Source organism: Onychomys torridus, chromosome 8 (assembly GCF_903995425.1).
Source record: "Onychomys torridus chromosome 8, mOncTor1.1, whole genome shotgun sequence".
In the NCBI taxonomy this organism is placed as follows: domain Eukaryota; kingdom Metazoa; phylum Chordata; class Mammalia; order Rodentia; family Cricetidae; genus Onychomys; species Onychomys torridus.
This window is the reverse complement of record NC_050450.1, coordinates 37,406,539-37,478,324: the sequence shown is the minus strand read 5'-3', so window position 1 is coordinate 37,478,324 and position 71,786 is coordinate 37,406,539. Positions and strand designations below refer to the sequence as shown.

Here is a 71,786-nt window from a genome sequence, read left to right as displayed (position 1 = left end):
TGTTACAGAGGTCAGATGGAATGTGGGACATTCCTGGGATAAGAAGCACTCAGGTCCATGGCATTCTGCCCTCCGGTGCTCTCTATTCCATACAACATTCACCCAGGAAAAGCATTCATTCACCTGTGTCATGATCTCCTCATGTGTGTTTCATTTGAGATGTTTTTGTCTGCTTGCTTGCTGTTCTGGGGACTGAACTCTGTGGCTTGTGCATGCTAGCCAGGAGCTCTACCACAAAGCTCCAGCTCAATCCATCTTATAAATTAGGTTGGAAGCACGAACTCCTATATCATGGGGTAATTGTAATGAGTATGTGAGATGGTGTAAAGCAGCAGGTAAACATGAGACACATCCCTTCATAAATGAATTGACACTCAGGCCACAGACAGAGTCATTGGCTGGACATAATAATATGCCCGCATTTCTTTCACTGGCTTTCCTTTTTAACATATTATGAGGGACATTAATTCCCCTATAAAGTATCCTCTTATCTTTCAATTTCTCAAACTAAATTCAGAATCAATTAGACTATTAATGGGCTGGTATAACAGGTTGGAATATGGAAGAATCCCAAGTTTAATATCTTTTGTTAAAACATTTTCTTTTGGTAAAAGATCTTTACTACATAGCTCAGGCTGGCCTCCAACTTGGCAATCTTCCTGTCTTTGTCTCTAGATAAATTTAAATATTCCCCGCAGAGATATTTTGCTAAATGATACAAGAAATGGTGCTTTTAAAAAAAATGGGGAAAGTTCTTTAAAATTACATTTTAGTCAGTGCCCTAATGGAGGTACATACAGAGCTGAACACATACGGCTAGAAGTGGAATCCAACCCCTTGCAGCTCAAATCCAACTATGATCAAAAAACCACCCTAAGTGAGCATGGCAATAGAAAGAAATCAAGGTTTGTGATGAAGGGTAGCTATCTCATTTTAAACCAAAGAGGACCTGGAAGTTGCTGTATTAACAGGGAGTTTGGAGGACATTCTCTCTCAAAATGAAATAGAACAAAATTGTCTAGTTTAGTCTTCAATTATGTTTTTATTCAAAGTGCACAGCAAAGCCAGAAAATGTAGGACATGCAAAAAGTGAAGAAAACATGACCCTGTTCAGAGAAAAGCCATCCATCCAGACAGAGATCACATGGGTTTTAGAAATAGATCATGACTTTAAATCCCAGAAATTGTTTAATGAATGTGAAGACTATGAGAATAATTGAACATACGGAGATCTTCAAATATGTTTGAAAGAGAAATGGAAGTTCTAAGAATAAAATAACTCTAAACTTGAGAAATACCATGGCTGAAATGATAGATTATAATGTGAAATCAGAGCCATCTTGGAAATGGAGAGAAAATGTCAGCAACCTGTGACAGAGACAGATAAGCTTTTACTGTGAAGGATGAGATGGTTCATAGTTTATGATTTTGTAGACTGTATGATTTCTGTCACAACAATCCAAAGGGGACTTAGTGGGGCTTGATCAAAACAGCCAGTGGGCCAGATTTGGCCTGTGGGATAGAGCACTGGCCCCTGAACTGCAAAATGAGCTAATAAAAAATTGCAGAACCAAAACACATGAAGATGAATGAAAGAATTATGACCACATCAGAGACCCATGTTTAGGTGTCCTGAAAGTCTGAAATTGTTAAGTTAGAGGCAATAGCTCATGTATCATGGGACATTTGTGATGAATATGTGGCTACAGAATACTAGTTCAAAGAGTCTCAGAAAGGAGGGAGGAGCTGGGCCTGGTAGTGCTATAATCTCAGCACAGAGGATGCTGAGATAGGAGGCTTGATAGTTTGAGGCCAGCCTGGGCTACATAGTGAAACCCTGTCAAAAAAAGACAAAACAAAGACCACATCAATAAAGGCCCCCAAATCTGATAGATATTTATATGCATTATTTTTAGAGTTATAGCTATAGTCTTCCCTATAGATCCAACAATCTTAGGGCAATTCAAGTTCATTGGTTAAAAACAAGTCCACACTAGTGACATACCATTTTCAAGTCATTGAAGACAAGATATCTACAGGAAAAAAATAACCCTAAGTAACCTTACAATGTAGGCTCTCATTAAAATACACAGGTGACTTCTTATCAGAAATAGCTAGAAAAGCTAATAGAAAGACTTTTGAAGACTAAAAAGGAACTTGTGAACATATAATTTTATACACAGTAAAAAATATTCAAGGATGAAGAAAACACAAATGTGTCCATGTGTTTTCAATAGGCCACGGTTTGTGTCTCCCCAGTCAAACCGCAGTTGGCTGATCTAGGCTCTCAAGTTCCATAGCTCACATCTTCGACGCTGTTTTCAACCAGGAGCCCCACCGCCACAGGGACACTTTCCCAGGAGTTTCCTCAGGGCCCCAGTCACTTCTTTGTTCCTTAGACTGTAAATAAGAGGGTTGAGCATGGGGGTGATCATGGTGTAGAAGGCAGAGACCACTTTGTCCTGCTTGGAGGAGTGGTAGGCCTGTGGCCGCATGTAAGTGATCATGGCAGCCCCGTAGAAGAGGGAGACCACCATCATGTGGGAGGAACAGGTGGCAAAGGCCTTCTGCCGGCCTTCTGCAGAGCGCATACGGAGCACTGCCACCAGGATCCGGATGTAGGAGGCAGAGATGACAGAAAAGGGAAGGAGCAGCATGAGGACACAGCAGACATAGATCATGGTCTCGTAGAGCGAGGTGTCAGCACAGGCCAGCTTGAGCACAGCAGGGACCTCACAGAAGAAGTGGTCAATCTCCTGGGAGCCACAGTAGGGGAAGCGGAGTGTAAAAACAGCCTGGATGAGCCCATCCACCAGGCCAAAGAGCCAAGACCCTGCTACCATGAGCCAGCAGACACGGCGGCTCATGACTACAGAGTACCTCAGGGGGTTGCTAATGGCCACATAGCGGTCGTAGGCCATGAAGGCCAGCAGGAAGCACTCATCCCCCAGGAGGGTGAGGAAGAAGAGGATCTGGAGTCCGCAGCCTGTGAAGGAGATGGAGCCCCGGCCCATGAGGAAGTCAGCAGCCATCCGTGGCACAATGGTGGAGATGAGCATGAGGTCCATGAGTGACAGCCAGCTGAGGAAGAAGTACATGGGGCTGTGCAGGCGAGAGTCCATGAGGATGAGGAGGATCATGAGCCCGTTGCCAGAGAGGGCCACCAGGAACATGACCATGATGATGGAGAAGAGGAAGAGGTGCAGTGGGGAGCGGGAGAAGAGGCCCAGGAGGACAAAGTGGGAGATGAGAGTCTGGTTGCCAGCCCAGGCCATTGTCAGGGACAGCTGGGATCTGGAAGCAGGTTTATAAAATTCAACATTATAATACATACATATATAAATATATTTAACATAATGTTGAGGACATGTTGGTTAACTTCTAACACTTTCTACATATAACTGAGAAATTAGTTTCAAGCTTAAAAAACAACAACAACAACAACAACAACAACAACAACAAAACCTAATGGGACCTGTCAGGAACTGGTCTATTCTCTGGTCTCATACCTGACTCTCTAGGTCAGGATTAAGGATGTCAGTCAGAGATCAATCACTTATCTAGTATGCACAAAGTTCTGGGTTCAAACACCATCACCACACAATAAGATGACATAAAATCAGTAAAGGCCCCAGGTCATAACCGCTTGAGGATTTGCTGTTTTTAGAAAAGTACGTAGGCAGTAAAAAAAACGATCAAGTGGGCATAATCTCTCTGAATTTCAGTTACTTGTTATTTAAATAGAGACAGCAGTGGGCACAGAAGCTGATGGATAGCAAAGATGTGCTGTGGGGGTGTAAGCAGCGCTTAGTGGTTCAAAACTGATGGTGGGTACCATTACTTGGAGCATCTGTCATGTGCCAGGAACCACGGTAAGGACTCTACTGCATCTTCACCTCTAACCCTCATAATTACCCTTAAAGTATTAGGTGTGGTGGTGCACACCGGTAACCCCACCCCCACACAAGGGCCACGGAGGCAAGAGGATCTTGAGGTCAAAGTCATCCTTGGCTATATAGTGAGACCTATTTCAAAGCAAAACCAAGAAAGAACACAAAGTCCTTGGGGGAAAAGGATGGCCATTAACTTCATTAATGGCAAACTAAGGCCAAGGAAGGTTCGTTGTTATTTTCAGACATGAAAGCTTACAGTGTGTTAATGTGTGTGTGTGTGTGTGTGTGTGTGTGTGTGTGTGTGTGTGTGTGTGTGTGTGTGTGTGTGTGTGTATGTGTCTAGGTGCACACACATGAAAGCTTACTGTGTGTTAAAAAAATTGTAATTACATGTGTGTGTGTGTGTCTCGTGTGTGTGTGTGTGTGTGTGTGTGTGTGTGTGTGTGTGTGTGTGTGTGTGTGTGTGTGTATGTGTCTAGGTGCACACACATGAAAGCTTACTGTGTGTTAAAAAAATTGTAATTACATGTGTGTGTGTGTGTGTGTGTGTGTGTGTGTATGTGTGTGTGTGTGTGTGTATGTGTCTAGGTGCACACACATGAAAGCTTACAGTATGTTTTAAAAACACACTTTAATTACATTTATCTGGGGGACAGAGGGTGCACACCCATGCAGAAGTCAGTTCTCTCTTTCCACCACATGCGTCCCAGGGTTTGAACTCAGGCCTGCAGTCTTCAGACTTTTACCGGCTGAACCGTCTCCCTGGCCCTTATGGGACTTCTTATCTTAAAAAGCTTAGTGAAGAATATTGGAGGCAATGGAAGTGTCCAACAGAGAGAATTAACTAAAGGGCGGCGAGATGGCTCAGAGGGTAAAGATGCTTACAACCAAGGCTGACAACCTTAGTTCTATCCCCAGATCACACATTGTTAGGAGAGAAAGATTCCTGCATGTTATCCTCTGCCCACCATATGTGTGTTGTGACACACATACACACAAATATGATAAAAATTCAGAAGTAACTAAGAACTATAATATATGGTAAAATAATATGTAGTCAATGGGATATTTATGACATTTTATTTTATTTTATAGAAACAGGGTCTCTCTGTGCAACAGCTCTGGCAATCTTGGGGCTCACTTTGAAGACCAGGCTGGCCTCAAACTTATAGAGTTCCACTAGCCTCTGACTTCCCATTGCTAGGATTAAAGGTGTGTGCCACCATTCTTGACTATTTATGACATTTTAATATAAAAAATTACTAATGGTTTTAAGAATCTCTAAAGGTTTGAAGAAAATATGCCAAGATATTAACAGTGTAATCTGTTCTATGTAGTGGCATTAAATATCACTTGCCTAAATTTCTTTGTACTTTCTACATTTTCTATAAGAAACATGGAAAATTAGTTTAATTTTAAAGTTATGCTAAATCAGGTTATTGTGTGGCTCAAAAATGAGAAAAAAATAAGTTATGTATAATTCTACACCTAAAAATCATTAGTCTTCCCATAACTACCACCAACTACCAGAATATTTACTTACAATTGCAACAAGTATGGAATAAAGATCCTTAACTTAAAAACTTAATTGGCAGATATTTTTAGCCAGGCATGGTGGTGAAAACCTTTAATCCCAACACTTGAGAGAAGAAGATGAATCTATGTGAGTTCTAGGTCAGCCTGGTCTACATAATGAGTTCCAGGACAGCCAGAGCTACATAGTGAGACCCTGTCTCAAATATATATATACATTTTATAATAAATGTATATATATATATTTTTTTTTCCTGAAGATAGATTAGGCTCAACATTGTAAGGGTACAATTCTCTCCCAAATCCACATGATCACAAGTGGAATCTCTCTAGGACATTGGTATTTTGCAAATGGAGGTGTTTGACTTGGAGTTCTCTTCGAAGCTCCCCCAGAGCAGTGAAAAGGTCAAGAGCAGATGAAATTCTGGGTACTTAAGGCTGAGCATACCACACATCCTGAAGGGGCAGAAGCAGTCGAGACTTAGCAGAAATAAAGGGAGATGTGAGACAGGAGCACCAGCAAATAGACCACAGGCGCCTTCTCCAGAGAGACGACAAAACTAAAATCACTAGTTCACACTGGTAAAAACACAAACTCTCTCCAGGAGACGGAAAGGAATTGAGTAGAGTCACATAGATGGACGGACACTGTACAGGAAGCGTTCTGCCTTTGTGGCAGGGAAAGGAGAGGGGGTTGCACCAGGTACTCCCTAGAGCCTCCTCTTAACCACTGGGGGCTGCTGAAGGTTACCTTTAAAATACATATGGTGAGAAGATCTCCATTTGTGGGGGAAGATGGGTGCTTGCCCCTGCCCATCATGGACATCTCTAAAACTTCACTTTAAGGAGAGTGGCCACAGAAACAATGGAAGTAAATAGCAGGGCAGCAGCAAGCACTATCTTCAGATACTGTCACAGCTGGGTGGAAGGTGACCAACTTGCATCTTAGAAGGCTAAGCCCAGTAGTGGCAGTGATAATACAGAATAGTAACCACAGAGCAAACCCCCAAGTGCTTGGAATTGATTGCAGGATGCAGCAATGTAAACCACGATGAGTGGGGGCCAACAAAGGGGTCGCCTGGAAGTCTACTGAAGAAACACACTGCCATACATGTCTTCCCCCACCCCACATAAAGGGGTTCTTCCTCACCCCTGGAAAACAGACTAGCCTGCTTCTCTGGGGAAGGGGACCCAGAATGAAGTTACAGACCAGGGAAGCTGAGGCTACCACAAATCCAAAGGGCAATGTGAAGATGGCACATTGTCTGGGCTTTTCTCCTGGACTCAGATTCATTTCCACCAAGCAGGAAGCCAGAGGACCCTCCCTGCAGTCGGGAATGTGACTAGCTCAGGAATCACTCAAAGCTACCGATGCCAGACATAAAAAAAAACAAACCTATCATATAAGTGAGGCTACACTGAGCATCCCTCACACATGCTCAGAGCTAATTTGTTCTTAATACTAATGCTTAAAGCTTTAATCTGAGACAACATCCAAGGCTAGCAGACATAAACATTTTCTATCCTCTAGTGAAGGAAAACTAGCAAGACAGTAGAGATGAGAAAGGAGACTTCTCAGGGGAGTAGAAAAACCACTTTACCAACCATGAGTGAGATAAAAAAAAAAGTGTTATCGACAAGGGCAAGGTCATGATGTGGGAAAGGAAGTGGAAAAGATGCTGACATGGGTAAAAGAAACACCCAGAAGACAGATTTCTAGAAAAAAAAAAAAAAAAGGTAGGGGTTTGTTTTCTTTGGAGCAGCTCTCCCAGTAGGCAATTTTACAGAAATATTTGAATGTGTGCAAAATGACTTGTAGACAAGATGTAGATTTGATTAAAGTAAAAAAAAAATCACAAATAATCTAATTATTCAACAGGAAAAACATTAAATAAACAATGGAATGATGTAAATAAGAAACAGGTTTTTAGTGAGTTTCTACAGAATTCCCTCCAAATTGTTTCAAAATGCAACAATGCATAGCAGGCAGTGTCCACATGTACTCACAAATCAAATATCCATGCTGGTGTGCAAGAAAACAGCAACACTGACTCAGAGGAAAGAGTCATATGACTCTGATTGCTGACACTGAGTTAGAGAAGAAAGTCTCCATGGGACACAGTTTTTATCTTTGGCAATTTTAAATTTGTGAGAAAATGGCCTTAGTTAAAACAAATAAATATAATACTAAATTGATGCCCAATAGGATTTATTATGGAAGTCTGTAAGACAAAAGCCACCACCAACAACAAAAAAAGTACATAGCCCTCTGCAATTACTTTAAAACAAGAATTGAACAAATAGTTAAAATAATTTTGGAAAAAAAAATTCTGGGAACTTGCCTTGTCGGTGAACAAAACACAGCCTGAAGCTGTGTTAATTAAAATTTCTCCTTTGTAGGATCAGCTCTTGACAAAGCCTTTGCTGTACATAATCGACTCAAGCAGAAGCGCACCTGGGAATTTTATTGAAGAGCTTTGCATCAGAAAAGGAGTGGAAATCGGCCCCACCAGAGAGATTTCTCCCAGGGAGAGAAAACTGCAAGTGGGAAAAAAGGAAGTGCACACACCAACACACGCTTCTCCAAATGAGCTCGGAGTTCTGACTACCCTTCAAAAAGAATATAAAGAAAGGGGGAAAATATATGGTGGCAGGGGAAGAGCGAGCAATGCCTTGTATCCAAGAAGGGGGACATGTCGGTGGTTGTTGTTGATCCCCTAGAATTGATTTTGCTGCTGCCTTTCAGACAAAATCTGATGTCTCAATATTATAAGAGACAATTCTCCCAACCCTCTGAGGGTCTCATGAAAACATACCAGCTTCAGGACGTCCAACTATTGTTTAGTTGTTCCTTGACTTGAAAACACTGAGCTATACTCACTCTTCCTAAAACCTATGACAAGACTCTGAGGAGGCCACCTCTTTTCAGTGCCACTCTGTCTCCCCAGATCTAATAATGAACTGAACAGGACAGCCAGGTCTCCAATTCTACCCATGGAATAAGGGATTAGGACAAAGAACCCATCTTATTAGAAGCCAAATGGAGACTCATAAGACTTCTACATCTGAGGAGAGTAAGCTAGAGAGAGTGTCAGGAGGGTTGCTTGCACAGACACTGATGGCTGAAGGAGAGGACCAAGATGCAAAAAGGGAGAGTCTCAGCTGCAAACACAGAAATGATGATGATGAATGTTTGGGGGACCAGGAAAGGGCCCAAGCACAGTCGGAATAGTCTCAGTGATCAGCATCCATCTACGGCCACCACCCAGCAACACTGCTCCAGTCAGTGAGTTAGACCTTCAAGGCAGCCTCAGTGCAGACAAGCTGAAGTATTTCCAGCCCCTTGAGAGAAATGGATTTGGAAAAAAAAGTACAAGGAGTTTAGGAAACAGAGAAGAGAGATTTGCAGGGAAAAAAACCTCCTGTCTAGAATGGCTCTCGAATCTTTTGTTGTACACATAGGAGTTGGGGAAACAATGTGTTCTAAGAGGCTGTGGAAAGATAGTGAAGAGATACGCTAAATGGGAAGGAGATGGGAGCTGAGAAAAGAACTACAGAAATCCCAGAAAAGAAAGAGCTCTTCCCTCAAAGTCTGGTACCAGCTTAGGGGGTTAGGGAAAGGTCTTCCAGAAGATCCACCTCTAGTCTTCCAGGAGAATCATGGACCAGGAGGTGAAGGGGAGAGAGAGCACAGAGTTCTCACCTGTAGGCGTGACCCCTTGCCAGGGCCAGGACCAGTTTCTGCCTGAGAGGTTTTATCTCCTGTCTGCTCCCACCCACTGCCTTCTCTGCTGTGACTAAGGAAAGTTGCTTCTGCTTTGATAAGTCCTTAGAGATCTGTCCTCCACCACACCTCTGCCCCAGTCTCTCGAAATTAAACCTCTGAGGGAAGAGAGCTTCCTGCAAAGTTCTCCGATCATCTCTGGGGCCACAACAAACTCCTTCCCAGGGGAAGACATAGTGGAAACTTGGGCCTGAGGGTTTCTGTGGACCAACCTGGGAATACTGGGTCTTCCTGCCATTCCAAAAACAAGTGGGTAGTGTTGGCTTCTGTGTTGTAATGTCGTCTACTTTGATGACAGCCATTAAGTAATGTATGTAGGTAGAATCAACAACACACCTAGAATATTCTAGAGCCCCACACAGAAGTATCTTCCGGCCTCTTCCTATTGCCTAACCCACTTAGGGTAGTTACCCTTACCCCAGAGCTCAATTCTACTGTGTTTCAGTGCGGTCCTCCAGAAGGATATAGCAAACATACTCAGAGATCATTTGTTCCTGGCACCGTCCACCTTCTGCCCACCACCCATTTTACAGAAAAATGGGCTTCTCTCATACTAAGCCATTTTCAAGACTAAAGGGAGCACACCACACTGGCAATCCCAGCACTGGGAAAGTGAAGCAGTAAGACTGTAATTTTGAGGCAGCCTGTGCAAAGTGAGACCCTGTCTCAGAAAACATGCAAACAGAAAGGTAGCTTAGCACAGGCGCTAGGCAGACAACATCAGACAAAGCTAGATGAGAATCTTAACTTAGGCTTAACTTGGGCAAGTGACTTAACCAAGACACGGCCCATTTTCCACACTGTGAAAGTTAAATGACCATATAAAGTCATGTCCCCATTGTATGTCTTCAAACTTATAGTTATCAGCATCACTTCCCTTCATTCTCCCTAAAGCCTGTCCAAAGAGTGTGGTATTTGAATGCAGTATCGTCTCATTTATCCCTCTGTCTTCCCCCACGTCCCTTGCCTCCCTGTGGCTGGTCATCTTCCTCCTCCAAATGTTAACCTTTCTGCTTTCATATCATATGTGTTCCACTTGCTTTTCTGTCTCTCTTCCCCTCATTTGCAACCCATTCCTCCTCTCTCAGGGTCCCCTTTCTACTTTAATCTAGAGAAGAGAGAGAGAGAGAGAGAGAGAGAGAGAGAGAGAGAGAGAGAGAGAGAGAGAATTAAAAGTAGAGTTTCTGTGTGAAAGAAAACATTGCAGCATTCACCAGACCAGTATAAGTTTAAGCTCAACAAAATCCCCGCACAGAGGAGGGAAAGTAGACACAAAGTCCCCGCTCGCTCCTAGCTAAGAAGCTATTCACAGATGAGAGCAGCTGGGAGTGGGAAAATCAACTACCCTCAATGGAGTAACACTAGGTATATCAACCACACTCAAGAGCAGTCCCCATGCTTACAACACCAATGCAAATTAGATGCCATACTTATTTTTGTGAGTTTTTTCTTTTCTTTTAAAAGAAATAAACAACATGAAGTGGGTAGGTATGTGCATGGGTGGAAATTTGGGAGAAACTGGGGGGACAGAGAAGAATATGCTAAAAATATATAGTGTATACAATTCTGAATGAATAAATAAGGAAACATGGCATATTTGTCTTCTGAGCTTAGTTTATTTCACTTAACATATTGTTCTCCAGGTGATTTCAGTTTCATTTACATCTGAATGGAATTATGTTGTGTGTATGTACCACATTTATTTTGTCCATCCAGTTAGAAACAGGCATCTAGACTTGTTCAGTTTCTCAGCTATTGTGAATACTGTAATGATACAAACATGGGTGTAAAAGTATGCCTGTGGTAGGTTGATTCAGTCCTTTAGGTACATACCCAGGAGAGATATAGCTAGATCATATGGTAGCTTTATGAGGAACATCCATACTGACTTCCATAGTGACAGCATCATTTTACATCCCCACCAGCACTGTACAGGGATCTCCTTTTCCCCACATTTCTACCAGCACTGTATAGTGTTTGGGAATATTATTTTTTAGGTGTGTTACTTTTGTTTATGTTGCATTGATTTAACTCTGCAAAGCTGTGTTACTGTGCCTGTCTAGAATACCTGATGATCTGAAATAAAGAACTGGACAGCCAATAGCAAGACAGGAGAGAGAAATAAGTGGGGCTGGCAGGCAGAGAAGATAGATAGAAGGAGAAATCTGGGAGGAGAAAAGGAGAAGTAGCCAGAGAAAGAGGAGAACTCCAGGGACCAGCCACCCAGCTACACAGCAAGCCATGGAATAAGAGTAAGATTTACAGAAGTAAGAAAACAGGAAAAGCCCAGAGGCAAAAGGTAGATGGGATAAGTTAAGGAAAGCTGACAAAAAAACAAAACAAAACAAAACAAAACAAAACAAAACAAAAAACAAAAAACAAAAAAACAAAACAAGCCAAGCTAAGGCTGGACCTTGATAATTGAGAATAAACCTTCGTGTATGATTTATTTGGGAACTGGATGGCAGCCCCCCCCCCCAAAAAAAAAAGAGAAAAAAAAATCAATAACAACGTTTTGGCATACCGATGTGGCACTCATATTTTCATAGGGCCTAAGAAAGCTTTAAAAAGTGGGGGGTTGGTAATACAGCTCCTTTAAAAGTTTCTGCTAGACAGTTTCTACCAGACAAGTGAGCCCTTGAGCAGCTAGTACTTAAATAGGAACAAAAAAACTAAGTAAAAATGCCTGTCACAGTTCAAGCATCAAGAGCTCTAGGAAGGTTGAATGGAGTTCTCAGCATGAACCTCTGACTGGCTAGTGAGCTTCCAGCTTGGCTCCCCCCCTAACACCCCCCACCCCCAACAGAGAAGTGGGAGGAGCCAGCTGTCAAAGCCATGGGTAGAGGTCCATGAAGCTTAGCAGTTTAAAGGTTTGCTCACACAGTCAAAAAAAAAAAAGGCTAAAAGATATGCAGTAAAAACAGGTTCAGATGGAAAAAACCTCTAAACAGGTTAGTGTGTTTAATGTGCAAATGCCTAAGAAAAGAAAAAAGGTATAGTCTTGGAAAAATGAATCTTTTAAAAATAAGTAAAGTCTTTAAAGAGAGAAGTAAAGTAATATAAAAAAAGAATAAGCCATGTAGAGACGGGAAATGTACAGGGAGTCTGGATCCTGTATGCTATTGTATTGATTTTGAATTTTTTGATTGTTGAGAAGCAAAAGACAGTTGCTAGGATACATGGAATTGTGAACAGGACTGCCAAACTAAACCAATCTAGATGGTTTAGGATTGCCTTAACTTTAAAAAGAAGTCAAAAGATATATTTGTCAAATGGAAATCAAAAATGCTTTGGAGTTTTGTTCCCACAGGAGATGAGTGGCTATGGATTCCTTCAGGGTTAATATGGATCAGGTTTGATTAGGTAAGACCTCCTAAAACTTGACAGGTGATATCTATCAGCAAAGGTTATGGCTGATCTCCCAGGACTTGGTCATTATCTCAAAATTTTCTCAGAGACCCTAAAGATACTTTGTCCACAGAGAGCAGGAAGCAGTATGGAGAAAACTATGCCCACATTCCCAAGAGTTGGAGGTGTGGGTGTTTTTTGGTTATTTGGTGGGTTATGGATGTTTGTTATCATTTAGAGGAATACAGAATATTGATACAAATTTAAAGTTATTTTTGTTATACTGTATATATATACTCTTATTTACAGGATTTTTGTATATTGATGAAAATTTAAGGTTTTTTTTTGTTACCACATATTGTATATGTGTTTCTACTCTTGTTTAAGGTATTGTATCTATGCAGTTCATTTTAAAATGTAAGGTAAAGTTCTAGTTTTTGAAAGCTATTATTACAAATTATATAGGACAACCACGAAATATAGGTCAGTAGTAAGTCATTTATAACAATCAAATTTGTAAATACTAGGTTTGTTTTCTAGGTTAAATACATATATTTTAGATAGATGGTCTTCAAATACTTCAAAGACCTATAGAATATGGCATTAAAAATGTTGTGTTAATTTAAAGTTTTTCATGACAATGAGATATATCTGCCCCTGGCAGCACCAATTTACTTCAGAAATGATGGGCATTGAAGAAACTCCTTATGAAGTTTTCTTTCACTGTGGCAAAGGTAGAAACTGCTGGAAATGTGCTGTGCAGACTGGACATGCAGCACGCACAGGAAAGTGGCTGCTGAATTTTGCCAAAACAAGGCAGGACAGTCCTTCAAATTTCCTGCTTCACTGAAAAGTTTGCCAGATATTTTGGGCCTGTAGACTGAAGATGGATGTCCAAACTTTACAGAGGAACTCTGGGTGATTGTCCAGGCAGCCAAATGTCTCTGTAGTTAAATAATATTACATCTCTCTGGATCTTTGATGGAGTTGAAGACTAGATAGTTACAGTTTCAGTTTTCTTTAATTATGTTAGGTATAAAACTTTATAGTCATTAAGATAAGATAGATAATGGAGTATTTTCTTTTAATTTGCCAGACACAAATGAACTGGAATTCATTACATTATGAATATAATCTTTACTTGATAATTCTTATTGAGTACAATATTATTATGTTAAAGTTTAAAACATAATAAACTTTTCATTGTTTTTATTTAGACAAAAAGGAGTAAATGTTGGAGAATATTATTTTAAGGTGTGTTACTTTTGTTTATGTTGCATTGGTTTAACTCTGCAAAGCTGTGTTACTGTGCCTGTCTAGAACACCTGATGGCCTAATAAAGATCTGATCAGCCAATAGCAAGGCAGGAGAAAGGATAGGTAGGGCTGGCAGTCAGAGAGGATATATGGAGAAATCTGGGAGGAGAAAAGGAGAAGTAGAAAAGAAGAAGGAGAACTCCAGGGACCAGCCACCCAGCTACATAGCAAGCCATGGAGTAAGAGTAAGATATACAGAAGTAAGAAAATAGGAAAAGCCCAGAGGCAAAAGGTAGATGGGATAAGTTAAGGAAAGCTGGCAAGAAACAAGTCAAGCTAAGGCCCCACCAGCACTGTATAGGGATCTCCTTTCCCCACATCCTTACCAGCACTGTATAGGGATCTTTCCCCACATCCCCACCAGCACTGTAAAGGGATCTCTGCTGGGGATGTCTTTCTGTATGCTGTGAATGTGTTGCTCTGATTGATTGATAAATAAAATGCTGATTGGCCGGCAGCCAGGCATGAAGTAAAGTATAGGCAGGATAAAGAGAGGAGAATGCTGGGAGTGGAAGGCTGAGTCAGGAGATGCTACCAGCTGCCACTGCCATGAGAAATAAGATGTAAAGATACTGGTAAGCCAGGAGCCGTGTGGCAAGGTATAGAATTATAGAAATGGGCTAATTTAAGATATAAGAACTAGATTGTAAGAAGCCTGTCACAGCCATACAGTTTATAAGTAATATAAGTCTTTGTGTGTTTACCTGGGTCTGAGTGGCTGTAGGAGCCAGGTGGACACAGGAAAACTCCAGCTACAGATCTCCTTTTTCCCACACCCTCACCAGCACTGTATAGGGATCTTTCCCCACATCCTCACCCACACTAATTGTTATTTGCTTTCTTGATGGTGCTCACCTTGATTGGAGAGAGCTGAAATCCTGGTGAAGTTTCAATTTGCATTTTTTGATGACTAAGAATGTTGAACCCTTTCTCAAATATATATTGGCCATTTTTATTTCTTCTTTGGAGGACTGTTTATTGAGTTCATTGAACCAGTTATTAACTGGATGATTTGGATTTTTGTGTGTTTCACTTTATATAGTCAGGATATTAATCCCCTGTCTGTTGTATAATTAGCAAAGTTTTTTCCTGTTCTATAGGCCATTTCTTTTTATTTCAAATACATATTTGGGGAGGGTGTGCACACAACTACAGGTGTTCATGGAGGCTATAAGAAGGCATTAGCTCTCCTGAGGCTGGAGTTATAGGTACTTAGGAGCTTCCCCAATGTGGGTGCTGAGAACTGAGCTCTGGTCCTCAAGAGTAGCAAGTGCTCTTAACTACTCGGCCATCTTTCTAGCCCCTCAGTTGTTTCTTTCCTCTGACAATCATTTCCCATACTGTACAAAAGCTGTTTCATTTTGTCTTCTCCTATTTGTCAATTGGATTGTATCTGTGCTTTTGGAAGCCTCTTCAGAAAGTGCTTCCACATGCTGTATCTCAACATGTTCCTTCTTTGCTTTTCTCTAGTCATGTCAGAGTTTGAGGGCTTATGTCAAGAGTTTTGAATTGCTTCAGTGAAAGAAATGGATCTAGTATCCTTCCACTATATGAGGATACCTATTTTCCCAGCACCATCTATTAAAAGAACTGTGGTTAAGCCATATGTGGCCAGGCACATACCTGTAACCCCAGAGCTGTGGAGGGAAGATTTCCAGGGCTTACTGATTGCCAGTGCCTATCTTCTGCTTTGGTGATATACCCTGCCACAAAGGAATACAGTGGGGAGTGATAGAGCAGGACACTCAGCATCTTTCTCTGGTCTTTTCATGCATGCACAGATGCACATATAAAATACACACACACACACACACACACACACACACACACACACACACACACACACAGAGAGAGAGAGAGAGAGAGAGAGAGAGAGAGAGAGAGAGAGAGTCATTTTTCTCCCAATGTATTTTTGACACTTCTGTCAAAAGTTAGGTGGCTACTAACTTTTGGGTTATTTCTGGGTTTATTTCTGGATCTTGTCCATTGGTCTACATGTCTGATTTTGTGCTAACACCATGCAGTTTTTGTTAATATGGCCCTGTAGAATGATTTAAGATCAGGCACTGTAATCACTCCTGCATTGCTCTCTGTGCTGAATAATGTTTGGGATATTTGGAGTCTTTTATGCTTCTCTGTGAATTTTAGGATTGTTTTCTCTAGTTCTATGAAAAGTACTTGGAATTTTGATGGAGGTTACATTGAACCCATGGGCTGATTTTGGTTTAAACACACACACACACACACACACACACACACACACACACACACACATACTTTTTCATAGCACTAATCCTGCCAATCCATGAGCATAGGAGATCTTTACTTCTCTAGCATCTTCTTTAATTTTTTCAGTGTTTTAAGGTTTTATTGTAATAGTCTTTTGCTTCCTTTAGGTTAAATTTATTCCTACTTTTTGTGTATGTATTATCATGCCTGCATACACATGGGTGTGAGCAAGTAAGTGTGTGTGAAATCAGGTCTTCCTCAGTCACTCACCATCCCTGTTTTTTGAGACAATGTCTCTCACTGAACTTAAAACTCCCTGTTTCAAAAACAAACAAGCAAGCAAGTGAGCAAGCAAGTAAGCAAATAAATAAGCAAACAAACAAGCAAGCAAGCAAGCAAGCAAACAGCTTTCTGATTCATCTGGACTGGCTGACCTGCAAGCTCCAGGGACCTGCCAGTCTCCACCTCCCCAACCCAGGGATTGCAGATGAGTGTGGGGGTGTCCAGATTTTTATGTGTGTGATGGGGCTCCAAACTCATTCTTGTGCAGCAAGTAGTTTCTTAATGGAGCCATCTCCCCAGACCCTATTTTTTAAAGCTATTGTGAATGGAACTTCCCCACCCCCTCCTCCACCTCAATTTCTTTCTTGGCAAGTTTGTTACTGGTGTAGAAAAGCTACAGATTTTTGTGTGCTGGCTTTGTACCCCGTCACTCTGTTGGAAGTGGTTTTGGGATCAAATGGTTTTCTGGTGGAGTCAGTAGAGCCTTTTAATCATATGATCTGCAAGCAGAGATGCTCTGCTTTCTTTCTTTCCTGGTTGTGTCTGTTTCTCTCTTTCTCCTGTTCCTGCTCTAATATTTACGGCACTAGAACAGCAGTGATGGTGGCCACGTTGTTTCATTCCTGGCTTTAGAGGAAATGCATTCAGTTTGCCATCGCTTAGTTGGCACGTGCGCGTGTGCGTGCGTGCGTGCGTGCGTGAGTGCGTGCGTGCGTGCGTGTGTGTGTGTGTGTGTGTGTGTGTGTGTGTGTGTGGCGGGGTGGGGTGGGGCTTTATTACATTGAAGCATTGTCCCTGCTCATCCTGGTGACTTCTGGGATTTGATTATGAAAGAATGTTGAACTTTGTCAAAGGCCCATTTCTGTGTCTGTTGGGACAATTGTTGATTTCTTTCCTTAATTCTATTTACATGCTGTATTACATTTAATGATTTGCTCAGGTTGAACCAACATTGCATCTGTGGGATGAAATCAGCTTGGTCATGGTGTATGATTTTTTTTCATTTAAATTTTTTATCTTTAAATTTGGATATGTGAATACTGTATTCACTTAATTTCTGCCCCTCCCTATTATTTCTCTAATTGCTCCCTTGTCTCCCACTCCCTCTAAAATTCATGATCTTTTTGTCTTTATCTATTATTGTTACATGTATGTACAAATTGCATACACACACACACACACACACACACACACACACGCACACGCATTTCCTACTGATCCCATTTGGTGTTATGCCTATATACATGTGTTTCAGACTGATACTTGGAATTGCATAACCTATCAGGGAACTCACCCCTGAAAAAGAAATTTATTCTCCCACTCTCAGCAGCCATTGGTTGACTCAAGCTCTTCATCTAGGGGTGAGGCATTGTGAAATTTCCTCAGCCACATTAGCATGTCAAGTGACATTGTCACTAAGCTGGGCTTGTTTAGCAACCGTGTTCTCTGTAGTGTCTAGAAAACACCACTCTCTTTTTTTAAAATTTATTTTAACTTTATTTTATGAGCATTGATGTAAAGGTGTCAGATCTCCTGGAACTGGAGTTACAGACAGTTGTGAGCTGCCATGTGGTTGCTGGAAATTGAACCCTGGTCCTCTGGAAGAGCAGCCAGTGCTCTTAACCACTGAGCCACCTCTCCAGCCCCCAAACACCACTTTCTTACAATAGCAGGAATCCTGGTTCTCTAGCTCTCACTGTCTACCCTCTCCCTCTTCTATGACTTTCCTTGAACATTGGGTGTTGGGGTTCCTTGTAGATTACATGGAGTTGGGCACCCATAGTCACTTATTCGCTGCCTTTTGACCAGCTGTGGATCTCCATAATAGTCTCCATCTGCTGCAGAAAGGGGGCTTCTTTGATGAGGAATGAGAGCTATGCTCATTTGTGGGCATACGGATAAGTATTTAAGTTTGGTTAGAAATTTTATTGAGGGCTGGGCATGGTGGCACATGCTTTTAATCCCAATACTCAGGAGGCAAAGGCAAACAGAGCTCTCTGTGCCCTTGAGGTCAGCTTTGTCTATATGGCGAGTACCAGGTCAGCCAGGGCAACATAGTAAGACCTTGTCTCAACAACTTTATATTGGTTTAGGATAATGACAGTAGTAGGCTCTCCTCTGGAGTCTGATCTTTCCCACAGTTTGTTGCCTCGGTTTACAGTCAAGATGTGAATTCTGTCCTATTGAGCAAGCCATAGTCCAATTAGACACCCAAGATAAAAGCACACCATTTAGCCAAACAAAGATATTTCCAATATTTACAGACTGAGATATATGATGTTGTTAAGATGACAAAAAACTACTCAAAGTATAGTTCTGTCAAGTCCAATGCAATTGCTATAAAAAAATTTTTAAATGGAGAAATCAGTTCTTAAATTTATGGAAAACTTCAGAAGTCCAATAGCAAAATAATATCGAATAAGATGAAAGTTGGAGGATTCACAGTCCCTAGTTTCAAAATACAATATCAAACAGTGGTATGGCAGTAATCAAAACAATTCAGTATTGGCATAAAGATGGTTAGAAAGAAAACAGGAAGTGAACTTGGAGTTCAGAAATAAACCTACATGTTCATGACGCACTGACTTTTGGCAAGGATGCTAATGTCATTCAGTGGAGGAAGAAGGCTGTGTTTTCAACAAACATTAGAACAATTGGATATCCATACACATGAAAAAAAGGTGAAGTTCATCCTCTACATGGCATGATCTGCACAATGAACTTCACATGAATCAATGAACTAACAATAAGACTGGAAGCAACACATTTTTAAAATGTGGATGTCAGTAATCGTGACCTTGAATTTGACAGTGGAGTCTTGGTTATGATGTTAAAGCCACAAACAGTAAATAAAAAATACATAAATTGGACTTTATAAAAATCCTAAAAACTTTTTACATCAGTATTACTATCTGAAAGTAAAAAGACAACCTAGGGAATGGGAGACAATATCTGCACCTCACGTGTCTTATAAGGTCACAGTCTCTGCAGCAGACCAAGAACTCCAACTCACGAAAAAATTAAAACTCAACTTAAAAATGGGCAAAGGACTCAAATAAGCAAATATCCCAAATTTTAAAAGACACGCCCGCTCATGTTCTTGTAAAATTACATTTATTTTTTTTTCTCTGTATGTATGTCAAGTCCATGTGTGTCCTGGAATGCATGTGAAGGTCAGAGGACACCTCATGGGAGTTGGTTCTCCTGTTCCAATGGGGGTCCTGGGATCAGACTCAGGTGGTCAGGCCTGGTGGAAGAAACTTTCACCTGCTGACCCAACTCACTGGCCCCTAACCAAAAATTAAAAGGGCAGTTTCTAAAGCCTCTACTAGAACACAAAGGGGAAGCTAAAACTATTCAAGTATAGAAACTCAGTTCCTATCATCTGTAAACTTCCTATTTAAATACCCACATTTCTTATCCTGAATTACCTATCAAATAATACAGACTGGAATAAGATAATCCTAGTCCTTAGCAAGCACTCAATAAAAGGCAACTGCTACCAAGAATAATTAAGAAATAAAGTAAATTTTATTGAAGGATGTTATAAACAACCAATAATAGCAATAACAGTGAAGCATTGCTCCTTTGTAAAGTTTTCAATTCATATAAAGGGGTTCCTACAAAATCTCTGTGAGAGAGCCAGTGTCATGAGTCTCCTTTATCTATAAAGAAACAGAGATTCACAAAACAAAGATGACTTACCAATGATATGCAAAGAGCAGGTAACACAGCCAAGCACTAGACCATGATTTTCAGTGCTGGCTGCCAATTCTGCAGCGGTCCAGTCCTTTCCGCAGTGCCCCCATCACCTCCCTGTTTCTCAAGCTATAAATGAGGGGGTTGAGCATAGGAGTAAGAACTGTATAGAAGATAGAGACGATTTTGTCATGGCTGGGAGCCCGATATCGCCTTGGCCTCAGGTAGATGAACATGGCTGCCCCGTAGAAGAGAGACACAGCAGTCAGGTGGGAAGAACAGGTGGCCAGGGCCTTTTTTCGGGATTGAGCAGAGTGCATACGGAGCACGGCCCCCAAGATGCGAGCATAGGAAGCCACAATGATGGAGAAGGGGAGGAGCAGCATAAAGACACAGCAAGCAAAGAGCAAGGTGTCAAAAAGGGATGTGTCTGCACAGGCCAGCTTCAGTAAAGCTGGCACCTCACAGAAGAAGTGATCTACATACCTTGAGCCACAGTAGGGCAGGCTCATGGCTGCCACCATCTGAATTATTCCATCAAGGATCCCAAAAGCCCAGGAGCTCCCAGCAATCTGGAGACAGACCCTTTGACTCATAAGAATGGGATAGTGAAGTGGATGACTAATGGCCACATAACGATCATAAGCCATTAGTCCCAACAAGAGTCCCTCAGATCCCACAAGAGAGACAAAAAATCCAATTTGTATGCCACAACCTGCAAAGGATATGGACTTCCTGCCAGACAGGAAGTTGGCTGCCATTTTTGGCACAATGTTACAGACCAACATGAGATCCATGAGGGAGAGCTGACTGAGGAAGAAGTACATGGGAGTATGAAGTCGGGAGTCCGTGTAGATGAGGAGGATGAGGAGCACATTCCCACAGAGTGCCACCGTGAAGACCACCATAACTGCAGAGAAGAGGACCAGGTCAGTCTGGCTCTGGGAGAAGATACCTAAGAGGATGAACCCATCTATAGATGATGCATTCTGCCATATTCCCATGGCTCAGTGATTCACAGTCACCTGAAAATAGACACAGAGAAGCTCTGAGACAGAGCTGACATGTCTTTGTTTCTGAATTCTTCCTCTTCAGTTAGATACAGCTTTTGTAATTCACCAAAATTTAACAATGTTTGCTTTGCAATATACAGAGCAATGGCCTTTAATATGCCACAACATTTTGTGAGTTCAAAGAACTGTATTCCATGTCAATATTGTATACATCTATACCAAGAACAATAGAATCTACATTTTATGAGTCACAAAACTATTGGACAATTCTTCAGCCAGCAATACCTTGGCTTTGCTATATAACACTGGCTTTAAATGGCTGGGGTCACACTTTAACACTACTGAGACTATTTCCTATGCAAAAGAGAACTAATATATTAAAGGGAAGATGATAGGGTCTTGCCCAAAATCCCCATGGTAGCCAGGGAACTCACTATGTAGACTAGGTTAGCCTTGACTCCAAGACAATCTTTCTACTTCAGCTTTCCTAGTGCTGAATTACAGGTGTGTAATTCATGTAATTAGTATAATACATGCCTGGCTTCATTCCTGATCCTTTATTTTAACTCTGACCAAAGGTCTTGGAATCTGTTTTATTCCAATATTTCTGTCAGTCATTCAATCAACATTCAAGCCATCTGAAAACCTCTTGATTCTGGAGTCAAGGTTTCTCAGAATCTAATCATCCTCACTATCCACACAGCAATTACCATGACTCATCATGATAATGACTTATATCCTTCTTCATGGTTTCCCAGCATCTGTTGCTAAAGCCTTTGGGTCTATTTCCACAATAGCTTTTATGATTCTACTCATGTATGAAGTGATATAAAACCTCCTGCTGAAAGTGTATCAGTGACTTCCCAACCTAGTCTAATACAAATCAAATTCTTACAGACACACAGGCCTTCCATGCATGTTTGAAAATATACACACACAAGTATACACTCATCCATCTGTACCCACTAGTGCCTTGGAGCTTATACTATTCCTCAATGTTCATAGTGCTTCCTTGGGTTTCCTCAAACCTGCCTCTATCTTTACTCAAGTGCCAACTTCTCTAGAGATGAAAAGTCATATTAAAATCTAAGCATTTTACACTTTCAAGGCCCTTCCCTGATCTAATTTTCATTACTTACCTCATTCGGCTACATGTATGCTTTTTTCCTGTTTTAGTGCCTACATCATCTCACCGAAATATAAAAATGATCTATTGTTCACAGTAGCATCTGGGCAGCCCCTAGGGGAGCCATTGAGTTCATAGCATGACCTCAATGAATGAGGCTGGCTGAATAAGATAATTCAGATGTAATACATGACTACAAGTTCCAAGTTCTGGAAGCAGAAATCCCCCTCCTTTGACTTCAGGGAGCTTGTTTTTGACCAGAGCACAGTGATTTGTTACATGATTTCTTTCTTGGTGGAAAAAAAATGATAACAGGAAATAGCCTCAGCTATTTCTAAAGGAGAAGGAGGTTCTTCACAAATGGACAGCAGTTGCACCTCTGAGATGTTTTGTGTGCTGGTGTATTCATGTCTACCTAACCTACTGTAGAGGTGAAGTGAAGCAGCTACCTAGGACATTGGGCTCTTTGGATAGAAAGACCTGGGGTAATTCCCTAAATAGGATGGGCTACAACAGACCAGTGATCAAGAAGTTGCATATCATCTATTTCTCCTCAGAACAGAACATGTCTGATGTGCCAGAATATGTGCCCAGGTAGTCTTCAAACAGTGGTATCAAGGAATGGGCTTTTCTGTAGGAGTGAATTACTGTCCCATAGTCTTAAGTACCTTCTCAGCTATATAGTCTTAAGATCAACCAACCAGGCAAAATAACTCAGGTCTCCCCTAGTGCTCACAGGAGAAGTTCCTTTTGTGTGCTAAGGATGCTCCATCCTACTAATAGGAAATGGAGGTCTCCAGCCAACCCTCTTATACTATAAACTAACAAACGCCATTTCTTTCTCCAATCTAGATGAATTCAATGGGCCAGTCTTTCCTAAGATGGACAAGTAGAGCCACTGTTAGTCTTCTCCAGAAGAACGCCTGTCTTCACCTCCTTCCTAGCTCAGTAGTTAGTTGGTCAGTCTAGCTGACCAGGTCATGTCACTTCAGCCATCTTTGACTCCTTTCCTTCTCCAAACACATGTCCCAACCATCAGAAGCCACCAGCTCCCTATCTGATCAGACCTTCTCCTAAGTACTTCTTACATGCTAGTTCCTTCCCAGTCACACCATGAACACTGCCCTCGGATGATATCCATGGCCTCTCACTTGACTGACCACCCGGTCTGCTCTTGATTCCCATTCCAGTCTATGGACACATAACACTGGAGTGAACCTACCCTGAAAAAAGAAAAGCCCAAGTGCTTCCAAAAGAAAGGTAAGACGTTCATCAGTGGTCCCTCCCTCACCATCTAGATCTTTCCTTCTAAACTCCCTGGAATTCCTTTGACTCACTGTCCCAGCAGATCCTCCAGCACTGTGGGCTCACCCCAGTTGGAGTCTTGGAAGACACTGTTCTTCCCTCCTCATGGATAAGCTCTGCTTGTTCACTCCCCCCCCCCACACCCCTGCTCACATTCTCTATGAAGACTACCCTGAATATGGAGAAGTGAAATCCTTCATCCCTCATCGCTCTACTGCCATGGGGTTTCACAGCAGGCAAAACCACAGGGCATGCTGCATTCGATCTCTGTGATTTGTCTTCTGTTCTCCTGACTACAGCCTGTGTTTCCAAATGTGACTTTAGCTCTTAAGGAGAATCCTGGACTCCTGTGATGGTGTTGGCATATGTATTATGATGCCAGTAAAAATTTGTTGGATCACTATTTGCTATGCAAAACAACTCAGGATTTTGTCCCTTAAAATTTCACATGTTCTTTTTCTCCTAAGACCAGCCTTTGAAAATATGGTTTCTTGGGTAATGATTTTCTTTTTCCTTTCTAGAAATAGCAACATAAAAAGAGGCTACCTTGTCTTTACCAGGTTATTTGGGAACAAAGGGAGAAAGACCTTTTGCTAAAAAGTGAATGTCCTCCTTTCAAAAGAAGAAAATAAGGGGCTGGAGAGATGGCTCAGTGGCTAAGAACACTGGCTGCTCTTCCAGAGGAGCTGGGTTCAGATCCCAGGACTCACATGGTGGCTTGCAACCATCCTTAACTCCAGTTCTAAGGCATCCTGTGCCCTCTTCTGACCTCTGTGGGAACCAGGCACATGTATGATGCACATGCACACATGCAGGCAAGGCATCTGTTACATAAAATAAAAAAAATAAATTTTTAAAAGAAGAAAATAGGTGCAAAGCTACACAGAGAAACCCTGTCTCAAAAACCCGAAGAAGAAGAAGAAGAAGAAGAAGAAGAAGAAGAAGAAGAAGAAGAAGAAGAAGAAGAAAATAGAAACAATCACTCTAATAGTACCAGACAACCTGAAGCAGAAGAAATACTGATGAGTACATTGTAATGAAGGAATAAATCAATAGCCATTAGTAAGTGCTGCCAGGATGGGGAGAAGTGTGTTAAGGGTAATGACTGTTGCTCACCTTCTGGTGGGTCACCTGTGGGGGGAAAAATGATGCTCTTTGGAGGAATCTCTCACTTCCAATTTATTTCATCATTCCTCTGTTGCATTTACTGGTGAAGAGGGGATAAGGAAGAGCTATGCCCCTAGCTCTGATCTCCTTCCTCAGTTCCTTCCCCATCAACCCTCAGCTTCTAGACCACTCTAGTTCAGATATTAGCGCCTCTTCCCAGCAAAAGCAGAAGAAAAAATAGAAGGGAGACTTAGTCAAGATGGTGGTCAGAAGTGCCAGAGTCAGCCTGGAGACGCTGGAGCTCACCCACTCATGCCTGCCCAGTTTACACAAGGCACCATCTCTCTCTTGAATTGTAGAATTATCCCCCACACACACCCACATAGGTACTTAACACAGATGTTGATCAAGGACCATGACACCCATGTCTCCCTAGAGAGCCCCCAGACTCCAGCCCTGCAATTGGAACTCCCAGGTTTACAATTAAAGAAACTCAAAGTGGCTCAAACAGGACCAGCGGGGACTGCATGAGGAAGCCTGTCAGGAAAGGCCATGGGGCCTTAACAGGAACATGGAGAAACTTTCCATGTACTCTACTTCCTTCCCCATTTCAGCATATTTTCAGTGCCTCAACCCTCATATACCCCCTAGCCCCTCACCACCCAGGCTCTCAAGGAATCTTTCTTTACCTATGTGCCTCCCCTCAAGTGCTCCCAGTAACCACAAACCACACTTGTCCTTTACTTGCCCTCATGAAGTTAGCCTACATTTTTCAATCATGAGTGAAACACAGGGAGGAGGTGACTTGAAGCAGAGGTGAGTACTGGACACAGTCTTACCCTTGCAGCGTTTCTAACCTTAGACAAGAGGAGAAGGAACAGCGTTTGCATCTGCAAGATGGTGGCATGGGGCTGAGTGTCACCTAAACACTTCCAGATATCTCCATAGGTTTCATGCCCTTCAGGAACTTGCAGAAGAAGAAGTGGAAAGATTGTAAGAGCCAGTGGGGATAGAAAGGAAACAAGGCCTTCCAGACACAACAGGGCTGGTGCACATATGAACGCACAGAGACTGTAGCAGCATGCACGGGGATTTGCACACAAGCTCCCATCCCTATCCCAGAAGCTATCTTCAACCAACAACCACTCACAAAGGAAAAATTAGCTTGTTCCAACTGAGTCTTCACTGGGTGTCATTAAGGTTTACATTGCTGTGAAGAGACACCATGACCATGATAACTCTTATAAATGAAAACATTTAATTGGGTGACTTACAGTTCAGACACAGTGCTGGAGAGGTAGCTGAGAGTTCTACATCTTGTGCAGGCAACAGGAAGTGGTCTGAGACACTGGGCATGGCTTGGGCATATATGAGACTTCAAAGCCCAGCTCCACAGTGACACACTTCCTCCAACAAAGCCACACCTCTTAATAGTGTCACTCCCTATGAGCTTATGGTGGTCCATTACATTCAGACTACTACAGTGAGTATACAAGCCACACTAAACGGTTGGTCCCATGCACAGCAGTAGATGGCCAAGACAAGATGAACTCCATGGTATTTTGGGAGGGTCTCCCCCCCGCACCGTGTGTGTGTGTGTGTGTGTGTGTGTGTGTGTGTGTGTGTGTATCTTACAGGTCTTTTGCTTTGTTATAGTGTTTGAATCCACTGGAAAAGACCCAAGACTCAGACTCAACTTAGATGAAATGAGTTTGTTCTTACTGCTAGCAGAAAGACAGCAGCCTTAGAGGCAAATGGCACTCCATGCAGAAGAGAGCTAAAGGGAGTTATAAAGGGGATATCAAAGGTGTGTGTTCCAATCTCTATGGAATCCAGAGCTGGACAAGAAACCGCTTTACCTCCCTGCTGTTTCTCCCTCCCATCTTATAGTAATAAAAAGACCACTTCATCCCAGTCCCACAGCGCTAAATGAGTTTACAAAAGCAGAAAGCAGGACCATCATTATCTGGTTCTTATCTCACCTGCAGGCCTCTAGGCTCTCACAGGCATCCCAGGGTCAATGTCAGTGGCCTTTAAGGGGTGCCTGGTACCATGTTAAGTTTCTTTAGCCATCACAGGGGAGTTATGTGTAAATTATTACACAGGTTTGAGCATTCTTAGGGAAGTGTGATTAATGACTTGGATAGAGCAGTTTGTTTCTGGGCTGGTGATAACAGTGTCATCAGGTTAGGGCTGGCTGACACATTCCCACATCACATGTTTGTGTGTGTATATATATATATATCCAATTTTGTGTTTTTATGGGATTTCTGTGTATGTGTGTGTGTGTCTGTCTGTCTGTCTGTCTCTGTATGTATTTATTTCTTGTGCTATTGTTTGGCTCTTTGTTTTCTGTTTGTTTGTTTGTTTGTTTTGTCCTGTTACAGTTCTTTTGTTTGTTTTGGTTGCCTGTTTGTTTTCATGAGAGAGAGAAAGAAAGGTGCAGGTTTGGGTGGGTGGAGAGGTTGGGAAGACCTTGGAGGAGCTGGGAGAGGGGAAACTTTAATCAGAATATAATATGTGAAAAAATCTATTTTCAATAAAAATAAACAAACTGACATCATTACATCATTAGGCAATCTCAACTGCTATATTCAGTCAGCCTATAATTAAAACACTAGCTGTTCTCTCAGTTCCAAGGACAGAAGGATCTTCCAGGTAGCACACCAACCAAGCAAGTGTCCTCAATGACATCAGCCGCCAGATAGTTCAGTCCAGAGACACAGATGATCACATGGTCACATTGGATTTCGGCTTCTATAGGCTCCAAGAAGGAGCCCAGGGGCCTAGCCTGCTTGGTATCTTGGTGCTGTCTGCATTTTCTGTGTTCAGTGATGGTGCTGAGAGGGAGAGTGAGTTAGTGCTCCCCGAAGCACATTACAGAGAGTTGGTGCTCCCTGAAGCACATTACAGAGAGTGAGTGCTCCACGAAGCACATTACAGATTCAGACTGTGGTTGCCTGATCCCTGGCATTGTGACTCTGTTGACATAATTAATGTCTTTTTGAAAGTGGACAGACCGCAGCCCCATAAAACTGCTTCCTCAACAGGTCCAGGGGGAGATTCTCCCAGCCACGGAAGGACAAGTCCTTCTGCAGCGAAACAATCCACTTGTCCCACTTTTCTCTGCACCATGCTTCCACAGGGGTTTAATTCCTTCTTTGAAGAGATGGAAGTCACTGTGCCTACCAGTGCCCTGTGGCTGTCAAGCCTCTAAAAGTGCCCCACAGAGGCAAAGGCTCAGGTCTGTTTGCTGTTTTGTTCCTAGTTCTGTAAAATGATGAGCAATCCTGGGTTCTCCTGGGTTACCCAAAAGTGGATTGCCATACAGGGGATGCTGTGTTCATGCCTCCTCTTGCGATGCTCTGACGGTTGTCTTGTCCCATTCCTCCTTCTCGCCACCACTCTGTGTGAAGTATTGTGTTCTTCATTCTGATTGAGACCCCACTGTCATCTTCCTTTGTCATCACTGCTGTTGACCCCAAAGTGTTTGCTTCTTCACCTCCCACAAACCCATCCATCTTGTCTGGAGAAAACAGTGAACACTTCTCTGAAATGGAAGGTGGAGATGATGTTGACTGAGGGAGATCCCATGCCCTTGGGGCAGGCAGGTGTAGGTCCATCTCAGAACATCAGTGCACCAGTGCAGCAAAAACAGTCTCACCCCAGGAGAAGCCAGCGACACCACCCCAGTGAACTGCCATTCAAGATCTAGGCTGTGATGCTGCTGTCCTGGCCATGCCACAGCCTGTGGTCCTACACACTGTAGCTCCTGCAACCCATATTCCTGATGGACATTGACTGCCCTGTGACCACCCAGGAGCCCAAAGCCCAGGCTCCTGCCCAGACCTAGGCCTGTGCATCATGCCTTCTGCCATAGGGCACACAGGAGAGCTCTGCTTGCATCCTACATAACTGCTGATTGTTCTCTTAGTGAGTTATAGTGATGCATACTGATGCTTTATTCATGATGGCTGGAGATTTCCTTTATTTCTAATGACATAAAATATTTAAAAAATAAACATAGTGTATATAAAATAAAATTTATTAAAATATGCAGTTTTTATTTCTATCTTCTTTATTCAGCCTGATTCTATCCATAACCCTATTTATTACTCTCAATATTTTTCATTGTCTAATTTTGAATATATATTCAAATACATATATATTCAAAATATTTCAAAATTGAATATATATTTCAAAATATGCAGTTTTTTATTTCTATCTTCTTCATTCAACCTGACTCTATCCATAGCCCTATTTATTACTCTCAATATTTTTCATTGTCTGATTTTGAATATATATATTCAAATATACATATATATTCAAAATATATACATATTTACTAAAATTATATATTTATATATACAATACATATGTACATGCATACATACATACATACATATTCTGAAAACGTTCTTTCTAAAATAAAGGACAGATACTACATATGGTTTTGTGAGTATGGCTGTGGTTCTTTTCTTTCCTCTAGTTTGTAAACTCCTCAAGGCCAGGCTTGTGTTCAGCACTCACCTTTTTCTTCCTTTTCTTTTCTTTTGTTCCCCCAGAGTCTTGCTATGTACCTGTGGTGGTTTGAATGAGAACAGCCTCATAGCTTCATATATGTGAATGCTTAATCACCAGGGAGTGCCACTACTTGAGAGGGATTAGAAGGATTAGGAGGTGTGGTCTTGCTGGAGTAGGTGTGGCCTTGCTGGAGGAAATGCATCACTGAAGGTGGGCTTTGAGGTTACAAAAGCCCACACCAGGTCCAGGTTTTCTGTCTCTCTGGTTTTGGATCAGGATATAACTCTCAGCTCCTTCTCCAGCACTATGCCTGCCTGCTGCCATGCTTTCTGCCATGATTATAATGGACTAAACCTCTGGAACTGTAACAAGGCCCCCAATTAAATGTTTTCTTTTATAAGAGTGGCCTTGGTCATGGTATCTCTTCAAGGAAATAGACAGTGACTAAATTAGTTTTGAACTTTCTATCCTCCTGCCTCAGCCTTTCAAGTGCTGGGATTGCAGTATGGACCACCACACCTAGCCAGTGCTCACATTTGATTCAAGTACAGTATCTCAAATTCTCTATATATCATGGGCAATCAGTAGAGATAGATTGATTTTGTGAGGGCAAATTTGGACAGCAGTTGCAGAAAGGACCTGAGGTGACAGCCACAGCTAGAGGTCCTGCCATGGCCCCTGGGAATCACCAGGATAAGGTGATAGAACACCAAGAGACGACCCTAAAGTTCTATACTCCTGGACTCTAGCTGGCCCAGAGAGTGGAAACTCTGGGTGGCTTTCTTCTCTGCGTCCCTGCTGGCCCTACCTCTGCTATTATCTCCAAGCTCCCTCTTTGGGTGGCTTTAATTGTAAGCTTGGGGACTCTGGTTCCAGAGCGGGCATTTATGGACTCTCATGAGAATTCCTTACTCAGCCTTTGTATTAAGCTCCCGTGTGGACAGGAGGAGGCAATTCTGCAAGGCAGGTAAGAGACGGATGACCGAGGGGTTCAGGCAGCCATTGGTGAGTGTCCTCCAGTTCTAAGGTGCTGGTTCTGATCCATAACTGCCATCTCATTAACTCAGTCTGCTTTCTCCTTCTTTCTACTGTCTTCCTTTGCTTTGATGCATAATAATTATGCACATTTAAGGATTGAGTATAATATTTTAATATATACAATGTATAATGATCAGATTGTGGAAACTGGCATATCCACCACCTCAAATATATATTGTTTTGTCAACTTTCTCCTCAAGAGAAGAAACTGTTCATCTGAGACACGCTGTCTGTAATAGAGTCCCCAGGGTGGTGTAAACATCCACAGCCAGGCTCAGAGGTGGATGTGGTTGAGGAAGGAGATCAAATTTGTGAAGAGTTGCTAGTTCCTGTCCTCTTTCACCTAGTAAGTGCAGGCATAGGAAAGTGACAATGAAAATATTTGGGTAAAAGTTCCTCCACTGGGTATCTGTGTTGGATTTGTTTTCCTGCAGGAAACCCAATGAATGGTGAGTAGGGTCTCTTTCCTGCCAGTCCCCCCAACACATGCATCCACACCCACACACAGACACTTTCTCATTTGTAATCCCTATTAGCGGGAGTTGGTTCATTTTCCCCTTTCTATTTATATGTTAGCATATCCTCTTCCTTTTCTTGTCTGCCTCTAGCAAGGGCTCATTGTTGAGTTTCTTCTTCTTTTATATGAAGGGGAGAAGAGGAAAGGAGAGGAGAGGACAGGAGAGCACAGGAGGGGACAGGAGAGGATAGGAGAGGACAGGAGGGGACAGGAGGGGACAGGAGAGGACAGGAGAGCACAGGAGGGGACAGGAGAGGACAGGAGAGGACAGGAGAGGACAGGAGAGGACAGGAGGGGACAGGAGGGGACAGGAGAGGACAGGAGAGGACAGGAGAGGAGAGGAGAGGACAGGAGAGGACAGGAGAGGAGAGGAGAGCACAGGAGAGGACAGGAGAGGACAGGAGGGGACAGGAGAGCACAGGAGAGCACAGGAGAGGACAGGAGAGGACAGGAGGGGACAGGAGAGCACAGGAGAGCACAGGAGAGGAGAGGAAGAGGACAGGAGGGGACAGGAGAGCACAGGTTTGTGGGTTCTGTTCACAATACCAGAAAGAAATGCAATTGTATTTATTTTGCATTTCAAATGCAAGTGTCAGTCTGGGATGAGATTCAAGAGTGTTTTAGATCCAATGATTTGTAAGTCATCTGGAGAGGTAACCAGAAGGACGGACAGATGTACTTTCTGACTCTCAAACTCATTGTCATCACTCTGAGGATTTGTCCTAAGTGTGGAAGAGTCAGACATGCACTTTTAATGTTCATTTATACTTGGGAATCTATCCCAGTGAAATGATGAGAAGATGTACTTATCATAAACTATGTAATATTCACTACTTTATGAGCATTTTGTCTCACAGGAAACCAATTCTGCTCTTTAAGATTAATAAGAGCATCTACAAATGTTAAGAGTTCATTATTTGGACCAGAAGGCTTTTGAATGTGCCAAAAATAAGAGAAAGAGAATTGGCCTTTCTAATTGGTAATTTCTCCCAGAGAAGCGAACTTGTTCTCTCAGGATATGTTTTCCCATAATAGCCTGCTGCGATGTAAAGTGTCTGTACCATGGAGTCCAAAGTTGTGGTTCCACATTTCCTCATGCAAGGCCATGTAGATATCTCTTCAGAGCATGTGCCCTCATGTAAAGAGCATTTGTTTGAACACTGAACCACTACAAGGTCAAGTGGAATGATGGATGTGATAATAGAGGAAGCAACAGTTGATTGCAACTTTTTAGCAGCTACACACAGCCTGTCACTTGGGCAGAGATCATTGCCTCTTCTCTGAAGAACAAAGGCACATTCGTGATCTCAAAATATCTGTGTCTTAGCTCTAGGGTCAGTGAAAATCTCCATCTACCCTGAATGACAAGATTCCTGGCTCAAGCTCTTTGGCACTCACCTTATTATACCAGTAACCATAACCCGAAGCTGGCCCTTGAAACCCAGTGGTAGGTTATGGTCCTTATTGATCTCCATTCACAAGTGTCCATGGCCTCGTGTGGTCCCTTGGCAAAGTCTAGTTGGATTTAGTGACTCAGATCTAGTGGTTAGAAAGTGGTAGACCTGATGGGGTGCCACTTCTCACTTCAGCTCACAGGAGACTTCAGCTTCCACCCGGGGCACTTTAGCTCTCACCTTTCAGATGTTTTATCCATGGAGACATTAGCTTCCACACTATGAGGTGCCCTGTGAGGAGGGAACAAAAGCTGCCAACAGTTGTATGAGTGATCTTGGAGTGAAGCCTATTCAGGTCATGCCTGGCCGACAGCTTGACAATGGCCACATGATGGGCTCTACACTAAAAAGGCCACTCAGCTATGCTGTACTGGGGCCACTAGCCCACACAGAAACTGTGATATCATTAATGTTTCTTAGTGTGTTTCAGTTAAGTTGCTAAATCTTGGAGCTATTTGTCATACAGTGTTAGACAGCTAATACAAAATTAAAAGGAAAATATTGCACTGCTGTGCTACTGGCAGACCTACAAAAATGCCTGACAAGTCCTTGTTGTAGTTCAACAAGTCTGTGTTCCTACCAACAGAGAGATTGGGGCTGGAGAGTAAAGAGTTTGAAACCAGCCTGAGCTATATGGTAAGGCACTACCTGAAAAAAATTGAGCAAATAATAATAACAAAGCAATAACGAAAAGGAAAAACAATGCCTATTAGTGATGTTCAGAATAAGGACTCAAGAGCAATTGGAAGTATCGCTAGAAACTGATCAGAAAAAGGTTCTCATTTTTTTACGGTGCAAATTGTGAGTCAAAGTAAGTATTTTCTCAGATCACAAAAATAAAACAAAATACCTGGAAATGCCATTGAGGGGAAGACAAGGTTAAAATGGTCAGAGTATGAAGCTAACATTAAGAGCAGCAGTCGGGATCTGCCACTTAATCATTTATAATTATTATTGTTTTGTTGTTGTTGTTGTTGGGTTGTTTTGTTTTGTTTTGTTTTGTTTTGAGACAGGGTTTCTCTGTGTAGCTTGGCGTCTTTCCTGGATTCCTGGATCTCTCTCTGTAGACCAGGCTGGCCTCAAACTCACAAAGATCCGCCTGCCTCTGCCTCCGGAGTGCTGGGATTAAAAGCGTGCGCCATCACTGCCTGGCGGTTTTTTTTTTTTTTTTTTTAAGACAGAGTGGGAGCATTACAGAACTCAGAGTGACCTCAAACTCATGATCCTCCCATCTCAGCCTCATGAATCACTGAGATGACAGATTTATACTGCCACACCCAGCAAATTTGTTCTTTTATTTCCCCTGAGGTCCAGTGTTTTCATGAACATCATCAATATTGCCTTTTTTTTTTTTTTAAAAAAGGCATCATTACACTTACATTTGTGTTTGTTTATATAAAATTAGATAATATTGCTGGCTCCCTTGTAAGGGCCTCTCCATTTTGAGAATGTAACTCACTAGGAGAATGTTTACCTAGCATGCATGAGACCCCTGGTAGAATGTTTAGTACAGAGACAAAGAGTGGGGGAGGGAGAGAAGATGTGTGTGTGTGTGTGTGTGTGTGTGTGTGTGTGTGTGTGTGTGTGTGTGAGAGAGAGAGAGAGAGAGAGAGAGAGAGAGAGAGAGAGAGAGAGAGAGAGAGAATGCACACATGCATGTGTAGGATAGAGGGAAAAACCAGAGGTGGGGAAGGAGAGAGGTGTCTATTAACGTCTTCGTCCATGTTTTCAGATGATCCGGGACAGCAATTGGGCATGATGATATGGCTGAACCACTCATCCACAGATGACTTTATCCTCCTGGGCATCTTCTCCCACAGCCCAACTGATCTCCTTCTTTTCTCTATAGTCATGCTAGTCTTCACAGTGGCGCTCTGTGGGAATGTTCTCCTCATCCTCCTCATCTACACTGACCCCAGACTTCACACTCCCATGTACTTCTTCCTCAGTCAGCTCTCCCTCATGGACCTCATGTTGGTCTGCACCAATGTGCCAAAGATGGCAGCCAACTTTCTGTCTGGTCGGAAGTCCATCTCCTTTGTGGGTTGTAGCGTACAAATTGGCCTCTTTGTCTGCCTTGTGGGGTCTGAGGGGCTCTTGCTGGGACTCATGGCTTATGATCGCTATGTGGCTATTAGCCACCCACTTCATTATCCTGTCCTCATGAATCAGAAGGTGTGTCTTCAGATTGTTGGGAGCTCTTGGGCCTTTGGAATAGTAGATGGCCTGGTGCAGATGGTGGTGGTGATGACCTTCCCTTATTGTAGCCTGAGGGAGGTGGACCACTTCTTCTGTGAGATGCTTTCCTTGCTGAAGCTGGCCTGTGTGGACACATCGCTATTTGAGAAGGTAGTATTTGTTTGCTGTGTCTTCATGCTGCTCTTCCCTTTCTCCATCATCGTAGCCTCCTACGCTCGCATCCTAGGAACTGTGCTCCGTATGCACTCTGCTCAATCCCGAAAAAAGGCTCTGGCCACCTGTTCCTCCCACCTGACCGCTGTCTCCTTCTTCTATGGGGCAGCCATGTTCATCTACCTAAGGCCGAGGCAATACCGGACCCCAAGCCAGGACAAGGTGGTGTCTATCTTCTATACGGTCCTTACTCCTATGCTCAACCCCCTCATTTATAGCTTGAGGAATCGGGATGTGATTGGAGCACTCCAGAAAGGGCTGGACCGCTGCAGGATTGGCAGCCAGCACTGAACTCTGGAACTGGACTCTGTCACATTGTAGCTGTGTGGGGACCAGTAAATAATGCCCTCTCTGTGAGACTCTAATCATTAACAGAGAGGTGCGTGGCAACTGCTATCTTGGCAAGGACTTTATGAACCCTAAACCAGTGCTAACTGTATCTCTTGTGATAAATGGGTTTTCCCCTCCTTCTTTTGCAGAATTGTTTCTGAATATATTATAGAGGACGGAAGCCTTCGTTAATGCAAGCACTGCAGTACCAGGGCATTGAGACTGTATCATGTATCATTTAAAGTTAGAATGTTTTCCTTACCAGAAGATGTAATGCTTCTCACTAATGTTCACCTTCCATTCAGAGTTTCTTAGGTTCCAGGCACTGAGACACATGTGATCATTTTTCTCTAATTTACATAATGTGCCATGTACCTTATTTGTTTACAAAGCTATCACTTGCCTGTTATGTATATAATAAAGCTTCCTATGAGTGGCATAAATGAAAAATCTTCTAGATGGCCAAAAACAAGTCTCTGGAGTTCTTTTTAGAGACACCTCATCTTTATACTGTGGAACCTTAGGAAGACTGCTTCAAGGAATAAAAACAGAACATTTTGTTACTCAGGAGCAACAGGGTAAAGATGGATTTGTTTTCATATTCTGTATATGGGGCATAGCAGGTATACATGGGAGTGATGGATGCGTACAGTCATATAGCAAAAAACATGCCACCATCTTTCACTCTGGTTCTTATTTGTTCTTGTTATTTTTCTTTTGCTTGAGGCTGAATCTCAATATGATGCTCAAGGTGACCTCAACCATCTGGGTACTCGAGGTCTCCTGCCCCATACTTTTGACTGTTTAGACTAGCCTGTTTCCCCTCCAATAACACATAGCAGAATTCAAACTTTTATTCGATGTCATTTGCATTTCAACTATCAACAGGACTCACTTCCATCGTGCCCAGCTGGGCAGCAGTTGTCTGTCCACGTTTGCAATAAAACCATCTTTTCCTGGAAATCTGATTATCTTATGGAAAGTAGAGAGCAGAGTGGGGCACCTGAATTGAGTTCTGGAAGTTTTGCTAAGTCTCAGGAAGGTGCTTGCTCAGTCCCAGGCTTTGGTTATAGAGAACGTGGCATTAATAAGTAAAATTTTAAAAAAGTTAGATGGGTAAGATGTAGCTCATTGGAAGAGTGTATGCTTAGGATGCGTAGAGGTGCTAAATTTAGTCCTAGCACTGACAAGGGGGACAGAGATAGAGAGACAGACAGAGAGACAGATGGAGCTGCCAAGAAAACATGGTATTAGACAGCCCACTGAGCTAACTTCTCAAAATAAACATTATGTAGTGAACCTGGTTGTTTCACTGAACTTTGTAGGGGCTTCCTTCCCTGAGAGTCCTAATTGCCAAGGGAAGTCTCCAAGGATTTGTGAAAATAGAAGCTACTTTCCTTACCCAGATAACTGTCAGAATTTCCACTGTGTGAGTGTGCACAACTTCCACCAGAATTTCCACTGTGTGAGTGTGCACAGCTTCTGCCATCGGCTTCTTACTGACACCTCCTAGCTAGTGCCCAATGCAGTGAACTAATTTATAGCACTGAATGTCCTTCTGGCTTCCCCCCTTATTCTACTCCAACCATCTGCCTTGCCAAAGTTTAATTAGATCCTCTTCTTCCAGGAAGAGTCCCCGAGTAAACCCATACACACTTACATCTCTCTAGCAGTTTGAATATACCAAACCATAGAGTAAACCCATGCACACGTACATCTCTCTAGCAGTTTGAATATACCAAACCATAGAGTAAACCCATGCACACTTACATCTCTCTAGCAGTTTGAATATACCAAACCATAGAGTAAACCCATGCATACTTACATCTCTCTAGCAGTTTGAATATACCAAACCATAGAGTAAACCCATGCATACTTACATCTCTCTAGCAGTTTGAATATACCAAACCACACATGCTATGTATCCTCCAGAACCATTCATCTGTAAGCGCTGAGCCTGTAGAGTTGACTCATCCCTCTTCCAGGAAGACATGAATTTACTCTAGCAAGTGTTAGCTGGCTGTGGTAGTACAGATTTGGAGTCTCACATCATTGGAGACTGAAGCAAGAGAGTTGTTTGATTCTAGGAATAATCAAGACTCTATCAATAAATAAAAACTTTAAATTTTGAAAAATAAACTGGGTATGGTGACAAATGTCTATCCTTCCTTGGCTCATGAAGTGGAGGTAGGATAGGATATTCAAAAATTTAGTATCATCCTCAGTCACAAGACAAGTTCATGGCCAAGCTACGATATATGAGCTAAAAATAAAAAATAAAAATAAAGGTCAGTTGGGCTGAGGATGTAGCTCAGTTCATCAGTTGATAAAGTACCTGCCTGCTGTATACAAAGCCCTGGAGAGAGTGGTGCATGCCTGTAATCCCAATCCCAGCCCTTGAGAGGTGGAGGCAGGAGAATTGGAAGATCAGCACAGCCTGAGATATTTGTCTGTTTAAAAATAAATACATAAATTCTTTAAAACAGTATTATAGAGCATTTATCTAACCTTTATCTGAGTCACTATAGTGATTTGGGGTGTTCCTGTTTTATCTGCTGCTTTGGGCTGCATACTGTGTCCACTGCATTGCCTGGGCAAAGGCCAGTTTGTGTTACCTTGTTTGCACTAACGATACTGAACCCAGGACCTAGACATGCTACACTAAGATCCACCATGAGCTATAAACCCAGGACCTGGATATGCTATGCAAAGATCCACCATGAGCTAATACACTTAATTCCAGACTAGGTTTTCAATTGACAGATATCTACTCATCAGCTACTGGCCCCCAGACATGAAGGGAGTTTGGGCTCACAAGAGACTTCTATTTTTTTCAGACACACAATTCAATTAACTGGACAATGCTTCTTATAAAATAAAATACAGACTCAGAAAGATGAGCATCATGTTTTCTTCTGACTGCAAAATGCAGATTTTCAAAAAGTGGGTTGGGGTGATTTGGAAAGAAGATGGAGACTAACAGGAAGAGGGAACAGGGGAGAGATGCACCCCTGCTCTCATGAAACGTCCAGCTTAGCCTTAGTAGATCACAACACACACACAGAGTCTTTGCACTACAGCTTCTAGGCAACAGATTTACCTGATCACATGGGAGATTCTGAGTGTACTTTATTTATTATAGAATAATAATTATTATCTTTTTATGTGTTTGGGTGTTTTGCCTGAATGTAGGTCTGTGCCTAGGAAAGGTGTCAGATCCTCTGGGCTGTTGTGAGCTGCCATGTGGATGCTGGTAACTGAGCCCAGGTCTTCCAGAAGAGCAGACAGTGCCCTTAAGCTGAGCCATCTCCCCAATCCCTAAATATGTTAAGTGTGTGCAAAAATGGAACAAGTGTGCCAACTTGTTCCTGACTCTTCAGTTTTCCTATGCTCTGATGTGTATTCTTCTTCTCTATGTTATTTCTTCTTTGTAACTTTCTAAGTTTGCAATCAGGCACATTGATACTAGCTATGAAGTCATTATACCAGTTATTTTGTTTTTTATAAGCACATGTGCATTGTAAAAATAGATTTTGTTGTGACGTTTTCACATAGGCAGAAAACTGTGTGTAATTGTTGTGCTCTACTAAAACTAAGCTGGAAATTCCATGAGAGCAGATGTTGACTCTGTCACATTCACATTTGTCCCATGGTCCTGTCCTCCCATAAGCCTGGAGGAACCTCTGTTCTTGGGAAGCCGAGGTCAAGGGGTCCGACATGACTCTTCTCATCCAGGATAGGCCAGTGAGAAGATGGACTGACATGTGCGACACATAATGTCAAAAAAATTTAAAACTTTGACCATAAAGTTTATTGTCAAATCTGGGACACTTTTATTGTGAAAACAATGGACCATGGCTAGAGGGCAATATTGGGCACAGGGAATGTAGACTCTGGTACTGTGCACTATAAATGACGAAGCACACCTGACCCCAAAGAGTGAGTCCCAGGTCCCACGTTCCATCAGACATTTGTGGATATGGAAGCAATATATTCCTTCCCACTGGGTTATAAATACCCTGGGCCAGGGTAGTGTTCAGAATGGTGCTTTGTTTGCTTAGTTTGATTTTTGTTGGTGTTTCAAGCTGTCCAGGAACTTGCTATGTAGGCCAGGCTTGCTGGAAATTTATGGTCCTCCTTCCTCAGTCCCCATGTGTAGCTACTACCTATATTTGATCTCTGCATGTCACTCACAACTCAAAGATGTGAGGTCAGGCAAAGGTGTGGACTGCCATGCAGTGTGGGCTCAAAGGGGAAAGCCACAGTTGGAGATGCTCTTAAATGCCTTCCTGAGAATGTGCTGAAATGGGGGAGGGGAGTCAGATATAATATGAAGAAACTTTCCTTCAAACTCTTGTATTCTTGTTCTGGTTGGTCCCTGAGGCCTTCCTGACCAGTTTCCTTACTCTGTCCCCATTGGTCCTGGCTTTTCCTTTGGGTCTCTTTCGTCATTAGCGTGGGAGCTCCAGTTTCAGGGCCGGCATTTACGGCTTCGTGAGAGCCATGGCTTCGCCCTCCTCAATTACTCTCTGTTAAGCATTGGCATGGACAGTGAGAGTTCTGTAGCTCAGGTGAGAGAGCAGTACGATAGAGCAGTACGTTCGAGCAGGTGGCAGGACTCAGTGGGTAGACGTGCAGAAGCCAGGCTGACCCATTTCCACACTGCTGTCTTCTCGACAGTGTGTCCTTTCTCTCACTGCCCTTTTCCTAACTGATATGTTACATGGTACAGTATGGCATTTTAATGTGCAGTGATAACATTGTGACATTTTGCATATACATCACCTTGGGAATTCCTACTTTCTTCATTGTGAGGCTTTTGTCTCTTTAACACAGTTTGAAGTAGAGAGTTTCCAGGGTGACATGAGCATCCCTAGATGAGAGGTTGGTGGACAGAGATTGGATCAGATGGGGCAGCTATTTCCTGTCCCCTCTCACCTAGTAAGAGCAAGCACAGGAAAAGGACAGGAGATTATTTTAACACTAGAACTCCCTCTACAGGGTGTTTTGCTGAGTCTTTCTTCAGGATACCCAACAAAAGAAGGATGACAGCCATTTTCCCGTCATGCCATCCCAACTTCACAGTTCCTGTACCAGCTGTTGGTCCGATTTCCAGTTTCTAGTTCGGCATCAGCACACTCTTCCTCCTATTGTCTGTCTGTCTGTCTCCAGGGTGCTGAGTACTTTCTTCTACTGATGTTGGGGGTAGGGGGACGTGAGTAATTTTCCATTCTTTCTTCAAGCCCTCCGCTTTGACCTAATTCTCCCCTTGTCTTTGCTTACTGTCTCATTAACATTTCCCTACCTTCTTTCTCTCTGCTTGTGAGGCCGTCACTGAGTCCCCCAGTTGAAGAATTGTGTGCCTTAGGAAGGCACGGCACAAACTGAGAGAGGTAAAGTGGGGCTCAAGAAAAAGTGCTGATGTGGGACAGAGAGCAGTTGTTCTCCAGAGAACAGTGGGAGATGAAGTGGCTTCTCCCATAGTCTCATTCAAAGGAAGGGAAACGAAGCCACCACCTACACACCCAACAGATACAGTGGAGACACGTGAGCTGAGACAAAATCTTCACAAGGCTGTTTTGTATAATATCAATATTGCTCATCCCAAGAGTATTTGCTGAGAACATAATAGAGCCATTGCTTTTAAGAGCCTGGGATGACTACAGTTTGCAAAAGAGGCACCAGTAAACGTAAGTCAGCAAAACACACACAGATAAAACACACTGTGCACTGCTACTGCTTGCTGTTGGCCACACAAGGCAGCAAAGCGACTCAGTGAAAGAGCAATTCATTTTAAACAGGCTGTGAGGGGAGGGTTCAGCGGGTGAGGGGGAGATAAGTTAGCAAGGCAGGACAAGTCTGGGAGAAGCCCTCTGTGGGGATGTAGCACTGGACAGTCAAGGCCTTGAACCTGGTGTTGGCTTGCAATGTTGGGATAACATGAGGTGGACATTGAGACTGGACATGAGGGAATTATGGGGGAACAGAAGGAAGGAGGTCTGGCGGGTGTGGGGGCTGGGGGCCTGCTGCTGAAAGCCTTTCCTGCTGAAGCTTCTATTTTTACAAAGATGGACTGACTGTCAGTAGCCTGGGGTATGGCACAGGTTGTGCAATGATGGAAAAGTCAAAGAAACAAGCGATTCCCAAGGTGCTGCATATGCATAACATAACGAAATACCTTTTATTTAGAAGCTGAGACCAGTTAGGGAACGTTGCCATCATGCAGAGTAGCAATACAAGTGCTAATGTCAGGGAGGAAGTGGCAGGCATAAAAGGGGTCAGGAATGGGTGTGTTTTAGAAGGGTCAGATGATGGAATGAATGAATGAGAGAAGGCTAGCCCTTGAGAGCAACCCTAGTGGGGTAATCTGCAACCAGACAGACCTGTCATTAACTGTGGTGGGAAGTAGAGTGGTGTTGCCCCATGGGTGAGGAAGGCTTGTGCATGGAACTTTACCTAGGACAAGGCCACTGGTATTTCAAGGGAGAGAGTGTAGAAGTGTGTAAGAATTCAGGGGCTCTCATTAGCCTTACCTGCTAAGAAAGCATATAGCCACATGAGGGCAGCAGAGAGCCAAGAGTCCAGCCAGGACAGAAACTAAGGGATCAGGCTTTGAGCTTGTTTTCCTTTTGATTTTCTTAGCTTTAAGTTGTGTATTTTTGTATTTGGGGTTGGTTGATTTGGGTTTGACTTTTCTTTGTGTGTGTGGGAGGGTGGGGGGCAGTGTCTCATGCAGCCCTGTTGTCACTATGTCACCAGGATGACCCTGAATACCTGCTCTTCCTGTTTGTTCGGTTCAAATCTTGGATTTGCAGGCATGCACCACCATGCCCAGATTAACTTTTGTTTTAAGAGGTGATAATAGACATTGTTCTGCTTATGTTTTCTTCACTGTCATTGCTGAAATATGAGCTTTTGTTATCAATAAAACAGCCAGAAACATTTTCATAGAGATTTAAAAGTAGCCTTTTTGGGAGCCCACAGAGGCTTCCTACTGAAAATTACTCAGGGTCAGAGAATCAGGGCTTGCTTTACCCAGCAGAGCTGCATAACAGGATGATTTGACCACAGTCGTGGTTATCAGGTGTTTTGAGGGGCCTACACTTGGCTGCACGGTGTGCTTTGATCTTGCATGGGGGAGGTCTTTTGCCTCTCCCCTTGGCATATTATAAAAAGCCCTTTTGAATAAACAAAGCTGCTGTTGGGTATTGACCCAGGCCTTCCTGAAGCTATCCTGTGTTTCTATTTTTCTTCTCATCGTCTAGGTCTCTCTTTCTATCTATCATTTCTGAATTCCTCTCTCCTCCTAAGAACCCTTCAAAAGTTGGGAGCTGACCTGGCGGTGGGGGCGCACACCTTTAATCCCCGCAATCTGGAGGCAGGGCCAGGCAGATCTCTGTGAGTTCGAGGCCAGCCTGGGCTACAGAGTGAGTTCCAGGAAAGGTGCAAAGCTACACAGAGAAACCCTGTTTCGAAAAACAAACAAAACAAAACAAAAGTTGGGAGCCGGACTCCCACAGATGGTGCCCTGAATGGAGGATAAAGAGAAGGAACACACAGAACAGGGTGCATGCCGGGTAATGAATTAAAGGAGGCAGGGATTGTTCTATTCCTCAGGAGTAAGGTGGTAAATATAAAGCAGAGTGGTTAGGCTGCAGGAAGTATCTCTCTAAAGGTGTTAAAAAAAAGTTTTGGTGAAGGTTTAACTTAGGGTAGGGTAGTTGTGTCTCCCATCTCCACCCCACCCCACCCCAGCATGGACGGGACCTGGGACACAGAAAGCAGCATCCAGGACAGAGCAGACCCTGAGAACCTGGCAGTCCGCGAACAAAAAACCGCTTCAGAGACTGCCAGCTTCAGAAGCCCCCACCATAAGCAGCAGCAGCAGCAGCCAGGCATTGGCAACTGAGACCCATGGGGTATCTTCAAGTTCATCAACAGACTGCAAGAGCCAGCACAAACAGCGGGGTTCTGCACACTTTCTGCCATGGCTGAGCCCGGGTGAGGAGAATGCAGTCAGCCAGCCAGAAGACATGGCTTGAGGCTGTGCAACCTTGACAAGCCGAGTAGCCACCACAAGAGAGGCGAAAGACAGGTAGCAGCAGCAGCATGGAGTGCAGCAGAGACTTTGGACCCCAGCAGCTGCAGTCCCTGGTGGCCAGAGTCCAGCAGAGACATCATGGGAGAGGCGACAGCAGTGAGCAGTGGAAATCCTGCAGACACAAGTCTGCTGCCCCCAGGCAAAAAAGCAGCATCAGCACTGGAGCAGAGGCAGCAGCCTGACGAGCCATTGAGATGTGCACCTACATGGAAAGGCAGGACCGGAACTGCTGAGGTGAGACAGAGCTGTGCATCAGGCTGAAAGGTGGAGACACGCTAGAAGCCCAGGACAGCAGGAGCTCCCAGCAGAAGGATGTGGCTGAGCCATGGAGTTGCCCTAGGGACAGCATTCGGCTGTGGAAGCAGAGAAGTGAACAGAGGACCCCGGGCAGGTAGCAGAGCCGGAGTGCAGTGGCCTTGACTGGCCAAGGCTGGGTTCCTCCAGGATTGAGGTGCTGCTTGAAAGCTGTAGGTCATAGCAGTGGGGCGGCATTCAGCCGTGCAACGCAAGGTGTGAGAAAGCCCTTTAGCTGCAAGACACATGGTTCCTGGGCAGATGTGCCTGTTAGAGTAGGCACAGACAGACCCGGACTATGGAAGCTGAACGGAGCCAGCAGCAAAAGCTGCGCAGTTTGTTTGCTGTTATTAGTTCAAGCTGGCTGTACAAACAGGTCTTCCTCAGCCAATAACAGGTTTTTCCCTGGAGCAGTTTTTGCCTAGGGAAAGGCTAGCTGAAAGTGTCTCTGTAGCTGAGAACGAAGTTTCAGCAACTCTTGTTTGAACTGAATTGTTGTGTTCAGAAGTCAGACTGCAGAAATGGGACAATTTTGAATTCACTTATGCATATGGACTTTATTCACTGTGATGACTTATGAATTGTTTGTGTATGCATATTTATTTTGTTAACTGTGGTGACTTACGAATTTTGTGAAGAAATGGAACTGTTTTGTGTAGAAATGGAACTGTTTTGTGTAGGAAAATGGACCTGTTTTTGTGGAGAAATTTGTTGTTCTTTTTTTTTCTACCCAGGCTCAAGATGAAGCTTTAAAAATTACTTTAGGGGTTGGGGATTTAGCTCAGTGGTAGAGCGTTTGCCTAGCAAGCACAAAGCCCTGGGTTCGGTCCTCAGCTCTGAAAAAAAAAAAAAAAAAAAAGACAAAAATTATTTTAAAGTGGGGGGTTAATATCCTCAGTCTCTCTAATTTAAAAAAAATATTTTCTTGTTCCTTGAGTGGATTAATGTTAACTTGTGTTAATGTACCTTATGTTTTGTTAGCAAGAAATGAAAAAAGTTATATTAAGAGATTGCTTTTGAATGTTTGCTAAAGTTTGTGAAGTGTAAATAGTTCTATTGAGAGTTTGCTTTTGGGTGTAAGTTTGAGAGAATTGTAATTATGTATAGTGATATTTTTGTTAGAATTATGACATTAACCTGTTAATGTTAATGGTGATGCTAAGGAGTCTTTAGATTTCATGTGGTTGCATTAGGAGTTTACCGATTTATCTGATGCGGTTGCATCTGGAGTTCATTGATTTTAAGAAAGGGCTTGATGCACCTAAGACTTTTGCAGTCATCTTAGACCCATTCAGAGAGGCCGTCTACCTTTATCATCCTCTACTCCTTGACTGGGAGCTGTGGCAGCCAAAGGGAGCAGGAGCATTGCTGCGGTAATTCCAGATACTTGCAAGCTCTTTGTGGAAAAGCTGATTCAGAGCTGCATGGAGTTAATCTCTGTACCCTCATTTGAGATTTATATCATTAAGAAGGGGTACCTGTGGGAGCCCACAGAGGCTTCCTACTGAGAAATTACTCAGGGTTGGAGAATCTGAGCTTGCTTTACCCAGCAGGCCTGTGAAACAGGATGATTTGACCATGGTTGTGGTTACTAGGTATTTGGAAGGGTCTACACTTGGCTGTAAGGTGTGCTTTGATCTTGCAAGGGGGAGGTCTTTTGTCCCCCACCCCCACCCCTGGCACTATTATAAAAAGCCCTTTTGAATAAACAAAGCTGCTGTTGGGTATTGACCCAGGCCTTCCCAAAGCTATCCTGTGTTTCTGTCTTTCTTCTTGTCACCTAGATCTCTCTTTCTATCTGATATTTTCTTATCCCTCTCTCCTCCACCTAAGAACCCTTCAAAAGGCAGTAGCTGGACTCCCACAAACCTTGAAACATAGATCCAGCATTAGGTAAAAAGAGAAGAGTAAAGTCCAGATCATTCTATTGGTCCTGAGAGGTTTCACAGACCCCTCTATTCATCCGTGCCCCCGTCTGTTAACTTGAGGTGATGGCAGAAGCATTTTCTCAGCATGTCTGAGACCCAGGGTTCAATGTCTAATGCTGCAAGAGTGGGGAAAAATGTGTTCGCTACAGGTTAGCTGACTTTGTTCATTTCAATGGAATTTGTAGTTTCTGTCTGTTGGATTGATGTTGCACAGTGGACGCAGGGCCTTCCTCATGCTGAGCACACTCTCCTGCTCAGCTCAACTCCCAGTCCTGTTTATTGTTGTCATGGCTGAACACAGACACATGCTCCCCACTGTCTCTTGCTTTGAGTTGCTTGTTCCCTAGCTGTTGTTGTTTCAGGAGGCTGTGGGGCCTTTAAGAGGTGGGTCCTAGCTGGTAGAAGGAAGTCGCCAGGGGTGGCCCTTTGAAAGTTATAGGCCAGCTCCTGGCTCTGTTCCCACTCATTCTATTTTCTGGTCCACCACAATGTTAACAGTGTCTGAGAGGCACTTTTGCAACCAGGGACTAAGCCTCTCTGCCCAAGCTCCTCTGGCTTCTCTCAAATTGTGAGCTCAATTAATCTCCTTCCTTCCGCCATTTTCTTTAGATATCTGTGTCCCTATCATTGCTAATTAATATGAATGCTTCTCAACTCCTCGTGGGTATGTCCTTAGTAAGATGGAAATAATGTAAAAATCAATGTCATCTGTCTAGTCTATGGAATAGCAGAGCTAAGCCAAACCTACTTAACTTGCTAGCATATATTTGATTGCAGTTGGGATGAAGTTGTCTTACAGAGAGCCTGGTATACAGTAACATGTATGCTACCTCATGCAATATGTTAATTATCTTTATACCAAAAAAAAAAAAAATTGCTGGTAACAGTACAAACAACCGTGTGCTGCTAGGCTGGCCGAGAGGTGTGGTCCACTGTGACCGTCTACCATCCTGAGAAGGTTTTACAATGTGTGGTTAACCTGGAGAAGGACTCAAATTCAACACTCGCAGCTCCATTTCTGCTGGATGAAGATCATTTCACACCACTGTCAAATGGAACTGTCGCAAAGCAGGACTTGCTACAGTTACCAAAGCCATCGTTGGGACATTTTGAATGGGCAGTTTGGAAGGTAGTTGAAATACAAGTAGGCAGAGCAGATGGGCTGCAGTGGTGAGGACATCAAAAGCCAGAGCAAGGAGCCTGTCAAGGATAAACTGAAGAAGAGGGAACTAGAGTGGGGAAGCTGTCAAAGGTACACCTGAGGATGTCCTCATGATAGAAGGTGCTACTGCACCTGACTAATAGTGGCCACCAATGGTTGCCTAGGGATCCTGAGACAGTGAGCACCCATTGCGGCAGCAATCAGATGCCCATAGAGCTGGAGACTCATACACAAGGTGACCTGGGCAGGTCAATTCTTGGGCTCTCCTTCATGCCCAGAAACCTCTGTATCCTGTTCATTTGGTTATTTCCGTGTGAGTAGTCATCTGAGAATTATACACATAAAATGAACAGCATCTTTGCAATCAGTAACTATCACTGACTGTAGCTAATCAGTAACTGTGATCAGTCACTGTCATTCACAAAGACAGCAATGTGAGGAGACAATGGTCAGCTACTGCTGGCTGTGAACAGTGACTGTGGTCTTGAGAGTCCCTCACTGTGGAAGGTTTAGAGACTTTGGCTGAGCCCCCATCTGGTACAGAGGGCAAATCATGGTCAACTAGGAATTGCCGGGGAGACAGTATCCAACCCTTCACGTTGACACTGGAAGGCCCAGCAGAAGGTTCCTGCTCCAGCGATGGCAATAGCACTACTGCCTTGGGCTCTGCAGGGCCTCAGAAGTCCCCCTGCAGTGATTGCTGGTAAGTGCAGGAGGAGACCTGACTCTTGGCCCAATGCCAAGGATGTCGGTCTGATACTGGGAGTAGTGAATGAGTTCCTCAAGACTCATTCAGTGATGAAGTTCCCACAAGTAGACTTAGAGGCTCAGGACATGCCTTGGCAACAACCTTCCCAAGAGTTGCTCCCTCACTTCCATGGGCAACCCAAGAGGCCTCCAAATACACAAACATTTTCATGTACCACACATACTCACAATGCACTTCTAAAATAAGAAAACAAAAATTAACAGGGTACCATGTAATGTTTCAATGCAGGTGTATGTTGTGTCTAAATCTGCTTAAACATACCCAGTTTCTCAGATATTTATCATTTCCTTATAGAAACGCCATTCCAGCCCCTTTTTGTTTATAGCTAGTGAACATATAGTGTAGAACTGACACTGTACTGCACTTCTCTGTGAGAAGATTTAAACGCATTTATTCAGAGTGTTTACTTGGTATAGTTCTTCAGATTCTATTAAGTCTTCATCTTTCATAATGTATATTTCTAGGAGTTTTACTATTTCATCTATGTTGGCTTATTTGTTGAACAGACTTCCACAGAGCTTTAGAATTCGTTCATTTCTACAGATCCAGCAATGCCCGCCCCATCCATCTCCAATTTTAGTCATGTATGTCTTTGTTTAGATTCGTTTAGCTAGACTTTAGCTAATGATTGGTAAATTATATTAATTCGCGCCCCCTTCCCCCAGAACCAACTTTGGCTAGTTTTTGCCAATATTTCTGTCTGTTCAGATCTTTATTTCCCCATTTTCTCTTAACCTGAGTTTGCTTTTCTGTTTTGAGTTTCTTAATGGGGTTGGAATAGGTTATTGGTTTGAGGCCTTATAAAACATCATGGCTGGGCTGGAGAGATGGCTCAGAGGTTAAGAGCACTGGCTGCTCTTCCAGAGGTCCTAAATTCAGTTTCTAGCAACCACATGGTGGCTCACATCCATGTGTAATGAGATCTGGTGCCCTTTTCTGGCATGCAGGCATTACTTGCAGGGAGAACACTGTACACATAATAAATAAACAAATCTTTAAAAAAAAATCAGGGTTTGGGGATTTAGCTCAGTGGCAGAGTGCTTGCCTAGCAAGCACAAGGCCGCGGGTTCGATCCTCAGCTCTGGAAAAAAAATCATGACTCTTTATCAAGTCCACCCTATCTGGTATTGTTAATACAGATATTTAAAGCTATACATTTCTATCAGGCTGACTTCAGCTGCGGCCCATGCATTTTGCTATTATGTAATTCACCTTCATTCGGTTCCTAGGTTCCTTTTTGACCTGTAGAAATAAACAACATCAAAAGTGAAAGCAAACACAGGCTATTTACTCAGAGCTTGCTGTACAAGGAAGCTGGCCAGCCTGTGTTTAACATTTGGCAGAGAGTAGGTAGGTGTGGGAGCGGGAATGATTTCTAAGGAAACGGGAGAGGCCTCTGGGTGTTGGCCTTGGAGGGGCTGGTGGAAGGTAAGCTGAAATGGGTTTCGTGTGCTTCATTTCAGGAACACTTTCGGCATTCTCTAGTGGATCTGGTGAGTTGGAAGCAGAGGCATTAAAAACAAGGAAGGTTAATTTTTATCAACTCTCTAGGCTAGCTCACAAAGTACGGGTTGAGTTGCAGCCCCTCCATACATGTCATTAATCTTCGTGCACATTCATTTCCTCCCCATTGCCATCCCCCATGACCCCTTCCCCACAGCCAGTTCCCTCTCTTTCCTCAGCTAGTTTGCATTTCTGCATTTGTTTTGGGTGTATTCCACTACCATCTCTGTTTCCCACTATCCATAAGATCTCTTCCCATTTCATGATCCCTTTTCTGGTTTCATGACCTACACATCCTCACGTATAAACACACACACACACACACACACACACACACACACACACACTCATAAACACACAAACGTATCGTTTTAAATCTGGGTACCACGTATGAGAGAGCCAACAAGACTAATAGCAATTCCCTCATATGCACATCACATTTGAAGCTAGCCTGCCCAGAATGCCTCAGGAAGGACTTGAGATGACTCCTCACCAGCTCTCTCTCTTGCATGTGAGTCCAAGGGGACACATGGACCACACACCTCCTCACTTCACTCCAGCAAGCTTCCCCTCTGGCTTTTTTTTTTTTTTAATTCTGTCCACTCTCAGCTTGGTAACCTAATTCTTATCTTTACACTTGTCAGGTTGCAGCAGGTACAGGTTCACTGTCATCTAATTGGTCTTTTTACTTTTTGTATTTATCGCTGTTGTTGTTGTCTGTGAATGTGTTTTGTGGAGGAGGGTGGTTATGCCATAGCATGTGTATGAATGTCAGAGAACAACCCTGTGGAGTTGATTCTCTCTTTCCTCCTTCACATGGGTTCAGGAGTTCGATTTCAGGTCTCCAACAAGTCTGTGTGGAAAAGCCCTTTACTTCCTGGGTAGTCTCACCAGTCCTTTCTAACTGAAGTTTCAAAACCCTTCTGATGCCCAGTCAGAGACCCTGAGATGAAAACCGGGCGTCCCACACCCAAACCCTTAGATGACACCTCCTCACGTCTTCTTCTAAGTGTTTCATTACAAATAGCCCCAAACCGGACCCTTTCACACCTTCCGGAAGGAGAGCACTTGACAGCCATGTGCTTCTCCACCACTTGGTTTGGAGTTGCTCCAGGATGGTTGCCTCAAAGTGGAGACACTGTGGCCACGTCTCAGGCCAAGGAAAAAGAAAGGAAGGGTCCTAGTCAAGGGTCTGTGACATTTACCACCAAAACTTCAGCCTCAAGATGGGATTTGTTAATGAACTTGCAATATGAGCCTTAAACCATGAAGGAAAGACAGTGGCATTTGAGAAGACACTCCATCTCAAGGGCAAAAGAAAGATAAAAAAAAAAATCAATGAATTACCAGCTTTTAAGAAAATGAAACAAAAAGTAGGTAAGTCCAGTATAATCTCTCCACAATGAGACCTGAGAGTTGAGGTGTCTGTGGAGTGTCCAGACTCTGATCCTGCTGTATCTGCTCACCCATTTGGGGAACTCAACCCATCCTAGATCATCTGGGATCCCTCCCTGCCACCTCAATTATCACACTATCTACACAACACCTCCTTCCGACTCTGTGAATGCAGTTGAACCTCAGATTCCTCTCCTCACTTCAGCTCCTTCCACACCCCTCCATGTCAGGTAGGGGTGATGCTGCCCTCCAGGTCACACAGAAGTCATCCACACAATCCTTCCTCCCAGCCTCTAGGCTGCCATTGCTACTGCTTCATATTCCGTGTGTACTCTCCCAGCAGACACTTGGTTTTCATCACTACCTCCCGACCACCGTGACCTCATCTGGGATGAATACAGAGAGCCACCCAGGTGACACCCTGGTCTCCCCACAAGCATGCTTCAATAGACACCAGGGACCCTCCTCTGGGGACACTATGCCAGCTGTACCAGCCTGTTCCTCTACCCGGCCTGCCTTCTGCCTCCCTTGAGGAAAAACAAAGTCCTAGCAAGGCCTTCTTTGAAGTGACTCCAGGACCCTCTCCACACCCTTTCCATCCCCTGACTCCCACATCCCTTAGTCTCTATCAGATTTCTGCAATCAGCCATACCTGTTCTTACATTAGTGTGCAGGGCTCCTAGCTACAGACACACCCAGTGTTCGCCACCCCAATCTCTTACATGTCATGATCTTTCCTGGGTCTTCTCCTGAAGGAGACACCCCAACACAACTCTGCACACAGTGGGGGCTTCCTCCAGGACCCCAGATTAGACACATTCAGTTGTTTTCACAGAGAGTTCTTTTATTGAACTGGGAAGAATAGTTAAAGTGGCCGCTTTCTTACTCATGCAGAAAAACAGCAGCAAATGACCTTTCAAATGTAATTTTTAAGAAAAAAAAAAGCTGTGTTAGAATGGGCTAGAATGTGGTGGTAAAGAAGGTAGGGGATGAGGGAGAAGGGGATGGGAACAGGGGAAAAGGGATAGAGTATTTTTCTCAGAGGGACAAAGGACTGCCTCTGGGGACAGATGCCGCACATAAGCAAATGGCTGTTTATAAAGGTAAAACAGGAAACCTCATGTTAGGATGAGGTGTTTAATTTTGATTGGGCATGTTAATTAGGTGAGCCAAAGGGGGCTTTTGATTGCTGGACTTCAATACTTCAACAGCTGGACCTTGGTAGTCAGCCTCAGGAGGAGGAAGTGGCCAAATAAGGGAATAGAGACTTTGGTGGCTAGATTTAGAATGTAATCTAACAGTTTTTAGCAAGGCAGAAGGAGTCAAGGCCTGCCAGAGCCACATGCTCGAGTGGGCTAGCGTCTCTTCGAGTGGGCTAGCGTCCCTTCCAGTGGGCTAGCGTCCCTTCGAGTGGGCTAGCGTCCCTTCGAGTGGGCTAGCGTCCCTTCAGCTCCCACTTCACTACTTTATCTTGTCACCACCTCCTGATCATGTTGCATTTTCCCACTGCAAACGTTTTATTAAGCATTTAATAGTGTTCTTATATTTCTAGAACATCCTTTATTTTGATGAGAAGAGTGTTCAGATGATAGCTGGGAAAGAACTGGAAGTGGTAATGTATAATTCTCATTTTGCTATTACAAACTGGATTTTTGTTTTGCTTTGTTTTGTCGTGTGTGTGTGTGTGTGTGTGTGTGTGTGTGTGTTTTCCTGCATAAATGGATCAGCAACAGGTTCTCTCTTAGCACAGAGAATAGTTGAAAGCAGGTGGTATGTTACTGCTGGAGATCATGCATGATAAATCAATGAACACAGAAAACAAGCTAGGGTCAAAAAACAATTCCCACATGGGAGTGACCTCTAAAGGCAAGCAATGGACTTCCTCTAGAGGACAGACATCTGTGCACCTTAGGGAAGAGCTGGCCTGGGAGTCTGGTGGAAGGACACCCTCCCCCCTTCCCAACTTGAAACACACAAGCCCTTAAATTCATTTACTGTTTAGCTAGGCAATATTTACTGCTTATAACTTTTTTAAGAGATGCCTGGCATCATCAGCCACCGTGTCAAGGAATCTTAAGCGTAGAAAGTAGACACCCTGGATGACAGAAGACTCAGGACCTCCTTTCACGGCACAAAAAGATTCGGCACACTTTGCGGCTCTCACTGCCATGCTGTCATCCTTTACAAGGGACCAGAAATCCAAGCACTTGAGGGAGCCCCTGATGTCTTCCACGGACTTGTTGAGGTTGTTAGCTATCTCTTCAATCGATTTGTCATCCAAGCCAAAGTAGTTTCGGTACTCCTTCAAGCACTGTTCTTGCTGAGGCAAATCGAAGCCACTCAAGAAGGTCATGAAGGGGATGAAAGAAACAGCTGCTGACTTCAAGGCCTCCAGCCAGATCTTCTCCTTGAGAAAACGTCTCTTCATCTCGATAGAAGCATCAGAGATAGTAGGCAACAGCAGTGCAAACCTGTGGCGCTTGTGCCCAGGGAGCTCCTGCAGAAGAGTCTCCTCCAGCTTTGGGAAATCAAAGTCAGCCAGATCAAAGTTGGAGATCAAGAAGATGCGGGGTTCAGACACTCCAGCGCCAATGAGGTTAGCCAGACAGTAGTCTCGGATCTGCTGAAGGACCTTCTCCTTTCTGAAGGTTTTGGGTTTGGTTTTCTCTTCATTATATAAGTCACTGTCCACCTTGGTTCGAACAAAGTAGAATTTCTTCCCCACATTATTGATTTCCTGGGCCAGGATAGCATCATTAAGGCTGAACCGAGAGGAAGATATGATGATGAAGAAGTCATAGTTAGCAAATCCCACTTTTTCTAGATAAGTGTCTGGGAGGAAATTGGGAGTCCCGGTCCCAGGCAGGTCCCAGAACATCACTTGGGGATATTTTGGATGTTGATAGGGGGTTTTATTCATAGTGGTCTCCACAATCCCTACATCAGCCGACCCCTCTGCTTCCTGGCTCAGCCCTCGCAGGGCGTTTATGAAACTGGACTTGCCGGCCCCAGACTCCCCAATGACAGCGATCTGCAGGGAAGCATTTTCTGCATCAGTTAGTACTTCCTGAATCTGGCCCACCAAATCTGTCAGCTTTCCCTCCTGGAAGGCTTTTTGAATACAGCTGAGAGTTTCTGGAGAGAGCATGCCTCCTGCCTTACTGATTAATGTAGCGTAGTGAGGCAAGAGTTCCACAGCCAATTGTTGGCAATTCTTCACTGATGGATCCTTCAGGAAGGCTGAGAGGAACTGATCCATGGTTGTTACTGTAGAAGATCTGTGAGAAAGGAGAAAGACCAGACAGGTAAGGAAAGTGAAGTGGTAAAATGAAAACTAACCCCTCAGGACGCAGTGGCCCCTGGGGGGCACTCCTAGCCTCAGGGACTGATTCATGTCTCTGCAACTCATTTATATTCCTGGTGAGTTTAGGTGTCACCCCTGAAGAAGACACACCTATTTTCTATGTTGCTGGTTTCTGGGTCTCCGATTCAGAAGAGGGTAGCCCTCCTTGCAGTGTTGGAACACTGACCCCAAAGATGTCCACACCATAACCCCAGATTCTGTGAATATACAATTTACACAGCAAAAGTGAGTTGGCTGTCATGACAGACAATTTTCAGATGGCGTCAATACTTTGCATCATCCAGATGGGCTCAACTGCACATAATTCTGAACTAATTTTGGATTTCTGGCTTCCATGACTTGAAGGGAATAAATTTCTGTTATTTCAATTGCCCCATTAAAAACTGCCCATATTTGTGAGTAGGAACTTCCACACAAGTATGCAATGGCCAGTGATCAAATTGCAGTAATTAGCAAACCTCAAATACACTAACACATTAGTGTCCTTAAGACAGGGTTCATCTTCGTTTTATTTCCTAATTTAATGATCTGGTTTATAGCAGTTAACTACTCAAGATTTTTTTTTTTTTTAAAGAAAGTATTTTCTGTTGAAGCACAGAGTGGAAGAAATGTTTTCTGTGTGCTCTTGGCTTGAAAAAATACGATTGTAGAGCTCAAAGAGAAATGGATAAAATTCACAAGTTTTCCAGGCATCCTGTCAGCTTTCAGTCCGATGCAGCAAAGCCCATAGCTTTCACATATGAACATTTCAGGGCTGAAATTTACGATGGAAGTGTCAACAAGTCATATCTGCTGTCTTAACTAGTAGGTTCCACTAACTTTAGGCACAGCAGAGGCGCGTATCTGGCAGACAGGCTGTCGCTATGAATGAGGAACTCGTAACATGCGGGAGCAAGGCACAGGGGCCAGTAAGGACACAGTAATAAGACCTACTAGAGACACATCTCTCCGCTCTCTCTGCCGTCCTCTTTCCACTGACCTACACAGCTACAGCTTTATAATTCCTCCCAGAAGGAAACATCTCCCACACTATTGCACTAAGTAATTTCACTGCACATGCTATACTGCAATGAGACCTTCAGCTTCTCTTGCAGAGCTTGGCCTGTCTCAGCGGGATGTCTTTGGAAGAGCAGCTTCTCCTGCTTCCCCAGCTTCTGGGTCCACTCCTTGTTCCAAAAGTTGTATGCAGAGTTCATGTGTGTAAGCCAGTATTCAAAATCTGGGCTCTCTCTCACCTTATTTAGATTTGCTTCAGTGGTTGTGGCCATGGTGAGGCCACTTCTCACCAAGAAGCAGTCCTAGAGAGGCAGAAGGGCCTGGCCTGGAGTCATGACCTTCCTTTGTTCTGGGCAAAGGAAATGGGCAAAGAGGCAACTTGCTTACATCAGGTAGGCCCCTGTCTGCAGCCTAAGGGTAGCTTGATTTGTACTTTTTAAATTCTGCAGCAGTCTTCCTGATTCGCTCAAGCTGCTCGTGAACTCACTTTGGAGTCCAGGCAGGTCTTGAACTTGCCACCCTCCTGCCTCAGTTTCCTGACTAGTCAGGATTATAGGCCACACTAAAATTAATATGCTCATTTTATTTTGTTTTGTCTGAAAGTTTAAAGCATGTCTTTCTTCTCTTGATCATTGTTTCTGAAGGATCTGTGTGAGGCAGGAGACACGTTCTCCATTAGATGAACCCTTCGTTCCTGCCTTAAGGACACTAATGTGTTAGTGCACTTTTGCTGTGTAAAACTTTTAAAGGTAATGTCAGAGTTGAGCTTAGTGTTACTTGTGGTTTGAACCATCTGAATCTAATGAGAATCTTAAGAAAGTTTTTCTTTCTAAGCTTTCCACCCATGAAAGACCTACAGAGTAAATGAGCAGAGTGAAATATCCAACCTGTAACATTTCTTTTTATGTTCATTATATGAAAGTACACAGAATGCTTACCTAATAATTTTTATTGAAAATAAACTTATTTTCATATACTATATCCTGATCACAGTTTCCTCTCCCTCATCTCCTCCCAGATCTTCCCACCTCCCCACCTTTCCAGCTCCATTCCTTCTCTGATTCTCCTCTAAGAAAACAGACAGGTAAATTAAAAAGACAAGGATTTTTTAAAATGTACAAACAAACAAACAAACAAAAAGAAACTAAGAAAGAGAATGAGAAATGTACACACATACCATAGAAACTTCAAATTATAAACCACAATGTATAATCAAGAGACCAGAAAGGTTAAAAAAGAAAAAAGCACAAATAAAGCAATATGTGATAAAACAATAAACAAACAGAACAAAAAACTCCCAAAATAAACCTTTCAGTTCATTTTGTGTTGGCCATCTACTGCAGGACATGCGGTCTGCCCTTGAAAACAGTTTGTATACCCAGTGAGACACCTTGGAGAAATTAATTTTTCCTTTGCGAGTGCTTGTTAATTGCAGAGAGCTTCTTGGTTGAGGATGGGAGCTCATGTCTACTTCCCCAGCTCAGTGCTGGGAGCCCGACTGGCTTGGACCTGTACAGGACCTGTGCAGCATGTGTGTGCTGCCATAGTCTCTGAGAGCTCATGTGTTCACAATCAGAGTTCACAGTCAGTCCTATAGTGTCCTGAAGACACTGGTTTCTTTCTTTCTCTCTCCTTTCTTTCTTTCCTTCCTTCTTTCCTTCCTTCTTTCTTTCTTTCTTTCTTTCCTTCCTTCCTTCCTTCTTTCTTTCTTTCCTTCTTTCTTCCTTCCTTCCTTCCTTCCTTCCTTTCTTTCTTTCTTTCTTTCTTTCTTTCTTTCTTTCTTTCTTTCTTTCTTTCTTTCTTTCTTTTTCACCTAATATCTCTTGAATGGTTATTTAATCACTAAATATGTGTATTTTAAAAGATATGCCATATTTTCTGAAAAAGTAATAAATTCCAGTTCAGTAAACAAAAACTAATGAAATGTGCTTCAGAAATTTAAGTATGTCTTTCTAAAATGACAGTGTAGTTATATCTACTTGTAAGCTTAACTCACCAAAGTGAATTTTTCTTTTCTTTTTTTTTTTTAAAGATTTATTTATTTATTATGTATAGTGTTCTGTCTGCACATATCCCTGCAGGCCAGAAGAGGGCACCAGATCTCATTACAGATGGTTGTGAGCCACCATGTGGTTTCTGGGAATTGAACTCAGGACCTTTGGAAGAACAAGCAGTGCTCTTAACTGCTGAGCCATCTCTCCAGCCCCCAAAGTGATTTTTCAAAAATAAATTCTGGAAACCCCAGAATGGTAGTGATTGACTTCTGCCTCTATAACAGAATCCGAGTGGGTTTTGCTTTGCAAGGCTAATATGGTTTTAATCTGTTTTAATGATTCTTAAATTTTGTTTTAGCTGATACCATTTAAATAATGGTAGAGGGATCTGAGGAGCTGGATCGGCCATTAGGAGCACCTGCTGCTCCGTCAGAGCACCCACAGTCCGTAATTCTAGTTCCAAGGCTCCAATGCCCTTTTCTGATGGTACCAGGCATACACATGGTGCACACACATATGCACAGGCAAAACATTTAAACACATAAAATAAAAATAAATAAAATTTTAAATGATAGTAGAAGCATTCACTTTCTGTGCAGCATTTTGTTATCTTGAAGTTTTAATAAGACAGAATATTTAAATAGTCACCTTCTCTGCTGTTTTTAAACAAACATCAGCTTTGGTTAAGTACATGATAAGTGCACTAGGTACTTGGGAGGCACTTGAAACAGAAGAACTGTGAGTTTAAGGCTAGCCGTGGCTACACTGATAACATCGTAAAATCTTGCCTTAAAAAATTGGCTTTGAGGTGGGCGGTGGTGGCGCACGCCTTTAATCCCAGCACTCGGGAGGCACAGGCAAGTGGATCTCTGTGAGTTCGAGGCCAGCCTGGGCTACAGAGCTAGTCCAGGACAGGCTCCAAAGCTACAGAGAAACCCTGTCTCGGAAAAAAAAATGGCTTTGGCCATTTTCATGGTTTTAAAACCACGTGTTGTCCTCCAACCACCCCTACATGCACACTGCAGCATATGTATGTACACACACACACACACACACACACACACACACATTAAATGTAGTAAATTAAAACAATTCCAAAATCCAGAGCCTCCCCTGCTTTTTAATATAGACTTTCTGTGCCATTAGGAGCACACAATGGAACATCTGGAGGCCTGTCTTGTCCTTCCATTGAGGGAGGAGGTTTCCCTAGAAGACCCAGGTATTTATGCTTAGGACACATTCATGACCACGGTACATCTCACCATGCAACTTCTCATCTTCCATCCTCTCCTTGAGCTTGGGTGCCCGTTTCACTCACACCTCTCCTGGGATAGCACCTGATGTAATCCAGTCCTGCTCCCTATAGCCTCCTCATCCTCTACAGAAGGAAACGGGCCAAAGGACCATGCCCTGTGTGCAGTGCTCGGCTCCTTGTAACACCGATACACCCCTGGAACTCCAGTTTCCTGCCTCAGGCACCAGAAAGTCATGCTACCCACCTCCCAGGACTTGTGTGATGGTTTCATGACAAGATCCTTCTGACGCTCTCTGTACACCTCTCAGCTCTCTTGGTGAGGCTCTCTGGTTTTATTAGGGTCTCCGAGGAAACCGTTCCTAGGGTCCTCCTCCACTCTTTGACTTTAATCACACAGCAAGAAGGTCCTGTGTCTGTGAGTCTGTGTTGGGTCCTTTGAATGCCTTATCTCACTTAACAGTCCTCAAATCCTATTAGATAAGTGGTATTCATTATTGTTGATTGTGGGTGAAGAAACAGAGAATCATGAATAAATAGGTTTTTTTTTTTTTTTTTTGAGACAGGGTCTTTTTTTGTAGTCCAGGCTGACTTCAAATTTATGATACTCCTGTCTCAGTCTCTCTAGTGCTGGGATTACAGGGGTATACCACCAAGTCTAAGAACCAGTCTTGAGTTACACACAGAGTGTGTAAGGAATCCAAAGTTGATCCCTGGAATGTGACTCCATGTTTCTGTCGGTGAAGTGAAGACAATCCTCCTTAATAGAGGATTTGATGCATGCTGAGGGGCTTCCCTTGGGGACCCTGGTCTACTCATTGCCACCAATTTTCATTTACAACTTAAATGGACACACAGTTTACAGTTTTAGAAACCAATGTGTTCTGTCCTCTTTTATGTGCACCCTAAAACTGAGTTGCCATGCTAAAGGAAATTGCTCCAGTGTCTCCAACTACTCAGAACTTGTTTTGGGGTTAAACTCATCAAGAGAACAAGATGTTTCATCAAAAGATCATAAAGATGTCCAGAGTTCAGTGGGAGGGAGAATATGGGAAATGTTGCTGTCACATGTCACACCTGCATAGAGGCCGCAAGCCCTTCAAGGCAGTGAAAGCAGAGACTCTTCAGAGTCCTCCTCCAGCAGCTCCTGTGTCAGACCTGAGAGCATATGGATCAGCCAGGATGGTGTTTCCTGTTTCAGAATGTCAAGGTGTCCTGACTGGGTATATAAACAAGATGGTGGACTTACCTGTTCTGAAGCTAAGTTGGCTGGAAGCCAGGGGAATGAAGCAGGGCAAAGTCCAGGAGAGAGTGCATTGTGCACTGGTGTGTGGAGATGGGTGACAGAGAAGAGCTGTGTGACATTTAGTAGTGTCTTGTCCTCAAGGCAACTCCCCTCTTGCCTGTCATTGGCCAAGGTCTAGTTCTGTGTCTGTTTTACTTTACCAAGAGAGTTCTACTCACCAGGGGAGAAAATGAACACAAACCATGCTTTTCTCAGAACTATTCATATGACTGTGATGGAGACTTCCCACACCTGCACAGCCTGTGCTGGACCCTGTGGGAAATGGTGCAGGTCACAGCCACACACAGGATCTAGTCACTCTCCAAGGGTTGTATCCTGCTGCAGTCTGTATTACAGGCAGCCTGGGAAAGGTCATGGGTAACTGTGAAGCTGCAAGTTCTTCTGGGAGGCACTCGGGAGTGTTGTCAGGGAGAGCCTCTGAGTACTATAGCTCAGAACGCTGACCCAGTATTGGTTAAATTATTAAGGCCACTCCACGTAGTTAAAAGGGAGGTTTATTTTGTGGGATAACTTACAAATGAAGGGGTAGGTTACAGGGTCTGGCAAGGGTATAGCGCAGTCCGGCGGTGTTCTCTGGAGAACTCTGCTCGGTCTACCTCCAGCGTCCAGAGTCCAGGAACCAAGAGACAGAGCTCTTCCCGATCCTTCGTCTTCCGCTTCCTCCTCTGCCCCGCCTTGTGGGCGTGACCATTACCGAAGCCTCAGTGGGGGTTGGAACTTCCAGGCCAATGCTGGGATGGCTACCCACTACATCTCCCCCTTTTGTCTAAATAAGAAAGCTCTAACCTAATACAAGACTATATACAAAGAGATGCTTATCAAATATTGTCTAGGAGTAATGAGGGATAATGACCTAGATAAGTTGGAATTACAATAAGTACAAACAATATCAAGCAAAAAACACATAGTAAAATCCAGGGAAGTCTAGGGCATGGGTAGGTGGCGTGTTACAAAGATCATTCCAAAAGGTGTCCTATCCTAAAGAACCTGAGTCTAATACTTAATATATCCTATCTAAGATATTATATATGTATATATACTAAGTTGTAACTATAACTGCTAATCTCCAACCTCATCAAAGACCAGAGAAGGAATATAATAATACCTGAGAAATGGGAGAAGGATGCAAGCAACTTTCGGGAGTCTTGCAAGAGTAGACAGAGACAGCTAGCAGCCTGGACAGTCACCTAAAGTTTCTCAGCATCGTTGGTGCATTCAAATTGGCTACAGGCCTAGAGTATCTGACAGACCATTTTCAGAAGCAGGAATTCTGAAAGACCATCTTACCCTGTCTTGGCAACGTATAGTGGTCGCTTTCCTTGTGTCCCGCTTGTCCAGAAAGGACAGCATTTGTACTGTCAGCAGTTGAGGCAAGGGCAGTTCTTTGCCCAGTAGGCCATTTTGTGCCAAGAAGACAAACTTCCAAATGGAAATGTCTTAGAAGCCCAACATTCTCTCGGGAACAAATTGGTGCTGCCAGGAGCAATTGTGTCTCACGTCAACAGAATTCTAAGTTATTTAAATGCCATGTTCTCTAGGTCCATGAAGTGTTTGAAGATTACCTGTCCATCTGACCTATGTATTTATTAATCTGGATGACCTAACTAACATAATTATAGAGATGACAAGCATAGGTGACAATAACTATGTAAGTCTTGTCTACCTAAACAACCTAAGGACTAAACTTCCTATAAATAAGGCAAACAGTCTGTAAGCAAATGCACAGTAAAAGGACAATGACTTTAAATTGTGACAATACACAAAATATCTTTAACAGAGGTAGGAATGTATAGTGCAATATGCAATATGATAATAATCCTAAATATATATCAGTATACAGAATATCTTAAACAGAAGTAGAACATACATACAGTATGACAGATATAAATTCACATTTGTATCAATATACAAATATTTCACATAAGAGTAAAAATATATGTACAATATAACAAACATCGTTCTGTATTTGTATCAATATACAAATTATCTTAAATAGGAATGTAAAAAGTTTATATTTGTATCAACATATAAGAATTCATAACAGTGCAAAGGCTGGTATATTACTAAATTTGTTTACTAATGTATATGACAGTCTACCATAATATCTTATACCTATCCATTCCATTTCTTCTTTTCCCTTTTTTTTTTTGAGACATATTTTCTTTCCTTAAGGAGAGTACTGAGTTTAACAGTTTCTTCCACCCCCAACCCTAGAACCATTATCCATAACCCTGAGAAATATGAAACCTTAGGGAGAAGGGGCGTCGTTTTCTTAGAATTGCTTCCTGCTGTTTAGGAAGCGATGGTATCTCTGTTGGGTATTGTGAGAAAGCTCAGATAGTTAAATCTCAGTTAGACTAACTGTAGATTCTGCAGCAACTCTCAGAGTAATGGGTAAGATTGTCTGAAATTTTGGCAAGAAGTGTAATATGATGATGATTACCATGGCATCATTCTGGATTGGGTAGAGTTGTTGTTGTTGGGGCCCCATCTTCCTTCTGGAGACTTCAGAGATTGCTATTGGAAAAAACTTATTTTTTATCAGAATGGAAGGTTTGGATTTAAAGATGTCATGACATGTAAGAAAGGATTCCAAGAAATCAAGAGTAAGCATGGAGAGAATTAGAATCTTGAAGATAATGGTCCCTTATAATTGGTTTCCTTCTGTCTCACACCAGAGGGCTCTTCTGATATGGGACTGAAGAATCTCTCAACCTTTTCTTTTATCAATATGCTTGGGTTTAGAGAAGGAGTGAGCCAGTTCCATCTCCAAATCCAGCTTGGTTTATAATTAATTTGGAACCACAACTATTCTAGATTGATAGAGATATAGATGTTAGACAGTGATATCTTACCCTGTGTAGATTGGTACCAATAGATTCTTTCTTTCTGCTGTAAACATCAGGATATCCAAGGCCTTATGATTTCTGGAAGATGGGTATTTCCATTATCCTGGAAAGACAAACACAGAACCCTACCCCAACCTTTGATTGTTAAATTTTTCTTACAACCTGAAGAGATGTCACATTTGTGGATGATCTTTTACTTCTCCTCATCAAGGGGTTTCTCCTGTTCGAATCGAATTTTTATTAATTTTGTTGGTATCCATAGCTTTTCTTCTCCTGTGGAAACAAAAGCAAAACCCCTTCCCCAACGTAGGACATATCCAGGTTTCCATTCTGAGGTCAACACATCTTTGAAATAAACCGGTTGGTTTAGCTCAGGAGTTTTGTCTGTCGTCCAATGTCTCTCCGCAGCTGTTGTTCCTTTCTCATCAGCATTGAGAAAATTCAAGGTTAATAAAGCACTATGCAATCTATTTCTAGGAGTCATTGTTACCTGTTGCTGTTTATTTAGCATATCCTTTAAAGTTCGATTGGATCTTTCTATGACTGCTTGGCCTGTGGGATTGTGTGGTATACCTGTAACATGCTTTATATTGTAATAAGCAAAGAACTGTCTCATTTTATTGGAGACATATGCTGGGGCATTGTCTGTCTTAATTTGTACAGGTATTCCCATGATGGCCATAACTTCTAATAGGTGTGTAATCACAGAATCAGCCTTTTCAGAACTCATAGGAGTTGCCCACTGAAATCCTGAATAGGTGTCAATGGTATGGTGTACATACTTTAATCTTCCAAATTCTGCAAAATGAAACACATCCATCTGCCAAATTTCATTTCTTTGTATACCCTTTGGATTGCTTCCTGCAGGTAATGGAGTTTGGTTATAGAAGGAACAAGTAGGACATTTTTTCACAATATCCTTAGCTTGTTGCCAAGTAATGGAGAAATCCTTCTTCAAACCTTTGCTATTTACATGGTGTTTCTTATGAAATTCTGAGGCTTCTAGCACATTACCTATTAGTAACTGATCAATCTCATCATTACCTTGTGCTAGAGGTCCTGGCAGACCTGTATGGGATCTGATATGTGTTATATATATAGGATGTTCCCTTTTTCTGATGATTTCCTGCAATTGTATGAATAATGAAGTTAATTCTGTATTATCAGGAATAAATTCAGCAGTTTCAATGTGTAAAACAACTCTCTCTGCATATTGAGAGTCAGTGACTATATTGAGGGGTTCTGTGAAGTCCATCAGTACCATAAGAACGGCATACAGTTCTGCCTTTTGTACAGAGCTGTATGGACTTTGTACTACTTTACTTAAGTCTCCTGATTTGTATCCTGCTTTCCCTGATTTATTTGCATCTGTATAGAATGTGAGGACTCCAGAAATTGGCTTGTGTCGTACAATGTGAGGAAGGACCCATTCAGTCTTCTTTATGAATTCTATTCTCTTGCTTTTGGGATAATGGTTGTTAATCTCTCCCAAAAAGTTACTGCAGGCTCTCTGCCAGTATTCATTATCTTTCCATAGTGACGAAATTTCCTCATTAGTTAAAGGTACTACAATTTCTGCTGGGTCCATTCCTGTCAACTGACGAAGTCTTAATTTACCTTTTTGAATCAAATCAGAGATCTTTTCTATATAAGTCTTTAATTTCTTATTTGGTTTACGTGGTAGGAATATCCATTCCAATATAATATCTTCCCTCTGCATCAAAATACCTGTGGGGGAATGTCTGGAGGGGAATATGACAAGAATACATTTAAGTTCTGGATCCACACGATCCACATGTGCTTCTCGAATTGTCTTTTCTACTAGAGCCAATTCCTTCTCAGCTTCGGCTGATAATTCTCTTGGGCTATTTAATTCTTTGTCCCCTTCTAGAGTATTAGCCAAATTTTGTAGTCCATCTTTGGGTATTCCCATGATACCCAATAAGTTGGAAATGCTTCCTAACAACTTTTGAAAATCATTAAGAGTCTTTAATCGATCTCTCCTCAGTTGTACCTTTTGGGGTCTAATTTTTTGTAACTCTATCTTATATCCTAAGTAATTAATAGAATCTCCTCTTTGTATTTTTTCAGGAGCAATTTGCAGTCCCCAGCGAGGCAAAACTTTTTTTACTTCTTCAAACATGCTTTCTAATGTGTCTAACTTTGGATCTGCTAATAGGATATCATCCATATAGTGATAAATTATGGATTGTGGAAACTTTACACGAATTAACTCCAATGGTTTTTGCACAAAGTATTGGCATAAGGTAGGGCTGTTTAACATTCCCTGTGGGAGGACCTTCCATTGATATCTCTTGACTGGCTGAGAATTGTTATAATTAGGAACTGTGAAGGCAAATTTTTCTCTATCATTTTCTTGTAAGGGTATGGTAAAGAAACAGTCTTTTAAGTCAATAACTATTATAGGCCATTCTTTGGGTAGCAGAGAGGGCAAGGGCATCCCAGTCTGTAGGGAGCCCATTGGCTGAATTACTTTATTAATAGCTCTCAGATCTGTCAGCATTCTCCAATTACCAGACTTTTTTTTAAATAACAAATACAGGAGAATTCCAAGGGCTGGTAGATTCTTCAATGTGTTGAGCATTTAACTGCTCTTGAACCAGCTGTTCTAAAGCTTGTAGCTTCTCTTTTGTCAAAGGCCACTGTCCAACCCAGACAGGTTTATTAGTTAGCCATTTTAAAGGTAAGGCAGTTGGTACTTCTGAGAGTTCAACAGCAGTTGTGCTCTGTTTGTGTACAGCCTGAATGGTTGGTGACTGTTTTTATAGCATTTTATGAGATTATTCCTAGAAACATGCATTGGCCTGTATTCCTTTTCTGAGAGTGTAGGAATTTTAATCTGGGTATTCCACTGGTGTAACAGATCTCGGCCCCATAGATTTACTGCTACATTTGCTACATATGGCTTCAGCCTTCCTCTCTGTCCTTCTGGCCCTATGCATTCAACCCATCTCGAACTCTGTTTTATCTGAGATAGGGTGCCAATTCCTAAAAGTTGGACATCTACCTCTTGAAGAGGCCAATTTGGATGCCATGATTTTGGTGTAATTACAGTCACATCCGCACCTGTGTCTACCAGGCCCTCCAGAACCAAGCCATTAATTCGAATTCTAAGCTTTGGCCTTTGTTCATTTATGGAAGTCTGCCAAAATATTTGTTTTATTGTGTTCTTTGTAAACTGTGATTCATCTATCAGAGCTGTTTTATCATCCATTGCAGTATCAGTTTTTACATTAGACATTGGTTTATTCAGTTGTCCTGGAGAGGAATGTCTTCCACAGTGGCTGGGAATGTTCTTACCACATTTGATTTGGGGGCCTGCAAGAGGCCCCCTGAGGCGTTTCCCGCTACTAAAGGGTTGCCTAGTATATCTATTTTTGATCTGCACTCACTGGTCCAATGTCGGCCTTTGCCACATCTTCTACATAATCCAAGAGGTGGTTGGGGTCTTCTGTTTAGGCTATTCCTAGAAGGAGTATTACTTCTAGGATTACCCCATGTACAGTTTTTACTTATATGACCTGGTGTACCACATTTAAAACATTTGGTACCACGGGGCCTTCTTACACCTCTGGGATCTGTCTCTCCTATCCAAGCCTCATTACTGTAGTTAAGAGATTCAACACTATTAGTATACTGAATCCATTCTTCCAAAGGAGCTGATCTGATCTTTAATGGTGTAAGTATTCTTTTGCATTCTGCATTAGCATTGTCGAATGCCAAGGACTCAGTTAATACTTTTCTTAATTCTTTATCTGATACAGCTTTTGTTATACCTGTGCTCAGCCTTTGTAAAAAATCAGTGAAGGGTTCATGTGGTCCCTGAAATATCTTTGTGTATACCTCAGTTGCTTTTCCAGGTTCTGGAATTTTTTCCCAAGCATTTAGAGCTGCTGTACGGCATAGGGATATTGTATGCTCATCATAAATGGCTTGTACATTCCTGTCAGCGAAACATCCCTCACCAAGTATTTGATCTTGGGAGATCTCAAAACCTCTGAGTTTACCTTGTTGTTCTAAATTTCTTGCCTCTTCTCTCAACCAGCTTTTCCACTGTAACTGCTGGCTATATTCTAGAACAGCTGAAATTAACTGATGCCAGTCATCTGGAATGATTCTATGTGAGGTAGACCACGAATTTAACATCTGTTTTACGTATGTGGAGTGTATCCCATATGTAACTACTGCTTCCTTTATATTTTTAAAGTCCCTTGTTGAAATTGGTTGTAATGTATATGTCGTATATGGCTCGGGGTGTGTGTCATCTGCTGGCTTCTCATGGATGATAACAGGATAAGCCATTGTATGAGAGCCATTTGGAGATGTTACAACCTGTATGGTCTTGCCCTTCTGCTTATTAGGTCCCTTGTCATGTTTATTTAGAGTTTCCTCCAGGGCTTGTAAACGAGCACCTAGGGTCTGTTCCAGGGAGTAAACCTCTTCTCTTGTAAGGGATTCCAGATTTTTCATGGAATCATGGAAGTTTTTATGTTCTTCTGAAACACATGATTCCATGGACCTTATCTTATCAAGTAATGATAATTTTTCTTCCTTATATATTGTCTGAGTAGCTACAACTTCACTCTGGAGAGTTAGTGTTCTATCCATTAAATACTCATATTTATTATCAATAAAAGCAATTTTGGGTACAAGCTTGTTTAGTAAATTCTGGTTAGCAGATTCCAGAGAGAGAATATTTTCATGTAAGTCCTGGCCAGCAGATTCCAGAGAAAGAATCGTTTTCTGTAAGCCTTCATTGCTATCTTTTAAAACCTGTAATTCCTGGTTAGCAGATTCCAGAAAGAGAATCTTTTTATGTAAGTCCTGGTCAGCAGATTCCATAGACAGAATCTTTTTCTGTAAGCCTTCATTGCTAACTTTTAAAGCCTGTAAATCCTGGTTAGCAGATTCCAGAAAGAGAATCTTTTTCTGTAAGCCTTCATTGCTATCTTTTAAAACCTGTAATTCCTGGTTAGCAGATTCCAGAAAGAGAATCTTTTTATGTAAGTCCTGGTCAGCAGATTCCATAGACAGAATCTTTTTCTGTAAGCTTTCATTGCTAACTTTTAAAGCCTGTATCAGTCCCAATAATGACTCATCTTTGTTCTTATTATTAAACCAGTGTTTGAACACTGTGTGAATTATTACAATGAATGTCAAAATGGTACAGGCCAGATATGTCTTAGGGAGGTTGTATATTTCCAGGAAAATGTCATTCAGCATACAGGCAAAAAGGTTATTAAATTCTTGTGAGGTAATGTTGTCAGCCATATTACAAGAATTACTCAAAATTTGTTAGTCAGTTTTAAGGTGTAAAATTATCAAGTACTTTTACTTGAAAGAAGCTTACCTTTCCGTGGTTTCTGGGGGTGCAATAGCACTTTTCAGCCAGCAGGAGGCATTGGTATAGCTCCAAAGCAGGGCCTGCTGGCAACCTTGGCTGGCAGCAGCTGAAGGCAGGAGCCAAGATGGCGGGAAACGGCACTCGGAGGAGTGGGAAGATCTCACTCACAGCAGTTTTCGTTGGTCTGGGGGATAAGCTAGGGAACTGAGACTGGGCTAGCTGCTCCCTTTTTCGGGAATGGAACCGTGTAGGTGTCCCCTGGTTAAATGGAACTTTGCAGGCGGTTTTAGGTACCCGCCAGCCGGGGAGGAGGCTGAGGGAGGGAGCCGCCTAGGCCTTTGGAATTTGCCCCACGTGAGCGCCAGATATTGGTTAAATTATTAAGGCCACTCCACGTAGTTAAAAGGGAGGTTTATTTTGTGGGGTAACTTACAAATGAAGGGGTAGGTTACAGGGTCTGGCAAGGGTATAGCGCAGTCCGGCCGTGTTCTCTGGAGAACTCTGCTCGGTCTACCTCCAGCGTCCAGAGTCCGGGAACCAAGAGACAGAGCTCTTCCCGATCCTTCATCTTCCGCTTCCTCCTCTGCCCCGCCTTGTGGGCGTGACCATTACCAAAGCCTCAGTGGGGGTTGGAACTTCCAGGCCAATGCTGGGATGGCTACCCACTACAACCCAGTATTTGCAAAGAACCCATAGAATGCTTTTTGGGATTCAAATGCCCCCCATTTCCTTTTTTTGAGGCTCCTGCCCAGATTATATCCCTATTTCACCCCCTCTGTATAAGGTTGAAGACCCCACGGAAGAATGAAGACCCTTGGGGCTTCTGGAGGGAGCTTAACCAGTAGATCCAACTGGAGAGGGGAGCTGGGCCTGGGAAGGAAAATCAGAGTCTGCGAGCAGTGTCTTTGGAGTCTCCCAACAGACACACAGAATTAAGAGCATGCTCATACACACTTGCCCACAGCTCCGTGGAAAGTGGTAGGTACCACACAATCCACTCTGGCCCTACTTTAGTCCATTAAGTTCATTGAATTGAGTTTTGTTATTTTCTACTCCAATTAATTTACTTGAACACATGCTTATTATAACCTACTAAATAAATTTCATGGCTTACTTGATGCAAAATGAAGCTCATTTACAAGTGATTTTTTTTTCTGTGTGGGGCTCTATGTAGTTCACATATCACACAGATATTATGAATCTCAATCAGAAAGATGCATGGGAATGTGGGAACAAGAATAGACTAGTAATGAACCTAAAATCAAGGATTTTTGTGAACTAATATCCTCGTGTGTGCTAAAACTCTCATTTATTCCTATTTGATCACCATTAATAAAGACTGAGAGAAAAATCAAGATGTTCATTTATTTCTGGAAAGTGTGATAAACTTCCTCAAGGTGAATGGGAACAATATGGAGCCCAGCATGCTCTGGGGAGATGGTGTTTGAAAAGTTAGTTAGTGTATAGATTAGTTAATGAGTTAGTGCCTTAAACAGAGCCACTTTCTCCAATGCAAATAAAATATTTGGATGGAGTCAGACAAAAGGTCACTAAGATACCTTATACTCAAAACCCACCCTGAGGTCCAGACAAGAACGAATTCCTTTTTTTTCTTCATATATTTCATGTATATTAGATACTGCCTGTGGTCCATTCTAATCTCGGGAATTTAATCTTGTGGAGAGATGCAGAGATGCTATCTTAGCTTCTAAGAAAAGATGGAATGGCCCTCTCTGCCCTCTTTCTTTAAATTTAGCCACCCTTAGAAGACCCACAGGAATACTCAGGTGAACTAGATAGACATTTGCCTCCATGCTGGTGGCTTGAATGGATTCAAGCAGCAAAGACATTGGAGTACTGTGTGGTACTGAAGACAGTCAGAGAGAGGTCCTGCTGTGTTGAGCAAAACAGGCCAGACCCAAAGGTCCCATGACCTGGTGTCCCAGTTGGACTTTTCATATCACAAGGACAGAAGTTTAGGGAGTCTAGGGGTGAGCAAGCTGTACTTAAGAGGCTTTTACTTACCTGCTCCAGAGGAGGGTTATGTGGGATCCGGTTGTAGGCGGCCTTCCTGGAAGGTCACTTCTTCCTAGAAAAACGTTGCTATCCTTCAGCAGAATTTCTATATGGAGAGATCTAGAACTGAAATCCAGATCTGGGATGTGCAGAGATGAGAGGTCTGGAGTCCTTCTGAGAGACCAGTCAGGAAGCAGTAGGAGCTGGCTGACCTCGTGGACTGTCTTTCTGCCTCTGGTCTCTCTCTCTCCACAAACCTTGCTTTATGCTCTGCAGTTGCTAGATCTGAGCCTTGCTTGCCAAGTTTGGGACTGGAAAGAGACCTCAGTGAGAATAGGTTTCGGGGTCTATTCCTGGATACAGCTGTTTTGGAGGATTAGGCTGGGCAGGCTACATAGCGTTTTTCAGAGAGAGGCCAGAGCATGGCTGTGCTGACCTGAGTTTGACATGAGTGTGGTGGGGATGGAGAGATGATGTGGGGGTTTACCAAGTCTGCTTAGGGATCTTATCTGCCTAGGGACCTTAACAGGCAGCCCAGGGTCAGAGCATCCTCTGCCTGAACCTGCTATTTCATTCTGTGGACAAACACCTTGGCATTGTTTATCTTCAGGCTCACATCTCTGGCTCCTCAGGTGCTTGGAGACTTGGGCTGCAACCCTGTTCTGTGTCATGTTTTCCTTGTCTGCTGGCTCACTTGATCACCCCCACGTAACTGTCCTCATAAGGGAGAAAGTCTGAGCACCAGGGAGTGGGGCATCAGGCTCGCATCCTGGTAGCTGGTATTTGAGAGGGAAGAGGGTCTGAGCTGAGAGGGGCAATATTTTATTTTCCTAGGATCCAGGAGGTAGTTTAGTAGAGTTGGACACCTGAGCAAAAGCAGGGATTGGAGACTTGGACCCTGGCACAGAAGCACTGACCCCCGAGTGACGTTTTCATGAAGAGAAGCAGAAGTGTTTTGTAGCAGCCAGCTACAGGCCTAGTGACAAAGGGGGTGGCCAGGAGGAGCCATGCTGCTTTCGGAGGGTGGGGACAGCGCTGGCATTTCCATTGCTGCTTTTCTGGAAGTTCTCACTGAGTCAAGAGGAGCAGGGGTGTGTATGCAAGCAGAACTGAGCCTGTTTCATTCTCACTGTGGAGGGAGACAGGCTGGGCAGGGAGCAATGAGGAGGTTCACACAGGCACTTTCCAGGGCCCTGAACACAACTTCTGCCTACTTGCAGCTCACTATTGCCCAGAGGTTTGCACAATGTAACCTTCTGGTCACAGGGAGCCCTCTCTGTCACCCCCACAGGTGACCAGTAATGTGATCCTCTGCTGATGATGGTAGCTTTCTCTTTCTCTTTCCTGGAAAAGACCGAGTTGCTGAGAAGAGGGGTCAGTGTGAGCTGCTTTCACATTCCTGAACTTGTTTAATGCACTGGAGGTTTGGGGTGACAGCTAGAAGCTGTCCTTCTGTTTGCTTCCCTCTAAGCCCACGGCTTCTTGGCAAAGCCTGGGGAGAAACTAGGCTACTGCAAGTCTCTGGATGATTTTGACCTCCGTCCTTAGAGACCGGTGGAGGCTGTCTGTCCGTCCTGCATCCTTTATGGCATTTCCATAAGAACAAATAGGAACAGGTCTCAGGGCAGTCCAGGAAGCTCAGGAAGAGAGTTTCTGGAAACTTCCATGTCAGTGAGCCAGAAGTCCAGCCCAGGCAGTGTCTCCCTGGACCGCAGAGTCGATCCCTCATGTTTTTGCTCATGGGGAGTAACTGAGGCAGGGCACAGTTACTCAGTTACTTGTTATGACTGGGCATCAGGGAAAGGTTTCTCAAGTCAGGATGCCATGATGGCTGGATGTAGTGGGTGAACACAGAGGAGAGTCAAAACACAGGCAGCCTGTCCTTGAAACTGCCATTTGCCAAGGATCTTTGGGTGGGACATCTGGAGTCAGACCTCCCTGAGGAGGCAAGGCTGAGAGTTCACTTCAGGTGACTACCTAAACTGAGAAGCTGAGTGTGTGAACTGAACCACAGAGACACATGCAAAATCTAATCAGTTGAGATGGAGGTAAGAAGAACCTTAGTTATATATAACCTTGTGTTATAATAGCGAGTTCCGGGCCAGCTTTGGTTTCATAGTGAGACTTTTGAAATAAATTTTTAAAAGCTCATATAAACAAAAAATGAAGGTGTATATTTCCATTATCTTGCTATGGAAGCAGTGTGGGAGTTCAATGACCTCAAACTCCAAGTCTGTCACCATCTTCTTTACTTTGTGTGTGTCCTTTTGAGTAAAACATTTATCAGCAGAATTATTAGCATCGTTAATAATTAGCATGGTGGAGGCTCTGAGGAGAGTTCAGGCTGGCCCACAAAGTAGAGTAGAAGGTTCCTTTCATAATTTCAGAGGAAGAGGAGGTTTCATGCCACAGGATTGTTGAGTAGTCCATAGTACATGCCTGTGTCAGGTTCTCTGATTCCTGGATGGCCGGAGTTTAAGGGATGTCTTACATTTAGGAGAAGAAATGTGTGACTTTGAGTATGTGTAGCAAGTGGTAGAAGGACCTCATTTAGTTACTGTGTATGCTTCATACAGGAAACG

At 43.0% G+C, this 71,786-nt stretch overlaps 4 protein-coding genes across 4 annotated transcripts; 1 reads left to right on the top strand and 3 right to left on the bottom strand.

Annotated features, from left to right (window-relative positions):
• Positions 1 to 2,321: 2,321 nt before the first annotated feature.
• Positions 2,322 to 3,275, bottom strand: LOC118589655 (olfactory receptor 56-like). Its single transcript, XM_036197136.1, has one exon. It carries the CDS (start codon positions 3,273 to 3,275, stop codon positions 2,322 to 2,324), a length of 954 nt encoding a protein of 317 aa, XP_036053029.1.
• A 16,631-nt stretch (positions 3,276 to 19,906) lies between these two features.
• Positions 19,907 to 21,104, bottom strand: LOC118589895 (olfactory receptor 56). The gene has a single exon (XM_036197582.1). The coding sequence runs from the start codon at positions 21,086 to 21,088 to the stop codon at positions 20,141 to 20,143; it is 948 nt and encodes a 315-aa protein (XP_036053475.1). The 5' UTR covers positions 21,089 to 21,104; the 3' UTR covers positions 19,907 to 20,140.
• Positions 21,105 to 33,896: 12,792 nt separating this feature from the next.
• Positions 33,897 to 34,871, top strand: LOC118590160 (olfactory receptor 2V2). Its single transcript, XM_036198039.1, has one exon. It carries the CDS (start codon positions 33,924 to 33,926, stop codon positions 34,869 to 34,871), a length of 948 nt encoding a protein of 315 aa, XP_036053932.1. The 5' UTR covers positions 33,897 to 33,923.
• Positions 34,872 to 51,988: 17,117 nt separating this feature from the next.
• LOC118588298 (T-cell-specific guanine nucleotide triphosphate-binding protein 2-like) lies at positions 51,989 to 53,335 on the bottom strand. Its single transcript, XM_036194545.1, has one exon. It carries the CDS (start codon positions 53,319 to 53,321, stop codon positions 52,083 to 52,085), a length of 1,239 nt encoding a protein of 412 aa, XP_036050438.1. The 5' UTR covers positions 53,322 to 53,335; the 3' UTR covers positions 51,989 to 52,082.
• Between the last annotated feature and the right edge of the window lie 18,451 nt (positions 53,336 to 71,786).

Bases quoted from the DNA above. Each gene is read 5' to 3' on its own strand.
- LOC118589655 (XM_036197136.1), bottom strand. From the start codon at position 3,275: ATGGCCTGGGCTGGCAACCAGACTCTCATCTCCCACTTTGTCCTCCTG.
- LOC118589895 (XM_036197582.1), bottom strand. From the start codon at position 21,088: ATGGGAATATGGCAGAATGCATCATCTATAGATGGGTTCATCCTCTTA.
- LOC118590160 (XM_036198039.1), top strand. From the start codon at position 33,924: ATGATGATATGGCTGAACCACTCATCCACAGATGACTTTATCCTCCTG.
- LOC118588298 (XM_036194545.1), bottom strand. From the start codon at position 53,321: ATGGATCAGTTCCTCTCAGCCTTCCTGAAGGATCCATCAGTGAAGAAT.